The following is a 72089-nucleotide window of genomic DNA, read 5'->3' on the forward strand; positions in this document are numbered from 1 at the left end:
ATGATTCTCAGTAATAATGTTGTTTTCCTACATATTTATTCAATGAACTAGATTCTTATAAATAACTGATTTTATTTATTTACTAAAAAATTAGTAAATATGATTATTTTTAGTGTATGAAAGGGTAAATGTGATATGATGAAATCTAGAAGGATACGTATATTGGTATTATATAAAATTTTGAACTTTTAGAAGGACATATATAAAATAACCCATATTTTTCAGTTTGTACTTGTTTCTGTTACATATCTGTTTATCAAGATTACATGACGTGGCTTGATAAAGTTATGTGCTTTTATTTGAAAGAACAGCTTGTGTCTTTTATAAAATTTTGCCATTGTATTAACTTGTATATAATATTATCATTGCTTATATACTTTCAGGAGCATTTGCTAATTGTTTGTGAACTTCTCAAAGCAAACTTATATGAATTTCATAAGTTTAATAGAGAATCTGGAGGAGAGGTTTATTTCACCATGACAAGATTGCAGGTGTGAATTTCATTAGTCCCAATGTTTAAGTAAAAAGACTTTTATCATAATGTTTTAAAAGGTCAAAAATAATAGTCGTCACCTCCATTTATCACATTTCTTATGCGAAAGAAACTAATAGAAATTTGCATTGCTTTCATTTTATTATTTGTGGTGCAGTCAATAACTATCCAATGTTTAGAGGCACTTGAGTTTTTGCATGGGCTTGGACTAATCCATTGTGATTTGAAACCTGAAAACATTTTGGTGAAAAGTTATAGTAGATGTGAAGTGAAGGTTATTGATCTTGGAAGTAGCTGTTTTGAAACAGATCATCTTTACTCCTATGTTCAATCTAGATCATATCGCGCACCTGAGGTTATTTTAGGGCTTCCATATGATAAAAAGATTGATATTTGGTCCCTTGGCTGCATCTTGGCTGAACTTTGTACCGGAAATGTGAGTATTTTTATCATTGTAACAACAAGTAGGGCTGCAAACGAGCTGGGCCCGAGCTCTTTTTATATATCTCGAGCTCGGCTTATGATTTACTCTATTTATAGTTAGTTTATATACATTTGATTTTTTAGTTATAGCTTATACACAACATAAAATATATAATTTAGTTATTCTTATCACAGTTTTTTTGTAATAAATATTATTGTATCAATATATATTTAATACAATAAATGAAAATTATATAAACAATAGGCTTGTTTAGGCTTGCGAGCTTGCTCGAGATAGATAAGTGAAGCTCGAGCTTGGGCTCGTTTGTTAAACAAGCTTATATTAAGGCTTGAGCTAGTGCTCGAGCTCGTTTAAGCTCAGCCCGATTCAAGCTTTTAATGAGCCGATCTGGAATAGCTCATGAGCCGGCTCGGCTCGTTTGCACCCCTAACTACAAGTGATAAAATGGGCGGTTGGGTTGCATAACTAGTTAATTGTTTGGGATGGGTTGAAATGGGCTGAGTTAACTAGCGTGTCATGTATGATTGCAAAAGAAAAAAATATTTTTATTGAGAAATAATTATATAGGGTGTTCATTACAAAAGACTAAATTATTGCGAGGACAAAAAATGTTCAATAATGTATATAGTTAAACATTAATGCATAATTGATGTTCTAAATATGTTCAATAATGTATTTCTAAATAAAGAGATTTAGGAGCTATATACACTAAAATTACACGTTGGTTGGGAGACTTTCAACCCGTTTGATGGAATTTGATGCTTCATACCTTTTAAATTATTTTTATTTTTATTAAATAAGGTTTTGCATGTCGTAGGTTCTCTTTCAGAACGATTCCCCGGCTACTTTACTCGCCCGCGTGATTGGAATTATTAGTCCAATTAGCCAAGACATGCTCGCCAAAGGGCGAGATACATACAAATATTTCTCCAAAAGCTATACGCTTTATGAACGTAACCAGGTACACCATTATTATTATTTTTGTTTTTTGATTTTTAATTGTTTCAATTTGGCCAGTTTGAGATAAAAGCATGATCAAAATCGACTCATTAATAAGTAAACGCCTAAACGGTCCAAAACTGCCAAGATCTTCTTTTCATATAAATTGACTTCTATGTTATTGAAAATAAAATTTATTGCCCATTTTTTATTGTAGTATTTATTAAGTTTGGCTCATTTTTTGTTTAGGATACAAACAAATTAGAGTATTTAATCCCCAAAAAAACGTCCTTAAGGCATCGACTACCGATGGGGGATCCAGGATTCATAAACTTCGTCTCTCATTTGCTTGAAATCTCTCCAAAAACACGCCCTTCGGCATCAGAAGCTTTGAAACACCCGTGGTTATCATACCCTTATGAACCGATCTCATCTTGAAATAACCTAAGACTTGGATGATGACAAAATGGCAAGCATACCTTTATGCTTTCGGGATTCAGGTGCTTAAAAGATGTGTTTTGATGGAGTTAAATTAAAACCACAAACCGGTGTTTAAAGTGGTTATCAGTTTTTGGGTGGCAAGTAGAATTTACAAGTTTGCATGACCACAAGTGATGTTGAAGGACTTTTGTATATATCATCATCATCATCATCATCATCATCATATACCATGTCTTTAGGGGTTATTTTCGTAGTTAGTAAATTAACAGTTTAGGCTATTTGTTGAAATTACTCTCTTTTTAAGTTGTTTTGGCTAAGAATTGTGTTCTTGTGTTTAGGGTCATGTGAGTACGTGATTCTTGATGGTTCTTCGTTCCGTTTTTAAACAAAACGGAACAGTAATGTTATTTTTTTTTCATTAATCTCAATTCTCAAAATATTTCTTCTGTTCTCATTTATTATGAACAAAGTTACTAATCAAACAAATTGTACTATAACAGTTAAAATTTATGAACCTTAATATTTTACAAGTTGTATATACTATATGGTTCGACTCTTATTTTCCCTCACAATGCAATCATTTATATAAAATGCAGATGTTAGTCTAGCATGCTCAACAAGGAACTAAAATGCAGCAATCCACTCTTACAAATTCAATAATTTCACAACTGAAATTTATCAAAGCATTACTATGTTTTTCACGTCAAACACTCTCTTCATAAGGCGTGAGGGGCCACATGTGAGATGATGTGACAATGTGGCCAAATGTAAACATCACGCCCCACCTTTTTGAAAGCTCCGTGCGTTTCTAGGTGGTTATCGCATGAGTTGTGTATGTCAACCCACTTGTAGTCAAAAGACAGTTGAGAATTTTTTTTTAATATTTTATTTATCCTAAATTTGGTTTTTCTTTAATAACTTATGTTTGTTAATTTCTTTAAAATATCTAAACACATCATATTGGCATGGATGGCGAAAAGTTGCATGGAAAAGATATTCAAAAGTTACTGAAATAAAGTAGTAAGTTCTTACCATGTGGTAACAACTTGGTTACTCATGTTCAGTAGTGAAGCTAAAGGTCGATAGTGACTTTGAATTATCGTTAGTGAAACTAAATAAAGACTAAGGGGGTGTTTGGGATTCCTTTTACCTCCTTATAACCTTTTCCATAAGCTAGTAAGTTACAACTTTGCAACTTATTAACTTATCCACTCACAATAATACACAATACCAACTACGTTTGTCTTTTAACTTTTTCAAAAGTTAATAACTCATAAGTTGCTAACACCCCCAAAATTAGCCAAGACTTACGATGTGTTAATCGTGTATTGAGACAAGACTATGCATATATAATCCAATTATATATAATTACCTCTATTCTTTTTATTATAAAGAATTATCTTTCAATATGAATAATAAGAAAAGAAGGAAAAATAGAAGTGTTATTATAAAAAAAAAACTGACATGCTTACTCATTTTGGATACAATCGATCATATTACAACAGGGTGTTTGGTGGCGGCAGTAGTGTGGGATCATTTAAGTCATTGGTGCAAGGTCCCGGCTATCTTTGGGTTCTCAGTTAGGGACGTCTTGGAGCTTCATAAGACGGTGGGGCTCCCGGATAAGAAAAAGGAAGTTTTTTATGGTATTGTGGTTATAGCGTGTTGGAGTCTTTGGAAAACGAGAAACGAAAGATTTTTCGAAAGGAAAGAGATTAAGATAGATTCAATTATAGGTGAGATTAAATCGTTAGGATTTATTTGGTACAATCATAGATTCAAAATGTGTCCTATAAATTGGATAAATTTGCGTAAGTTTAAAATCTCATGTAATAGCTGGTTAGTGGTGTTTTGGCTGTCCTCTGGCTTATGGAGGGGGCTTTTTTCGGCTTTTTTGCCGGTTGTTTATAAAAGTTTACATTTCGAAAAAAAAAAAAAATACTGAATTTATTAAAAAAAAACCTAAAATTATTATAATTATTATTATTATTGTTGAATTTTGTTATTGATAAAATAAGTAAATAAAGTTTTGTCAGCAGCCTCATCCTTATGGCTTTTGTCTAAAAAGCAACTTTTTTTCTTTCTGTTTTATTTCTTTTTGTTGCAATCAGAAGCTGACCGGCGGTGGAGCTACTGCTTCAGTCAGCGGCGTGGTAAGCAAGCTTCTCCCATTATTATTATTATTATTATTATTATTATTATTATTATTATTATTATTATTATTATTATTATTATTATTATTAACTCTCCGTCATCTTACACTGATTTCATTATTCGAAATTAAGATTCAATTGACTTTATCTTACATTGCTAAATGATTCACCTCATTAGATCCATTTAAACCTTTATCTTCATCTGTTACTCATCTTCTTCAACTTTCTGCTATTAGATCAGCTTCTGCTATTTATTGCTTATTATTATTATTATTATTATATGAGTGATTTGAGTATGTGATTTCAGTTGATTTCTCATTATTTATACTGTGTTCGGCTTCAGTTTGATGTGTGTGTGTATATATATATATATATATAATATAGGAGGAAAAAACATGGAAGAAAGCTTTAAAACCCTAATTTGTCATGTCATGTCATGTGTGTGTACTTGTTAGGATCTTATCATCTATGTATCTTTAGACAATCAAATTGCATTTCCCTTCCATGTTTTTCTGTTACTCTTAAATAAGTTGAAATCACATCTTTTTCATTACAAACTTCACTTTGTGCTATATATAATGTGATGTTTATCAATTGTATTTGTTTGCAGGTTGCAAAGCTAAGCTGTAATGGGATATATAGGTGTTCATGGCATTAATGCACTGCATAAATACAAATACAGTGGAGTAGATCACTCTTACCTTGCTAAATATGTCCTACAACCATTTTGGACTCGATTTGTTACTTTCTTCCCTCTTTGGATGCCGTAAGCACCCTTCTTATTTTATAGTTTTTTTGGTAGAATATACCAGTTATTGTTAATTCTCTTTTCATATTACAATTATGGCCTTGTGTAGTGTCCAAAATGATGAAATCGGTTCGTTTATTTGACTATTCGTAACGGTTAATGCCCCAAAAGGGGCATTTTCCGCCACATCATCATCACTCTTCCATGTGTAATGGTTAATGCCCCTTCAATCATTACCACTTTGATAAGCCACATATGCCATTATTGAATGTAGAAACACTCATGCCCCTAGTAAGTTCCCGGGGTGGGCTTTATCTTCCCCTATAGTGCTTCATTATTGATGGCCTTACAAAAATGGTTACTGTGGTGTTCAAGTAAAACAACCCGACTAGCAGCATCTTTAACCATTAACTTCTTGAAGTTTACTTTTTTTTTTCAGCTCAAAGTCATTACTATAAACTTCTGTTTCAAAGTTATAATCATTATTGATATCAAACCTAAAATTTAATAATATGAAACCCAATACCTATGAATTTCTATGAAGAAAATTCGAAATACATTTTTCAATGAGAACTTTTTATCACACATCACTAATTTTTGTTATCTTCTTGTTGCATGTGATGGATGCTTTTTTAGACCCAATATGGTAAAATGCTTAGAACTATCTTATCTTGCATTTTTGTATAATCTAAATCTCTCTTTTATTATCATTTTCTTACACATTTCCTTTTTTTTTCAGATTACACTTACAGGATTCATGTTCCTGCTCATATCTGCATCACTTGGCTATGTGAGTGCTCTATGATTTTTTTAGTAAATTGGCATCTTAGATGCATTTAGGGTAAACTTTGCGTTCTGTTAATTAACCTCAGTTATGAACATTATAGATATATTCACCTCAATTGGATTCTCCACCACCAAGATGGGTTCACTTTGCTCATGGATTACTCCTCTTCTTGTACCAGGTTTATTACCATTATGAACTGCTATTTCAGTATCTTTATTGCTATCTTTTTTTTGAAAACGTAAATATCTTTTAAAATTTCTTTGTGTTCATGCTAGACTTTTGATGCTGTTGATGGAAAGCAAGCTAGAAGGACAAACTCTTCTAGTCCACTGGGAGAACTTTTTGATCATGGTAATTAATTTTTGGCATATTTTTATATTCTCTGCAATTATATTGAATTATGTAACTTTATGATTGTTTTAAAAATTTTTGCAGGTTGTGATGCACTTGCGTGTGCGGTATGTCTTCCCTCGCTCCCCCAAATCTATGCTTTAGTTGTGATTCTCATTGTTCAGTTGTCTTTGTTGATAATAGAGTATATTAATTAATTTATTTTTATTTTACACTTTTCGTCGTTTAATTTTACTCAAATTGCAGCCTATAACTAAGGTAATTACAAAAAACGTTCTATATTTGAAAAAGTTACATTTTCAGTCTTTTCCAGTAACAGGCATTATATTTTTTTTGTTAATTACAGTCACGTGTCTTGCACATGAGGGTCGTTTTGCCGTTTTACCTCCTTTAACTTGCTTATATTAAATAAATCAAAGATTAAAACAAATGACAAAAATACCCTCATGTACAAGGCGCATAACTGGACTTAACAGAAAAATTTAGCGCTCGCTAGTGGAAAGGACTGAAAGTGAACTTTTCAAATAAAAGACAATATTTTTGTAATTGCCTTAGTTATGGGACATAACCTGGAATTTGAGGTAAACCTAATGGACGGAAAGTGTAATTTACTCGTTAATTACTACCAAGACTACAGGTATCATACTGTAAATATAATGATTTTTTTTGGCATATAAAGCTCTTGTAAGCCTATTTGATATCAATAATAAATTGATAATTTTGATTTATTAATTAATGTATGGATTAGTTGGAGGCATTGGCTTTTGGGAGCACTGCTATGTGTGGAAGATACACATTTTGGTTTTGGGTGATTTTAGCTGTTCCATTCTATGGAGCAACATGGGAGCAGTAAGCAATTATTTTGTTTATTTGGTACAAATTTATTCTGGATATTTTACATATTTTAAGTTATAATTATCATTTTTGCAGTTATTTTACCAACACATTAATTCTTCCAGCTGTGAATGGACCTACAGAGGGTCTCATGCTAATATATATGGCACACTTCTTTACTGCTGTAGTTGGTATGCAACTTTTAGGCTTCTAAATTCTTCTATTCAATTCTTTTGTAATAAGTTTACGTGTTATTGAATGGTCATTAAATGTTTTTTTTTCTGCCATTTTAATTTCAGGTGCAGAGTGGTGGGCGCAAGATGTTGGGAAGTCTATTCCCCTGCTTGGCTGGGTTCCATTTATAGATGGTACACTTCTTGGTTCTTTCTGTCTCTCTTCTATATATATGTATCATGTATGTATATGTTTTGTGCATACATATATTCGTGCATATGTATGTGTGTGTGTGTGTATACACACAAACACACACATATACAGAAAGGTTCATTACAAAACACTAAGTTATTGTGAGAACAAAAAGAACAAACCTAATTCGTTAAACTTGTTCTATCATTGGTTCATATCTTTAAAAACTTTTACTTCGTACATACATGCATATGTTTAAGTATAAAAAGATCATTAAACTAATTTGTTCATATATTTCTTTTTTCATTTTAAATTGTTACATGCACCAGGTTGTGTAGAAAATATAGGCTACATATGATTTGCACCTGTGTAGGTTCTATAAATTAACGAATGTTGTTTTTTAGAATATTAGAATTGATGATAAACATTGCATTTTAACTATTTTCTTATGTTTTACAACTTTCTAAGAATGAAAAATGAATGATTTATTTCGCTCTTCTTGTTATAACAAATTCTGCGTTCTGCCTAGAAGCTTCCCCTACATATATACTATGTATATATGAAAAGGATTTTAATAAGAAACCATAGTTTCATAGGAAGTGTAGGAAGGCTTTTAATATAGCACACCATGTAAATAGGACACTACACGGTTTTTAGCACACTATAGATCTAAACCATCAACTACTTTGATCCAAAGGCCCAGATCTTTTCCTAGGCTTCTTAGAAGACTATGTATTCTTACAATTACCTTACCCTATGTACATATTCATTTATATGTATATATAGTGCACTCACACAAACACATACAAATACTTGCTAGATTTGATGTTCATGTTATTGAATTCAGGAATCCCTACCTATGGAGCAGTTTTGTTCTTGATGATAATTTTTGCAGTTATACCAACACTCACATTTAAGTAAGTAACCCTTACATTTCTGAAAGCAAATCTACTCTTTGTACCCTATATATATAGGATGAGGTTCATTACAGAACACGCATTTAAGTGAGAACAAAAAGAACAGATCTAAATCGCTTAGTTCATTAATCACTGGTTTTATTTTTTGAAACCCTTCTTACGTGCTGCGTGTGTTATATACATAAAAACCATTAAACTAATTTGTACATATTTTTTTTTAAAATTTTAAACGTTTACCCACAGATGTGTAGGTAGTATAATCTACACATGACTTGCAGATGTGTAAGTTCTATAAACAAACAAAAGTTCTCGTAAAAAACTGTGTTCTGTGTAGAACACTCCCCCACTCATATCTTAACTGCCAAAACTGTTAACAAAAGGAAAAAAAAAAGGCATTTAATGAACCTGATGGCTGATAGTCTACTCTTACTTTATAATCAGATTGTTTTACATATATCAAGATTAGAAAATACCATTTATACATTCTAGAGTTAGCATAGGTGGTTTTTTTTAAGATTTCTTTCTTATATTTATATATAATTTTGACTTAGATTTGCTCTTTATTTTTCTTGCTTTTAGTGTGCAAAATGTTTATAAGGTTGTACGCATGAAACACGGAAGCATGCTAAAGGCGTTGGCTATGGTAACTTCATTTTTTTTCCTTTCTCCAGTTATATAACTAATATCTTGATTTTTATAGAGTTCTTAAGATTTTGTATCTTATGCCAGCTTGTCCCATTTGGTGTGTTGTTGGCAGTAGTTCTTCTATGGATATACCACTTCCTATAATTGTTTTTCCATATTACCATATTTTGTTGTAATTTACTCGCATCTGTCATTGCAACACTTTCTATTTTTGTTTGTCACAAAAAAAGCTTTCTGAACTTTGTCATTTTGAGGGGCATTTGACTATTTGTCAAAGACTTCCATTTTTGTTTAATGGAGGTATTATTTTGCAATTTATACTGAGAAAATATTATTTCTTGTTCAGGGATTATATGTCTCCATATGATTTAATTGGGAAATATCCACATATGGTGGTTATGGGAATTGGACTAGCATTTGGATTCCTTGTGGTAAGATTGCAATCTCGTCCATCAAATAATCCTTCTTTGAGATTTCAGCACCTGCAGATTATTTCTTATCTTTAGTATTTTTTGGATTTATCTCTCAAAATTATGTTCAGCACTTTTTACCTTTTCTAAATATATGGAGGTTTATGATATGATACATTTTTAGTTTTAGTTAGATATAAACCCGTTCGACACTTGCCTAGTTTCACACCAGATTGCTTCTCTTTAGATTCAATCAATCAATCATACCCAGTATTTCCCACCACAAATAGCCTAGGCTATCATAAGGAGGGTCTGGGGAGGGTGGGATGTAGGCACACCTAAAGATAGAGAGGTTGCTTCCGGCGAGACCCCCCAACTCAAAAGTAAATAGATATGCATATATATATATATATATTGGGGAAAGTTAACGTACAAATGAAATTAACGTGCTAAACATGAGAATCAAGTAGAGTAATTATATATACAAGTAGAGTAATTATGTAACTCTATGATGTAATTACATAATTACTCTACTTGTATATATAATTACTGTACTTGATTCTCACGTTTAGCACGTTAATTTCATTTGTATTTGATCCAAACTCTATATATATATATACAATCAACTACAGTACTATGATATTAGTCAGTTTAGTTCAACATTTCACTATAGGTAAACTAAAAACACAATAATAATAAGTAGAAAATAATAATTCTAATAGCAGAATTAATAGTAAGAACGATAGTAATACTAACAACAACCACAACCACAATAATAATAATAATAATAATAATAATAATAATAATAATAATAATTATTATAGGCCCTCATTCTAAAGATCTTTAACCTTAATTCTACGTCTCCAAGAACTCCTATCCTCAACCATGTCCTCAGAGAGGTGCAAGTCTAGCAAATCACGCCTAATCCTCTCTTTAGATTCACAATATATAATTTTATCAAATATTACACAACTAATAAATTATATAGTTTAATTACCCACTCTCATAGCATTCGTATTTTATAATTTGGCAATTTGTTTTTGAATTGTCATCACCAAGAATCCTGTGTTTGGTCAAAAAAAAAAATATTTTATTGCATACAATAGAACTAACTAAAACAGTAAATTCGTAAACTCTTGCCATCTTGATATACGGGAGGCTAAATAGTATTCATCTATTTGCAGGGAAGGATGATATTGGCCCACTTGTGTGATGAGCCTAAGGGATTGAAAACTAGTATGTCCATGGTATGTTTAATTTAATATCCTTTTGTTAGGAATTTATTTAACGTATTTCTTCTATGTTAAATTCTGTTTTCTTGCTGCCTTACTTTTATAGGGAAGTAGGTACTAGGTTTGTGTAGTGAAAGTGGCAAATACGGGCGGGTTGGGTCAGACTGGGTAATGGGTCAAAACAGGTTCGTGAAACGAGTAAAGAACCAGCACATGTATTAAATATTTAACAGGCTTAAAATTAGTTTTTGTTAAACTAAATTTATATAGTAATGATGATTGACCTTTTATTTTTCTTGCTTAGACTTCAGTCATTGTTCTATCTCCCACTCGCAATTGCAAATGCTCTCACCGCATGGTTAAACGAGGGGTATGTTTCATCTGACTTAAAAGCACATTTTAATGGAATAGTTGGAATGACATGTATATTTATTATATATAATTTGTTGGTTGTAATAGCTAATGGTGTTCATATAATCATATTTGTGACAGAATTCCCCTTGTTGATGATAAATGGGTTCTTCTCGGCTTTTGTTTATACACAGGTATGATTGCTATTCATCATCATTTTCTCTTAAAATTATTATAAAAAATATAACACTTTCCATGAAAATTGGAACATATATTTTCGGTGAACTTATATCTTTCTCATTGTAATCATTACAAGAGCAGAATGGCATTATTTGCACTTACAAGATTCAAGCATTTTGTTATTATTAAAGGGTATATAAAATGTTTGACTAATAGTCAACTATTAATCAGGTGCCCTGTACCTACACTTTGCCATGTCGGTCATTCATGAAATAACAACGGCCTTCGGAATTTATTGTTTCAGGTACATAAGCAATGTGTTTAATTAATCATCATTTATTTATTAACTGAAATAAATATTTAAACCAAAACGTATTATCAGGATCACAAGAAAAGAGGCTTGAGACGTGTGCATGTCCCATATATAAGGTATGCATTGGTTATCTAGGGTCGTGATGATCTGGCGCTTTCGAGTTCACAATTACAATCAAATCCAATGGCTGGAATAGGTCACAGATTTAACTAGATTCAGTCATGCCCTCTATGCATCTTGGGATTTAATCTATTGTGGGAAAATATTAAAGTTTATTTTATATAAAAAATATAGTTTAAGGTTGATTTTTGTGACTAACAGTAATTTATGTTCTGTTTTCAAATTTGTAATGGAGTGAATTTATTTTTTAAGGTTACTTTATTTGATTGTCTGGTTTGATTTTGACTGGTTAAAAGTTTTAAAGAAAATAAACTACTTTTTATATGCTATTCAAGTATTTGTATAGTTTCAGAAAATAAACTACTTTTATATGTTACTAAACATTGTAAAAAACAGTTCAGCCGGTAGATCATGTCAAACTAAAATTATTGTGATCATACGGGTTTAAGAAGCAAACGAGCTATTTGAGTTATAAGTCATATTAGTAGGGACATTAAAAGAGTGCTTTGGGGCCGGTTTCAACCGAATTATTTTTTATTTTTTAAAAAATGAATAGAAACAATCCTAACCCTCCCTGGAACCCACTTGCGGATGTGATGCTAAAACTTGACCATATCAATCAAGCCGAGTCGGTTCCTGTCACCAAGAAATTTTGATGTGCTAATGCAATGCCTTCAACCCCCTTTATATAGGCTCATATTTCATCAACTTACATAGTATTTAATTGGGGAAAATTGGAAGTAGACTAGGTAATTGGGAGTCACGATGAGAAATGAATTGCTCAATATCATTGACATTTCAATTACCAAGTATAAGTTAGTGTTGCAATAGTTTCATGATAAAGTAGTGGAATATTGTATTATTATTATTATTATTATTATTATTATTATTATTATTATTATTATTATCGTGAAAAATGATGATGAATAGAAGCTTGTTTATATTAGGAGTATATCATGTAAAGTTGTTTTTTTTAAGAGTCAGATTGCCTTTGTCATTATGTTACCTTTAATTTTAAGAGTCAGATGATGATCATTATGTTTATGCATCTCCACCTCCCCCAAGTTATGCTTACAAGTCACCACCACCGCCACGGGCAAGATCAATGCCACCTCCTTACCATTACTATTCACCTCCTCCACCACTAAGATCATCTCCACCACCTTATTACACATCACCACCACCATCTAGATCACCACCTCCACCATATGTTTATAAGTCACCACCACCACCCTCACCACCTCCTCCATACGTGTACAAGTCACCACCACCACCATCTAAATCACCACCTCCACCATATGTTTATAAGTCACCACCACCACCATCTAAATCACCACCTCCTCCATACGTATACAAGTCACCACCACCACCATCTAAATCACCACCTCCACCGTATGTTTATAAGTCACCACCACCTCCCTCTCCATCACCACCTCCTCCATACGTGTACAAGTCACCACCTCCACCATCTAAATCACCACCTCCACCATATGTTTATAAGTCACCACCACCTCCCTCTCCATCACCACCTCCTCCATACTTGTACAAGTCCCCACCACCTCCTTCACCCTCACCACCTCCTCCTTATGTGTACAATATTCACCACCACCTTCTCCCTCACCACCTCCCCCTTATATTTACAAGTCCCCACCTCCCCCATCACCATCACCTCCTCCTCCATACGTGTACAAGTCCCCAACTCCACCGTCACCATCACCACCTCCACCTTATATTTACAAGTCCCCACCTCCCCCGTCACCATCACATCCTCCTCCATACGTGTACAAGTCTCCACCACCATCTTCTCCTTCACCGCCTCCTCCGTACATATATAAGTCACCACCACCACCTCCTTACATTTATAAGTCACCGCCACCACCTTCTCCGTCTCCTCCCCCACCTTATATTTATGAATCACCCCCACCACCTTCCCCATCGCCTCCCCCTCCATATGTCTATAAATCCCCACCTCCACCATCACCTTCACCACCACCACCATATGTTTACAAATCTCCACCACCGCCTTCACCATCACCACCACCACCATATATTTATAAGTCACCACCTCCTCCATCTAAGTCCCCACCGCCACACTACTAAAAATCATCACCTCCCCCTTACTACGTCTAAGAGAGATCAAGTAGAGAATCAAGTTAACCGATTTATAACTACTTAATTCAAGTTCTTTCGACATTGGTGTTACCTTTAATTTTATATTTCTCCGTCTCTATTTATTCCCAATCATGTTATTTATCTGCGAAAAGAAACTGCAGCCTATAACTACATGCATTTGAGTTATAAACATCTGTTGGTGTAATATTATAAATCTATTTGTTGTGACCATTAACTATTTCTTGTCTGTTCAAAAATAAATTCATGTTTTAAACTTCACCGGCTCGATTTGATTAATTTGAATTGCTTTTACTTCTTTGTTACAAATTCTAGCGTAGTAGTGCTCAGGGGCGAAGGTTGGTTATGGCCCGGGTTCCCCCTCTCCTCCCGCGTTTTCGTTCAAGTTTTACACTACTGCTAAACCAATCTCGAAGTGGTCAAATAAATTGTAATGCTTATGATTACAACTTTAAGATAAATAGATAATACTCAGTTGTTATTATAGGTGATAAATGACGACCCCTTCAATTCTTATCAATGGTTATAAGATACTTAATTTCGTGCTGCTAATATAAAGTTGATGACTAGTCCAAGTGATTACGACGACCCTAGCTTAATTAATTAAAGTCAAATAGTAAATGTCAAACGAACTCAAATAATCAAATTAACGTATCATATATATTATCATAGACCTAATATCACAACTTGGTCAATTTATCAATATTATTTTGATATATAATATAATCTTGTTATTTGAGGGTAACAAATAATTAGTTTCACAAGTACTAACAAGTAACAAGTTCACTTTAGTTGTGTATGTATTTTGTATAGGGATTAATATTCTCCCCCGTTAATTTATATTTAATTCACCTTGCTAAATGCCATGTGGTAATTGGTTATTTTAGGTTAAATTAGTCATTTGGGTGATAATAAAAATACTTGATGACAATTGACAAGTCTTCGTAGGACATGACATTTTCAAATCTTTCAAAGAAAAAAATCAAATACGTACTTTTGTACTAAAAACATGTCAAGAAATGAGCAAATACCAAACTACACTACTTTATATTTTCTTTCTTTGCTTAACCCAAACAACTTTGACATGGTATCATTTCTAGAGCTAGAAAGAAGCTAGCTTATTGTTAAACTACTACATTTTGAACACACAAGTGGTCGTGTAAACCATTTTTGGCACTCACATGCCCCACGTATTTTGAGATCATGTATCCATTCATGCATTTTTCAGCCAACTATTTTTGATAGTTGCCTCTTTGATTAGGTTATCTTTATATGCCAAGAATAAACATAAATATACAATTACACTACTGACTCCATTGAAGAACAATCATATTAATTGGAGCAATAGAAATAAGTTGGAATTTGAGAAATGGAGAAGTACATAGAAATCAAAATTAAATCATGTACCAAAAGATTGGAAATTTAATAGGAATCATATAACACAAGGAAATAAATTTAGGGCATATGCATGCCAACCAGTAATTTCAACTCAGAATGTAGTTATAGGCCGCGGCTTCTTTTCACCGATAAATAACATGATTATTTGATGAGCAATAAATAAAGATTTTAACATATTAAGTTAAGACATAACCGAGGTTGAAAGAGCTTCAAGTAGTTAATCGGTTAACTTGATTCTATACTTGGCATCTCACTTAAACGTAGTAAGGTGGAGGTGGTGATTTGTAATAGTATGGAGGTGGGGACGGAGATGGCGGAGGTGGTGACTTATAAATATACGGTGGGGGTGGTGATGGTGACGGAGGAGGTGGAGACTTGTATATATAAGGGGGAGGAGGTGAAGGAGAAGGTGGTGGTGGCGATTTATAGACATATGGAGGGGGTGGTGATGGTGAAGGCGGTGGTGGAGATTTGTAAACATAAGGCGGTGGCGGTGATGGTGATGGTGATGGTGGAGGTGGGGATTTATAGACATATGGAGGGGGAGGTGATGGAGAAGGTGGTGGGGGTGATTTGTAAACATATGGTGGTGGCGGTGATGGTGATGGTGGAGGTGGGGATTTATAGACATATGGAGGGGGTGGTGATGGAGACGGGGGAGGTGGAGACTTGTAAATATACGGGGGAGGAGGTGATGGAGAAGGTGGTGGTGGAGACTTGTACACGTATGGAGGAGGCGGTGATGGAGAAGGGGGAGGTGGAGACTTGTAAACGTAAGGGGGGGGGAGGTGATGGAGAAGGTGGTGGTGGGGACTGGTACACGTAGGGAGGGGGTGGTGATGGAGACGGTGGAGGTGGAGATTTGTAAATATAAGGCGGAGGCGATGATGGAGACGGAGGAGGGGGAGACTTGTAAACATAAGGGGGAGGAGGTGATGGAGAAGGTGGTGGTGGGGACTTGTACACGTACGGGGGAGGTGGTGATGATGATGGTGGAGGTGGGGACTTGTACACATACGGGGGAGGAGGTGATGGTGATGGTGGAGGTGGGGACTTGTACACGTATGGAGGAGGAGGTGATGGTGATGGGGGAGGTGGGGACTTGTACACGTATGGAGGAGGCGGTGATGGAGATGATGCTGGTGGTGTCTTATAAATGTATGGAGGAGGAGGTGATGGAGATGGTGGTGGTGGTGATTTGTACCTATAAGGAGGAGGTGGTGATGGAGATGGTGGTGGTGGTGATCTATAAATGTATGGAGGTGGCGGTGAATTGTAGTAATATGGTGGAGGTGATTTTTGTGGTGGCGGAGGCGAGTTGTAATAGTAACGAGGCTTTATATCCACCCACGAAGGTTGTGGTGGCTTGTAAGCATATGCTGGCGGAGGTGGTGATGCATAAACATAATGATCGTCATGATCAGCCGCCGCATGAGTAGATAGCACGCCTATCGCAAAGGCAATAAGTAACCATGGCCAAAACTTGGCCATGGTTGTTACTTGAGTTGAATAAGAAATGTTTAGTAGTAGAATGAATGAGAGATTTGGATTGTGTAAATACTATGCATAGAACCCCTTTAATTGTTTGTATTCCTTAGTATTTTAATTGGGAAATTGAAGTCGATCGGGTAGATAATTGGGAGTCACGATGAGACATGAATTGGTCAATATATATATTATTGACATTTTCAATTGTGTCCATATGCAGCCGAATATTGTTTCTAGCAGTGAATTATATCAGCCGTCGTGGATGCTTTTGTGATGAAATATTTAAGAAAAAAATGCAGGCCTTTTTGTTTGTATTTTTAATTAATCAAATACATGAAATGAAATTTGACCATATCAGATTCATACGTAAAATAGGAATTAATTTTTAAATTATTATCGTTGAACACAAATAATTATTAGCATTACTAGGAATATATTTAACCCAACATGGAGTTGATGCTCCTAGTAATAGACATGCATTAAAAAAACCGTTTTCAAGACCAAACCCGACGCGATAGTGTAAACGGTTCCACCTATATTGTAATCAGTTTCTACAAGAACCACTTTGTGACGGCTTTTGTTATTTCCTTAATTAATATTTTACACGCATCATTAACTTGGTTATGTATGACATACTTAGAGTACTTGATAATGTAAAAGAAAGTTTTGGATAAATGTGATGTCATATCTTTAGTAAAATAGAAAAGGCATGGTAGAGATATCAATTTTTGTAAAGGGTCATTGTTTGCTTATGTTCGAATTAAGACGTACCTACGAGATGGAATACGATTTGTAAGATGTTTGAAAAACCTTTATGGAAAAAAGAAAGTTTACAATTGTTTTATGGCATCTTGTGAATCAAAATTTAGTTACGTGATTACTGACAGAGAGTTGGATACTCATCGAAGGATTAAACGATGTACGTGGGGTTTTTAAAACTTAAACTACTTACAATGACTTTATAACCCTACAAGTTCTTTAGTACTTAACTAAATCTTTTTAGTGTGTTCAAAATTATTCAATTTTTCAAGTAATGCATGAGAGGCCTTGTTTCTAAGTAATGATACAACATATTAAAGAGAAATTTGTAACATATTTTAAAGATATGTCTCGCATTGTTACTTATGTTGCTGCATTGGACTTATGCCTAAATGTTGCCAGAGTTGAAACTTTACTTGAAAGAATTACTTACGATTTGGATTTGTTAGATGAAGACAAGAATTATGCAACAAACTCATAACAATAATTTAACAAAATATGTTCGGCGTTAACCTATCAAAATACAATGTCGATGCATGACAACATGAGTCAATGTCACCAGCGTCAACCAACAGTTTCAATGTTTAATCTGTATGATACTATAAGAAAAATGAAAATAGTTCATACGACTCAGGGTAGCACTCTTAGTAGCGAGCCTGGGAGTAGATTGGAATGGATTTTATTATCTGCTTTCACTAAACAAGATGTTAAAAACTATGAAATTTCGACTTGGTGAGAGAAAAGGCGCTCATATTTCTTAGGTTATTGCCAGTCCCAACTAATGAATTGAGACATATTTATTTGTTCCTAATACGCCGTTAGTTTCAGGTCGGGAAAAACGTTTTTGGCCGGAAAAGTCAAATTTGTTGCCAGAAAACACTACCTAAACACCGCAACCACCCCCAATTGACTCACCGCCAACCAACTACCACCACTTAAACACCATCAACCGATTCCGACGATGGTTCTAGGGTTTTCAGCAACCTCAATAATTGGGGCTTTTACTAGACAAAAGTTCCTAGAGGTCCGATACAGAGTTTCCAAGATGTTTGGGATGAAAATGCTAAATTTTCGGGAAAAAATTAAGTTTTCCGGCCAAAAACGTTTTTCTGGCCAAAACCATGTAACTTAAAACAAAACTACCGTAACCAGTTTACCTAAATGGATCAAATGATAATCAAGTTATAAATCATCAAGTTGTAAACATGTTCAATTTAAAGATAAAAAGTATCCAACCACATCAAGTTTTGACTTAAGACCGAGCCATTTAACTAAACATGTTCACAGTTTTGACATCAAGTTTTGGCTTAATACCGAGCCATTTAACTAAACATGTTCACAGTTTTGACCCAAAATTGGCCTAACCCATTCACGCTAGACATAAACCCATGAATTCCGATTAGACGTGTTGCATTTTCGTGTCATATACACCACTAAACAAAGAAACAAACACAACCGCAGTCATAATATAAACACGTAGAGCAAAAGAAGATGAAAATAACTAGCTCCACTTGAGAAACAAGTGTACATTCACATATCAAGTTGATGAAATGGATTCAAAACATTAATAAACTAATATCAGATGTCCATCAGTTGAGCCACATAAACATGGGTCGTCTGCAGTACTCTGCACCTCATCGAGGGCGGGATAGACCAAAACCTGAATCAGATTGCTGCTGCTGGGGCTGCAAAGCATGTTATAAAACGGTCATTAATACGAACAATATATCTATAATTCTACTGTACATAAACTTTCTTACAAACTATTTGTTACAAAAGATTGTCATAATATACAATTTCATGAATTCTATACTTTTTATGAAAATGATAAAGTAATATGATTAAGGGTGATTTTGATTAGGTGGGGTAACGAACACGAACTTTGTTAACTTTAACAAACAAATCAACAAACGTGAACACTTAAACGAACAGATTTTCTTGTTTATATCCATTTATGTTAGCTCATTAACATTCTAAAATGCTTGCGAACATAAATGAACATCAATTAGAAAAGAACATGAATATCCAACTTACATTCTAAAGTTCGTTGTTATTACATCTACGATTTTAAGAGTAAACAATGATATAAATAAAGGGTTATAAAATTGTGATGATCAAGTTGAACATAAATGAAAGACTATAAACGAACGTAAACTGTAGTTATAGTATAACTATTTCAGCGTAAAAAAATAAAAGTTATTAAAAACAAAAGGTGGGTAACAAATTGTTGCCATACAAGTAATCATGATACTTATAGTAAAATAATCAAGTAACAAAAATAATTATAAACTATAATCACTTTTTCAAAACACCAAAAACTCGCCATTACAACTTCTATTTGCAATAATCAGATGTGTAGTTCTATAATCATATATGCAATAACCAGATGTGTCTTCTTTTAAATCAATAAAGCTGAAAACTAAACAATATAAAATATATAAAATCAAATTTACCTGGGCCAAATGTTGTTGAACCTGTTCATGAGGATGAATAAACGTTACCCCAGAATGTTGAGAAGGGTACTGCATGTATAGTGTAGAACCATGATTGGGGTTAAATGGTGGGACCATTGACTCTGGGGGTCTGTAACCAATGCTTGCGGGTGAAGACGGTGCAACCCATGGTCCAGGTAAATGTGGAGTCAGTGGGTGTGGTTGGTGTTGTTCAGTAGAGATAGGTGAAGCCCGGTGAGTGTGAGCTGAACCGAGTTGTGGAAATTCAGTGTTGTAGGTTAAGACCGGTGCGTACATAGGTTGGATTGGGTATGAGCCACCGTTAAACCCAAAACCTGGATCGAATCTTTGTGCATATCTATAAAAAACACAACTTACTATAGATCCATATTTAAAAGAAGTGAGAAAATGGGTTAGGTAAAATGCTTTTGTCTAAAACAATTAGCTTTTATATAGAAAGATTATGTGATATATGGTTTTAAAAAAACATAGATTATGTTATTTTAGTGCTAATGTAGCTTTTAAATAAAATGGGCTAGAAGGTTCTATATAGGAACTAAAAATTCACATTGATCAACTTTCAACCCACTTGACTTGTTTTTCGGTTAGCAATTTTTTCAATTTACTCGTCAAATCGATCTATTGATATGTAAACAGGTTAAAATTGTCACCTTTAGAATTTAATGATGGTTAGCAAATGAAATCCACTAGTTTCTATGATACTGAAGAAATATTTATTACTAATATCAGTTCAAAAAAGTAAGCATTTTTAACAGCTCAAAGTCTGATGTGTAAAAGCATAGGAGAAAAAGCGTACCTGTCATAGCTCCTATCATAATCAGGATCCTTTCGTTCAACTTCATGGTCCCGGAAGATTGCTACTTTACCATTATTCCTAGACCTACTCATCGGCTCTTCTATTCTAACTCTACTTGCGGGAGCCATATCAGCACCTGATGAAGAAGAAACTTCTTCTGCCTTTACTGCCCCTAAAGACCCATGGCGAGACCCATCTTGGACTCTTGAATCACTCTCTTGCTTACCAGCAGTATTGAAACTACTGGAACAAAATATCCTTGCACGCGCACGGTTATAATCTTCTTTTCTCTCCTCAACACTTTTCAAACTATTGCTCCTTTGTGAACTTGAATTTGATCCAACAGTTTGTAATTTCTTATTTGGTCTTTGTTTGATTGCAACCTTCACAACATTGTTGGTTGAGTCATCGTTCGGAAGTTTTACAGGAATGTCAGCTAGACGTATGGAGGGAAGACGGCATTCAGAAGTTTTGTAGATGATGATTCTGGAACTAGAACCTTCCGCAAGGTTGTTATCAAGTAAGACTGTAGATTGAAGAAAGTAGTGTTGAGCCACACAGTGTGCTGCTAACCGTAGATAAGAAGTAGGTAGTTGTTGAAACTCCATTTGTTGTCGTGTGGGATCTTTAATAAACTTTTCTACATCTTGCTCCATCCTTAACACTGAATGTGACATAGTAAGCAAGTGTTCTTACTTAGATTATGGTAAAAGAAAAAAACCATAAAAATAGTTTAACAGTATAACTTTCACCCTGTTGACCAAAGCTTTAACCCAACTCTACATGTGACGCGTCTTTTTGCCCGAAGGTAACAATTTTACACACCCACAACAAGATCCTAAAGAAACTTGTGTAGGAATTTACAATACTTAATAAGAGTCCATAGTTGCGTTTTTCAATATAAAGAAAGACATGATGAAGAATAAAAGGTAGTTAATCCATTTTGCATTCAGCGTTGTTCCTATTTACACAAAGTTGCCCAAATGTTTAATTCTTTGTCCTTCTGAACTATATTGTCAAAAGCCCTTTAGGCGCACGCCTATGCCCTCGGGAAAGGCAAGGCGCAGGAAAGTGCGTTGCTGCCATCAAAGCGATCCGAAAACCTTTGAGCGGGATTCCAGCCTAAATGCTGAAAATTCAGAGTAAATTCTACAAATTCCAGGCAAATTGGTCTAAAAACATCCTAAAAAGTTGTATGCTTATGCTATGCGCCTTGCTTATCCCGAGCCCTTGCTCATTGAGCCTAGTTATGTTTCTAAAATGTAAAAATTGTTCATTAACACAGTGGCCATATATCCTAGCTAAATTAGCAGCAATCAGAATAATATTAAACTAGTGAAAATTAGGGTTTCAAAAGTGATATTAAAAACTGAAGAGACCTGAAAGACGTTCCCTAGGGTTTTGCAAGGCTTCGCGAAGGAAGTGATCGAGGGAATTGAGCATATCCTCCAAGGCGCCACCGGAGGATGAATTAGAATTAGAGATTAAATTAGGGGATGAGTTGTTGGATTGGCGTTTAGAGGAGGAGAGCATGGTGGCCTCTAAGTCGGCAACTTCCCATGAGTCGTCATCCTCTACTGACCCCGCCATGCTTAGTGAAATTAGGGTTGATGATTGTGGTTATGCTTATGGTTATGGTTGTGAGGGCATTGGAATCAGGAGGACCATTTTCATTGATTGAACACGATAGATAGGGTTGGTTTGACGGAAGAGGTCAAGGGTTACATTACATTTACATACCTTTTCTATTTCTATATGTTTTCCTTTCCTTTCCTTTCCTCCACATGTATTATTATTATTTTACAAAATTATATTTTCTTTTATTTTACTATTTAATAATTATACTCGTAGGGGACGATGCGAGGAAGAGGAGGATTTTTCATGATGAGTAAAATGTGAAATGTGATTGTGGGGTGGGGTGAGGTAAGGCAGGGGTGAGCGCATTTCGGGTAACCCGTAAAAAACCCGAAACGAAAAAGCCCGAAACCCGATCCATATTGATGTTTTTTGGGTTCCCATCGGTCTTAGGTTTCAAATAATTTCGGTTTCGGGTCGGGTCTCGGTCTTTACCCGAGTAAACCCGACTTTTTAAAGACCGACCCGAATAGCCTCTTGTGTCTCCATCATCCATGCAACCGTGCCAATTTCTGCACGGGTTGTCATCTTCATCATGCTCTATATGACATGAATATCACTCTTTTCACCATACTCTTCGTATCTTCAAAGAAGTCTCCCTTGGTAAAGTTGAAAAAACAGTTGAGAGAATAAAAGGAGAGAGAGAGTGAGTGAAGGAATGACGATGACTTTTAAAAAAATTGTTATGGGGAATAAGAAAAGCAAGGGACATCTCTCAGAACATAACTTGATTGCTATCACTTTTCATTGAAAAATGTAACTAGTTTTGAACTAAATTAAAAATGCTAGTTTCTTTACTTGTAAACTCCAACATTAGTTCAGTTCGTTTTTGCTTTTTAATTTCCTCTAGTTTGGTATTTACACCAAAAAGGTTGTGTGTGTCGGTGGAGAAAAACCAAAGATACTCAGCTTTTGAGTTTTTTAATACTATCATCTTTACTAACATAGTTTTATTTTTTTTCTTTCTTTCTTTCAATACGCAGACATATTTTAACACTTCTCTCTTCATCTTATTGTTCTCTTCTTCTACTTCCTAAACCATTCACAACCCTAGCGGGTGTTTCATCAGAGAGGATGGAAATTCAGCAATATTCAAAGTTAATTTCTTGATGAATTTAACTTTCCTTTTTCGATTTCGGTTTTTTCTTGCAAACCCGAAGAACCGAACCTAAAATACCCGATACCCGTAATTATGTGAAGGTCCAGTTTTCGGTTATGGATTTTCTATGTATTTCGGTCTCGAGTCGGGTCGGGTTTAACGCGGGTCGGGTCGGGTTAACTCATTTGAGCAGCCCTAAGGTGAGGTGATAATGATTTGTTATATTATTATTATTTACTAATAAAATAATAAAAAATGAAATAATGGCCCTGCGTATCCCTCTTTCACTTCCCAGCTGTTGTGGTGGTAAGGATTAGTGTTGTCGCACACTTGCATAACACATAGCGACATTTTGAACCTAAAAGAAATAAAATAAATAAATAAACAATTTAATTTATCTATTTTGTTAGCCAAATCAACAGTTTGAACAACTCCAGCCACCCGAGCAACCAGTTTCGTTCAAATTTGGGTTGTTTCCTCTGTTTTCCTACCGACCCACAAGAATACACCAATTGGGTCGCGTTTCAACACCAACAAAACACATACCTAGCCCAAGCAAGACATTTCAAACAAAATCTACACTAGAGTTTGTCCTGAAAACCCGACCCCAACCGTTACAACACCACCAAAGAAGACTACCAAAAGGAAATACATGATAATGTTTAAACAAAAACCGTAATGTTATTTTTATTACCTTAATTGGCATACTTATAAAAAAAGGATAATGTTAACACAAAAATAATTAATTAATGATTACAGGGTTTCATATCATTATCGGTAACATTAGGCTGAGGGGTGTGGGGCTTTAACGGGGGCGCTAGAGCCCCTCCGCTCGCGCCCCCAGGCGCTAGCACCACACCCCCGGGGCGCGAGCACGAAAAACAAAGCAAGCGCAAGCCCCTTAGCGGCTGAGGATGGGCGTAAAGATGCATGGGAATGTGTGGTCTAGCCGTTGGACATTTAAAATGAGCCGTTGGGCTCTTATTTAATAAAAAAAAAAAAAGTTTTTTCTTCCTATATATAACCCATTTCACATAAAACAATTACCACAACTTTAAAAAAAAAACCCAAAATCAACCCATCTTCCAAACTTTTTTTTAAAAATATGGCTGGAAATTGGTACCCAAACCTATATTCAGATTATATTGACGACGATTTATGGTCGTCACCGCACCAACCGATGTTTTATTCGGAGCCGCAACAATCATCCGGCTTTTAACCATCCAACATACAACCGTCTCCTAACTTTGTTGTTCCGATGTTTTTTCATTAATGTGTGTTTTTTTTAATAATTTATGAGTTTTTTTAATAATACGTTTTTTGAATATATTTATAAAAAAATAAAAAAAAAAATCCGCTGGAGCCCCTGCTGGAGCCCCTCCACACCAGGGCCAGGGGCTCCACCACCCCCCTTATCCAGTTTCTCTCTCTGCCACACGTCATAATATTATTGGCTGGAGCCCCCACTCGCGCCCCCATTAGAGCCCCCCACACCCCTCAGCCTTAGAAAATCCCTACAACTGACACTTAGTTTATGGAGGTATACGTACACATTCATTATCTCTAGGTAAGCACCACATCACCTACTTTATTTCATTTCACTCCACCTCACCTTAAGAAAATTGTTTAATCCCCCCCCCCAAAAAAAACACACACACACACATACACACCTTTTTTATTTAGTGTAAGTTGATTCTTAAATTATAGTGTGCGTGCAAAGAGAATTTTCAAATCCGTTAACATTTTAATCCACATTAAATTTAACGCCCCTTAGCTCATGAAGGAAGTGGTATGCCACTTGTTAACCCTTGTTAGCTCAACTTCAACACCTTGAACGTTATAGTATACCCATAGGCCTTACATATACAGAAAAGAGAAAAAAAAAGTAAAAAGAAAAAGACGTCTTTAACCCATCATTACGAAAACCCTAACAAAACCAATAAGCCAGAACCAACATATGAAGGCCCCTAACTTGTATTCTTCGCACGAAGTTGGATTATGTCATTTTCAACAAAAAGTACTATATATTTTTCTTAGGTTGTATTTAATGAAATTGTCGAAATAGAATAAAGAGAGAGAAAGGATATGATCGTCTATTTTTTTTATAAACTGAAATTACAATTTGCTAATATTTTAAAATATCTGTCTATAGATTAAAGGATCATCAAAAGCAAAGAAGATAAAAAGATCTTTAAAACCAAACTCATAATTTTAAATATAAATCAATATATAGATCAAATACAACCTTAGTCACGAAGATTATGGATGGCTATAAATTGGAATGTGAATTTTGCTTTTAATAACATCTACGATAGCTAGTCTTAATGTTACCACGTAACTATCTCTTATTGTGTTCGGGTGTATCTCCATAACTAAAATTAACTATACTGATTTCGATGTTCCAGGTCTGACTCACCCAGAAAACAGTATTAAAAAGGAAATCCATTAATATGAAAAAACTCCTAGACTAGAGTCAGGACGTTAACCTGATAACATAAGATCTCAAGCTTTAACAATAATCCAATATTGTTATACCAAAAGACAAACTATATAATTTTTTAATTTCACCTAAAATAATGAATTGGACCAAAATACGTTTCGTAGCTCAAGAAGGTATCCCAACAACCACGTATTCCCAAGACCACCCACCACCGTTTATTTTTAATTTATCTGCCGTTGCCCATGATGATTTAATTTAGACATTTTCACAAACACCTGGTCCGCGTCTCTATATTTCCACACCCCCCACCCACCTTGTCCTCATTCATTGTCTCTTCCCGTAACTTTCCCTCATAAGTTTCCAATTTCAATTTTGATCTTTCATCCTCCTCTCTTTTGCTTCTATCGTTCCTGCAATTTCACAACACCCCGTACTCGAGCGATTGATTCTCATTTCAATCGCTCACGAAATGGCCGAGGAACAAAAATGGCACGAACCCACCACCCACGTCCTCTGCAAGAACAACTGCGGGTTCTTCGGCAGCCCCACGACCCTCAACCTGTGCTCCAAGTGCTACAAAGAGCACTGCCAGGCATCCACCGCCAAACTGGCGGTGGAACAAACCCTTATGCAGCCGGTTCCTCCTCTTTCTGTTATTACGGAGGAAGAACCGGCTGCTACGGCGTCGTTGGAGGTGGTTTCGGTGTCGGAACCACCTCCACCGAAGCGGAACCGGTGCGGGGCGTGTAACCGTCGCACCGGGCTGACGGGGTTTGCGTGTAGGTGTGGGGTGACGTTTTGTGGGGCCCACAGGTACCCGGAGTTTCATGATTGCACGTTTGATTTTAAGGCGGTGGGGAAGGAGGCTATTGCGAGGGAGAATCCGGTGGTGAAGGCTGCAAAGCTTGATAAGATTTGAAAGATCTTGGCCGTTGGATTGTTTGTTGGTGGTTCGGGTTATTATGTGGGTCGGGTCGGGTCTTCTTTTAGTGGTATGGTTTGTAAAAATATTGAAAATGAAATTATTTTAAGCTGTTTTTAGGTTGATTAGTCATTACTCATTAGTATTTCTATTTTATCTTATGCTTTTGTAATTTGCTAAATGTAATTTTATGGTCTATGGATTAACAATATGTTTCATGCGTGAATTATTGATCCTTACCAGAGTTTGCAATTTATTTTAGTGACAATTTTAATTTACATAAATATAAAGCAACATAGAGAATTAGAGATGATGACGATTTTGGTTGTGGTTTTTTTAAGCTTGATTAGGTCGGGCGCATAATATGAGTTTTATTTAGTATGCATTCTTACCCAAGTGAGTCAACGAGCAAACTAGCACCAACTAGAAGTTGTGGATTGAAAATTAAACAAGCCAACTTCGAGCTGAACTGGTTTGAGTTTTTTGCTTTTTTTTTCAAGCTAATTTGAGCTAGTAACGTACCATGAGCTACTTGAGCGTGTAGGTTTCGTGTTAGAAATTTGTCTTAATTAGCTGTATGAGTCGTATAATCTCACTTTCAGATTAAAGTATTTCGTGTGTACACGAAATCAATAATTAGAAAGCAAAAAGAATCCCTAGAGAACGGAAGTGTAATATTTGTATGCTAAACAAATCATATGATTTCTTTATGTAACTGTATAATTAGTTGGGGTTATAAATGTCAAATAATGAAGGTTATATTAGTGAACCATCAGTTTAATAAATAACTCCACAAGTGGTACCAACAATTATTTGTCGATGTACCAACAATGAACTTAGCTACCAGTAATCGTCCAGTCGCCCCCTCGGATTAGGGGCTGTCCCTTACAACCTTAGAGGTTCCTTAGTGTCCAAAGTCGTAATAACATTGAACGAGCATGCACCCTACATGTCCTAACTCGCAGGCCCGGCTCCGAGAAAGCAAAAAAAATTTTGGGCCGAAGGCGAAAATTTTTTTGAGCACTAAATAAAAGGAGTATTTTGTTGGGTTTAAACAATTTAATTTTAATATGGGCTTAATTGGTTATAATCTAGGTTGTGTAAAAAACTTTTATATAAAAATAAGATTTAATATGTCTCATATGAGACCAAAACCTATAACCTTTTGGTTGGGAGCTACCAGTAATCGTCCAGTCGCCCCCTCGGATTAGGGGTTGTCCCTTACAACCTTAGAGGTTCCTTAGTGTCCAAAGTCGTAATAACATTGAACGAGCATGCACCCTACATGTCCTAACTCGCAGGCCCGGCTCCGAGAAAGCAAAAAAAATTTTGGGCCGAAGGCGAAAATTTTTTTGGGCACTAAATAAAAGGAGTATTTTGTTGGGTTTAAACAATTTAATTTTAATATGGGCTTAATTGGTTATAATCTAGGTTGTGTAAAAAACTTTTATATAAAAATAAGATTTAATATGTCTCATATGAGACCAGAACCTATAACCTCTTGGTTGGGAGTAATACCTCTTTACCAATTACCACTAGACCAAACTAATGTCTATGCAAATGAATTTAAACACTAAACATACATATTGTTTTAATAAAAATACATATAATTTATAAAAAAAATAAAAATTCGGGCCTATCAGGGTGTCGGGCCTGTGCCGTCGACCACCTAGCCCCCCTATGGGCCGGCCCTGCTAACTCGTATCATGTTTATTATGACTTTTCATTGGTTTTCAAGTAAATCCGGATAATCCAAAGTAACTTCATAAGACTCAATCTCAAATCGCTAAAACAGTCCTAACTTGATGTCTGTATTCGTGGAAAATCAATATACACTGAAATATAACCAATATCCCCTGAAGTTTATAACCATTCAAAAACAGTCATCATGAAATATAAACATTTTTGAGTATTTTCTTTTATTCAATCATCAGCCTTCTTCTCCAAACTCTCTTGTAAACCTGTCATGCACTTCAAGATCTGATTTGCTCACAGTAGGCTTCTGTCTTGCCAACACTTTATCAAAATCTGTTCTTGAAATCGGTGGCGGGATGATCTAAAAAACAATATCCAAACCTCAATTTCAGCTTAAAAAATCATAAGAGTTTCTGGTGCTTGGGTTTGTATTCATACCTTTGACGCTTCGCCACGAGTTGCTAGATCCTGCATAGTGATCTCAATAGCACCCGGCTGGCGGGGCCCACATGGCACCCAAGTGTCATCGGACTTTTTTATGAAGAACATTGCATCTTGTGTTTTACGCACCGGTTCAAACAGAACCTCATTTACCTACAAATGGGTCAAACGGGTTGAAACTCATTCGATGCATATTCAAATGTATAAAAAAATTAACAAAACTATTAAAGTCTTATTATTGAAGGTTTGAATGTTTGTGTAATAATGTGGTTATTGTGATCATATTTATTGCATAAATTGCATTTTAGGATAAAAAACTTACACAAACAGCAATATCTGATCCCGAAAATCCTTCAGTTTTATACGCCAATTGCTCAAAATCACGATCAGTTAAACTGTGAGGTGTATCTCCAAGGTGTACCTACTCGAATAAATTTAATTAAAAAAAAAAAACAATAAGCTGATATGAAAACAAGTATCTTGTTCCTTAACATTAAGGTGGAAAATTCAACCCATTTACATCAAAATTGGTCAATTTGTTCATTGAAAAAAATTAAATACTGTAATGAAGTTGAATAAAAAATTAACGTTACCTTAAACATGTGTTGTCTTGCCTTAAGATCCGGTAGAGGAATATAAATCCGCTTGTCAAATCTCCTCCTAATAGCCTGTAATTAATTCAAAATGTGTTAGCAGTCAGAATATAATAAAAAATAAATAGAAATCGATTTACAAAAATGTGACCTGATCTAATGAGTATGGTGTGTTTGTAGCTGCAAGAACAAGAACTTTCTTATCATCATTCCCGACACCCTGAAGCATATATAAACAATATTAGTAATTCTGGACTAGACAATTATAAAAAAATCAAATTATTATTGAACTAATACAACTTTTTGTGATCATATTTGATGAGTACACCAATTATTATTTATCAAAAAATGATCAAGAAAACCATAGTCATTTGAGTGTTCGTGTTCGATCATTTGCTTTGCTAAGAAAACAAACAGGCACGAACATGCTCATTCCGTGTTAGTTAAGCATACATAAAATTACCAGTTTTGACCCATTACCAACCCACACATTTGCCACGCCAGCATTAATCTAACAAAAGTACCTGCATTTGGACAAGAAGCTCGGTTTTGATACGTCGTGAAGCTTCACTCTCGTTGCCTTCACCACGTTGACCAACCAACGAGTCAATTTCATCAATGAAAATAATGGAAGGTGCACTTTCTCGAGCCATTTGGAATAAATTTGAAACTAATTTTTCACTTTCTCCCATCCATTTTGAAACCAAATCTGAAGAAGAAATGCTGCATAAACACAAAATTTCATGACACTCAATTCATTTTGATAGATACTAAATGCAAAGTATTTGATAATTATAACATTCCAAGAGGCTGTTTGGATTTTCATTTTCAAAAGCATGTGCGAGTTGGATGGTCAAGATTTTGAGCAAGTGTGATTGCTTAACTAGATGATTAAAACGAGGGTTAGTAGGTAATTCCATATTTATGCAATAACAAGTTTTCTTATTGATTTTTCAAACGTGACTGCTTAAAGGGTTGATGGCACCAAAATGTAACATACTTAACCCCATTTATCATTGTACATGCGCAGAGCATACTTTGTATTTTTCTATCACATGTAAAATTTTAACATTTTGATGCAATCCTATGTCATTATTTTACATCAACCGGTACAATTGTACAAAAGAATGGAAGTTGGTAGTACATAATGACAAATAGGTAAAAGCGTGTTACATTTTCGCGTAACTAATCATATACACCCTAAACAATCAAACCCATAATCACTTCCCCTAAACACTCGAAACTGAAAGAAAACGCATATCCAAACACCCCCTATATAATCATCAACTATCTAGCCAACACCAAACGGAAAGTTTTATTTGACGAGTGTTTTGTATGGAGCACATGAATAATAAAGTTTCCCATTGTACCCATCCAAGGTTCACAACAACACTTGATGAATGGAGGTTTACTACCACCCAAATTAGTCACTGAATCATTAAGTGAAACTGTGCAAACAACAATACCTGAAGAAAGTTGAGTCTGCTTCAGTTGCCACAGCTTTAGCCAAGTATGATTTCCCAGTTCCGGGTGGTCCATATAATAAAAAAGCCCTCCATGGCCTTCTCTTCCCTTGTTATTAATAAAAAAACAAATATATAAGCTTCAAATATAAAATCATCCAACATACGAACGACCCCAGATATCATTATGAATACCGAATCAGGAAAAAGGCATAAGCTTGATACTTTACAAAACAGAAGTAGAAAAGTAACAATATCCTACAATGATGACAATGACAAATAGAAATTTTTACACAATATATATAAGTTATTACACGCCCCGCTTAAAGTTATGAACTTTAATGTTTGATTAGTCTAACTAATGATACATATGCATAACCACTTCATATATCAAAAACCATGAGATCACACAAACAGAAAGCAAACTAACCAACGAAAAACTGCGGAAACTTGACGGGCAAAATCACCGCTTCCTGCAACGCCTGCTTCGCACTTTGCAGACCAGCAACATCATTCCACTTCACATTCGGCTTCTCCCGAATAATGGCAGAGTTAAGCCCTGATCTAAGCTTACTCTGCTCAGCATCCTCACCATCCCCATCACCACCGTTCTTCTTATTCGATTTCGGTCTTGTCGCAACGCCCGTGTCTCCGCCAATCGAACCCTTTTTATTACTCCCATCCTCAAGAACAGCCCTGATTTCCTCTGCTCTTCTCAAATAATCAGTGAATTTTTGGGTGATTGCCTCTTTAAGCTTGGGATTCTTCTCGTATTTCAAATGGGTTTTGAAGTATTCTAAAGCGTTCATGTAAAGAGTGAAGGCTTTTGCGTAATTACCGGCTGTGTCTTCTTCCACCGCTTGCTTGACGTATATGATCGCCTGTTCCTTGAAATTGCTGTACATTGTGTGCTTGTATTCGAATCGGATCGGGTTGAAGGTGGAATTGAATTGAATCGATTGATTGATTGATGCAGAGGAATTGAGAATTGGGTCAACGGAGCGTGCGAAGGAAGTTATATTCGCGGGTTTTGATTTGGGGATAATAATAATAATAATAATAATAATAATAATAATCTGCCAATATTATAATAAAATACATTTTGTCATGTTTTGGTTAATTCTTACAAATTTTTTCCCTCCAAAACTAATATACCCTAATATATGTAATAAATCAATAATTATTCACTTTCTTTTTACACAATATTTATATAATATCTATATATTTTTATAAATATAAATATTAACATATTATTTTACTATATATTTCAAAATACTTTATGAATTCTAAAAATCAACAACAAATCATGTTTCTCAAATGAAAATTGTTTGGGGTCTTTTTGTGAAAGTTAAATTTGATTTTATGGGTCAAAAGTTGATAAATACATTGTTTGGTACAAGTTAATTACATTTGGGTCAAAATTTGTTACGGGTCAAAAATGAAAATTTTGAGTATTTTTAAAAGTTTGAAAATGCTAAATAGATTTATCGTCAAATTTGTTATGGGTTCAAAGTGTTGACTTTGAAATGTCAAAAATATGAAAGTTAGAATTTTAAATATGATTCGGGTTTCAAGTTTATTTTTAAGGGCATTTTTTGAAATAATCAAAAGGTTCAGGATTTGACAAATTGACTATTTTTCCCTCAACTATTAAAATTTAAGAAAAGATTGCGAACACTTTCGACATGCCACCCCCATGCCTATCAATGCTTCTAACTTTTATCAAATTTGAAATATTTATGTCAACATTAATTTTTCCTTCAATGGTGATCAAAATGTTATATGGGAAACATGTCATACAAAACTATGCTCAAATGAAACAATATATTCACAAAATTGAATTGGTTAACATGCTATTTTTTATGTTGTCAAGAAGCCCTCTAAAACTTATCAAAATCATTTTTATAGTGTAGCTCAGAAAAACATAGTTCTTAAAGAACATCCATTGCTACAATTTAATATCCTACTTTCCTTTGATGAGTGGTAAATTGATAAATATATCAATAAAGGTAACGCCTCTTTTGTATTTAGGCTGAGTAGTTAGAACTACAATCGTATGAGAAGTCTTATTTTCGAAATTGGTTCATAACCAAAATTCTTTCAATTATACATATATGACACCGAAAATGAATTTTTCAATATAAAAAAGCATTCTCGGGTACGATTTTGTATGAACATTTTTTTTATTAAGTTCATTTAAAAAAATCATTTTGTGATATAGATAAAACTAATTTATGTACACATTGTATATATATAAGCATAGATGTAATACATTTTTTTTCATATACGCTATGTAATTATTTGTTTTACTTATAATTTTATAATTTGAATTATCACGTATGTGACACGGGCTTTAAAACTAGTAATAATAATAATCTATATAATCTATATCTATATAATCTATCTATCTATAATCTATAATATATATAAACGAAAACCTAAAAATCCTATGTGTCGCAATATGGTCGCTCCCCTTTTTATGGAAGCCATCAGATTTCTTGATTTTTAAATGGAGGCCTTTAATTGATTTAACCCAAATTCATGGGTATGGGTCTTACCAAAATCATATAGCTTTTAAACGGGTTATAACATCTCATTAAATTAGAAATTAATCTTACCAATTATTATATATGAAAATCCTACAAAATAAGAATATACTAAAATTTAATATCCAATGTAAAAAGAAAAAGATATTATTTATAATTAATAAACAATTTTATAGTAAAAAACATAAGCGGGTCATGGGTCACCAAATCTATATAGCTTTTAAACGGGTTATAACATATCATTTATTTATGAAACCCTTTCATCATCAAACCCTAAGTATATTATTAATTTTGTTACAACAAAGAAAATTAAAATCCAAAAAATAAATATTAAAAAACGAAAAATGTAAAACAACCATTCTCTCAAACCATCAGATTACTTTAGTTGTAAATAAAGGCTTCTCATGCATTTGACCTGAATTCACGGGTAAATGTCTCACCAAACCCAGATAGCTCTTAAACGGGTTATAACATCTCATTATATTAAAAAATAATCCCATCAAATATTTGATATGAAAATCCTATAAAATAGGAATATACTAAAAATTAATATCCTATTTTATTTTTAAAAAAAGATATTATTTATAATTAATAAACAATTTTATAATAAAGAAAATAAACGGGTAATGGGTATCACCAAACTCAGATAGCTTTTAAACCGAATTATAACATATCATTTATTTGTGAAACCATTTCATCATCAAACCTCAAGTATATTAATTATTAACTTTATTACCATAAATAAAATTAAAATCCAAATATACATATATAAATATTAAAAACGAATAATGTAAAACAACCCCCGTAATACGGGGGATAAAATATAGTAGTAATAATAATAATAATAATAATAATAATAATAATAATAATAATGTGTGATTACGGGTGTTTCCAAGTAAATGTGTTATTTGCCTTTAATCAAGGGATATGTTATTCATACGCCCCTTGGTTATCCACACACCCTACATACGATCGTATAGAGGCTATACTATCGTATGGAACCCCATGTTAAAGGGTGTGTGGGCAGGTCAAGGGTGTGTGAATAACCAATGCCTTAATTAATGGTTATTAAAGATTCAAAGGGAAGAAATAGTGTACTATGATGGCGGTGTTGTTTAACATAGGTTGGGCTACTTAATTTAATTTTTGTTTTTTTGTTTTTTTGTTATTAGTTGGGTTGCATAGATAGACTATGAACCATAATCACATTTATCGAAAAGTTTATTAATTTGAGGTTAAAACGGCTGATGATAAATTTAAGTAATCGGTTATGTTAGAAGTGACTTTGGCGACTTCTTATTGATCATGCACGTGTGTAAGTGGGTTTAACCTGTTAAATTCGTTTTTGTCATGCTAAGTTAATTACTCATTCTGTTAGTTTTAATCGTTACCTTCACATGTTATGAAACGGGTCAGCTGCAACCCTTGGTATTTTATTTTGCTGTTAAAGCTTTTAACCTAGGGTAATTTTGTATAGTTAAGGTAAATAGCTGGTGTGTCAAGTTGTTATACTATAGATAAGATGAAATAGTAAGTTAGCATTCCTAGGAAGACAAGGTAGCAACTTGTGCAAGTTGCAAAAGCAGGTTTCTGCAATTTTCAAGCAGTGTATTTTAGTATAAATAGATGGTTTAAGTGTCTTTGTAAGATGCGGTGGTTTAATCCCTTTAATACAAAAACAGTTTTGTGTATTTTGATTACCAACACATTCGATAGACTTAATAACCAAATTAACATGTAACACAACGCTAAAAGTTTGAAATTTAGGCATGGGATATATCAAACACGAAAAATATTGATTTGAGTTAGTATAAACATGTTAGGGTCGTTTTTGGGTGGAACCTGCAAACACGTTTAGGCAAGTACACTGTGTTTGAGTCAGCCTAGTATGTTTGCGATTTATGCGGTTTATTTTTTATTTTTCTTTTTTAGAATAAAAAATATGTTATAGATTTAAACCAACTATACATTTTACGATAAATTAAAGTAGAACTAATTATTTTTAGTTTTTGAGATTCAAATCTGTATTACTTTGGAAAAGGCAAACACCTTGGGGCTAGGCTTGAATGGCCGTTCAGAAAAAAAAAGTTTTTTTTTTTTTTTAAATACAATCTAAAAATGATTCGTGCATATTTAGTACTTATGAGTTATAACACTTGACATAATGACTTATATGATAAAAATGGAACTAAATAATTAATTGAGTAGAGTTAAAATGGAAATCATAAAGGAGGTTTGGTGGCATGTTCTTGGTGCAGAAACTTGTGATTGCTTTAATGAGTGAAATATCTTTCAGGACCTTGGTTTCGACGTGCCATGTACGCTTTGACTCATGAACTAGCAGAAAAACTTGCATCTAAACCCCTTAAAGTTTGTGGTTGTTGCCCTTTTAACCTCTCATTTGTTTTATCACAAAGCTTACAAGTTACATCACTCCTTAATTTAACTTTTCTATTTAAGAGTTTCTCATTCCTTATTAGGTTTGTTAACAAACCAGAATTAGCTCATGCCCTTAGGATCTGCTTGGTAGGGGTAACAAAATGGAGAGGGATAGAATGGAAAATGGAATAAAATGTATATTGGAATGAAATAAATCATCACAATTCTCTCGTCTTGTTTGATTAATCTATAAGAATGAAATAAATTATTATATTTTGTTAACTGGTAACTAAAAAAAAGACAAAAATTAGCAATCGCAACGGTGGCGACATTGACAATGGTGGTGGCGGCGACGATGGCTGCGATATAGTTACAAAACTCATGCATATGGACAACCTTAGTAATAAGTTTACAACTATTAAGACTAAGTTTGTAATTATTTAAGTTTGAGAATGAGGCGTGCAATATCTGCCAACTATAAATAATGCTTACTAAGGGACTCGAATTAAAGCACATTAAAACTTTGGTGTCAAATATGAAAACTAGAGCGTACTATACGGACATAACTAGAACATTCAATTCATCCCCACCTTTTACTCTCTTCACACTTTTTTATTTTTTAATTTCATTTTAAATTCATAAAAAAAATAAATAAATAAGAATAATAAGAATCAATCAATCAATCTGTGCATAACAGTTACACTAGGGTTGGAGATCCAACGGCCAGCATCGGTTCAGCCTCTTCACTTACCCTTCTCTGCCATAACGGCCGCCATCCATCCTTCCACCACCACTTCTTTCTAAGCCGTCATCAGGTACGCGCCAAAACACACAAACACTCATGTATCTTTGTATGCAAAACATATTCAAGATAATAACTTTTTGACCGTTTCTCGTCAAACCCAGATCTAATATGTCTCTATAATCGTCTTTTCTTCCTGGGTATTTGATTTCCGTATATAATTTTGGTTTTCGTTGGTGGGTTATAGAATTAGGTGTTAGGGTTTGAATTGATCTCGCGGGTGTTGAAAATCTTGAAATTGTGAAGAGAATTAGGGGAGAAAGATCGTCGGAGTCGATGCCGTCGGTGGAGATGAGGAGGACAACTAGGGTTTTCGGGGCTAGGGTTTTGAGATCAGGGAGGCGGTTGTTTCCGACTCAAGATGTTAATAAACATATGAAACGGCCGCCGTTAGCTGCCGCCGATGTGGAAGATGATTGGATTGATTTGCTTGATCATGGCGGTCACGGCGGTGGCGGTGGAGATGTTGGTTTAAAAGATAATGGATGGCGTAATTCGAATGGAGAGGATAAAGAGATTGATGATGGTGTGATTAAATTAGGGAAATCGAAGGGTAATGAAATCAATTCCGATGTTGAGATTGGGACTGGAAATAATCGGTGGGGAGTGGTTTATTCTAGAAAACGAAAGAGGACTGAATCGATTGGTGGCGGTAATTTAGATAAAAAGTTTGGGAAAAAGTTTTCTAGAAAACAATCTGGAAAGAAAACTGTTACTGAAGACTTGCAACCGTCTGTTGCATCACCAAAGGTTAACACTACCACCAAGCTTCGTTTGTCATCGAAGTCTAGGAAAAAGAAGACTACAGGGGTCGCTGTCGCAGCCTCGGCTGCTAAACCAACTCGTTTAAATTTACCGAATTTGCCATCAAGACAGACGCGGAGCTCGTTAAGGTCAACAAAACAAAGTGACCCTTCAAGTCTTGTGCAGGACGGTGTCCCGTTCTTTCCAATAAAGTCAAACGCTGAGAGTTCTCGGTCAACGCAAAAAGTTAGTTTTAAGGAGCTCAAAGAATCAACACAAGATTTAGATTCTGCAAGCTGCAACGCGAGTATACTGGTAATCAAATCGGACCGGTGTTATAGAGAGAAAGAAGCGGTTATTACTGTGCAAATGTCGAGTTCTAATCAATGGTTTTTTGTAGTTAAACGAAACGGGGTTGAAAAATTTCGCGTTGAAACTCAAAACGTGATGAAACCGTGTTATATTAATCGGGTCACTCATGCCATAATTTGGCCTAGCGGAGATGAAAGTTGGAGACTTGAGTTTCCCAATAGGCAAGATTGGGCTATTTTTAAAGAATTATATAAAGAATGTTATGAAAGAACCTTACACGTGCAAGATTCAGTAGCGAGTAGTATTATACCCGTGCCTCAAGTGAATGAAGTATCAGGTTATGCAGATGAAACATGTGTACCGTTTAAGATGCCCGATTTGTATATTAGTTCACGAGGTGATGAAGTTTTTAGAATATTGGAAAAGACTGACCCGGTTTATGATATGGATTCTGATGATGATGAGTGGTTGAATGAGTGTAATGCTGGACGTGATTCACGGGTTGATGAAGATACTTTCGAGAAGATAATTGATGCTTTTGAGAGAGGGATGTTTTGTAGTCCTGGTGATTATTCTGATGTAACGAAGGCAGCTGATTTGTGTTTGAATCTGGCATCAAAGGATGTTTTGGAAGCTGTTTATGGTTATTGGACGGATAAAAGAAAGAAGAAGCGCTCTGCTCTTGTTCGGGCTTTTGAGGTAAAATCTGTTAATATTATTACCTGTTTTTAATCTACCCCTTTCCAAATCTACTTATTTTGAGTTTTCTGTATATGTTTATCATATAAAAACTCAGTCCGCCTGTTGTACCTTTGGTCCAATATTTCTATCTTTTTTTTTTCCTTTAATATTTTGCGTGGCAAATTTGATTACATAACGTATAGTACTTTTGTATTAATCTGACATTTTTTTATAAAATTGTTTTTAAGAGGTTATATATATTAATATACACTTTAGACAGTTGGAAATGAGTCATGCTGGGCTGACTTATAGCACTTTTAATTTTTATTAATAATAGCGTGTTGAATAAGATTACATGAATTATATTATTTTAATGATTTTTAAAGTTTATTAATAAAATATTTTAGGAGGTTATATGTTTTAGTTGTTCACTGTAGCTGACTTTTGACTTGTTTGACCCAGTTTACACATTTCATTTTAAGCTACCTTCTTGTTTTCTGCTTGACTCGTTTTAAGATCGAGCATAACCCAAATCGACTCGATATGAGCAAATGGTCGAATTTGTTTGTTTGATTTGTTTTTTTCTGCACTGGTGCTATATTGTGTACCTGGTGCCATGCCAGCATGGAGGAACACGCGTATTGCGTGTGTTTATCCAGTCAACAAATTTATAAAAAATTTTTAATGTTGGAACTTGGAAGTGTTAAGTGCAAGTGTTAAGTGTGCATTTCTGACAAATGTTGATCATCAATCTTTGTTGCAGCTTTACAAACAGAAAAAACCCGAGCGACCAAATTTTAAAGCAGTTTTGCGCAAGAAGAGATCGTTTAGACAACGTGGGGCCCAATCTGGAAGAGGGAAAAAAATAACCTTCTTGAAAGGTATGTATTTTCTGCCTTGCTTTACAACTATTTCTCTGTATTGATTAATTTTTAAATATGAGTGAAGATTACCTTTTTGCCATCTCATGGTTTTCAAGAGGTCACATTTTAGCTGTTTTATAGATAATCAAACACATATGTAGTATGTGAAATTACTAAAACTAGATATTGTTTTCAATTCATCTTTACAGCCGCCCTATATGACAAAACACAAACCGAGGCCGAGGAAGCTGAAAACGTCTCTGCGAAAGTACAAGAAAATGAAGAGGCGGCAAACAGGGCGACACAGGTGGCAATTATGAAGCGGGAACGAGCTCAGGTGTTAATGGAGGTTGCAGATTTATTAGCTTACAAGGCCTCTATTGCACTTAAAATTGCAGAAGCCCGAGCAATGCCGGTAGATGATGATAATAATAATAATATTGATGAACTTTTTTTACCTGTGGATAATGCGGGTTTTACTTGATGTTTTGTTTTTGCGGTTAAAAAGGTGGTCGTTTTATATGAGTTTTAGGGTTTTGGAAGCTTTTGCCGGTTGTGCATGAAAAACCTTGTAGTAGTGTAATTGCTGTACAGAACTGATTGCATGTAGATTCTGCATCAATAGTAGTACCTTACAAAAATCAAATGTTGTACAATTAGAGATTTTGGTTTTATTTCTTAAAAATTAAGTAGTTTTTTTTAACTTATGAGGTATCGAAACTCGAAAACGTCTGCTTGTTTCTTTTTTTGGCTTTTTGGACTCTATTTTGGTTCTCATTCTTTTTGTAAGATATTTATAGAACTATGAGTCCAGGTGCCAATAGAACCATATCTTGGCTGGTTTGAACTAGGGGTGATGATTTTTGACATATTATGAATATGACAATATGTGATCGGTATAAAAGGTTTACCATTTAGTTAGGCAGGTGTGTTTGGGTTAACCTGGCTAATCCGTCAAGTTAAACATGCTGGCTCACCAACCTGGTTATTGAAATAGGTCGACCCATTGACTCGTTTATGATCTGTTTAACCCAATATTTTACAACCCAGCCACTCAATCAACTGTTTACAACTTAATTTTACATTTAATATGTTTAAATGACTGGGTTAAAAGGGTTGTATTCAAGTAACATGATTTCAAGTGTGTGGGGGTTGTGGTTGATGGTTTCGATACAAATAAAAATGTAGGTGGTGCTTGGGGTGAACACCAGCTCATCCATGCGACATGATTGATACCCATAGTTTTCGGAATATGTATGGCTAGGTTTTGATGGCTTATGGCTTGGAACTTGAAACTTTACTGTTATTTATTATTTGTTTTTCATTTTTAGAACTAAAAAACCAAAAACAAACGTAGTTAGTAAAATCCCCTTCATTATTTTGGAAAAATTGACTGGTTTGGCCACCCTATTCAACTCGGCCGGTTTGGTTTATCGTTTTCTGAAATCATAATTAACAGCTCGGCTCAAACTTATCGCTAAAACTGCACCCTAAGGTCTAATTATACGGAACTTTAAAAGGGAGAATTTTCTGTTAATAGTGTTTTACAATGTCGTCGTTTTTTAGATTAATGAATTCGAATGTGACCTATATACAACCCCAAACATGACCTGTGAAACATGTTTATCTAAATTCTAAACGAGTCAAATAGGTTGATATCTGTATTTGAGATGTTAAAGTTGTAAACGAGTTAAACGAGTCATAAAAGGTTAACAAGTTGTGATAAACAAAGTAAACGGCTCGGAATCGAGTTTATCATTTCAACCTGAATCTATGTCAGAAATGACAACTTAAAACTTGATCATTTCATTTCTTGTTTCGGATCGTGTCAAGAACTCTCGTCGATAATCAAATACCATTAAACCGAACCATTGAGTAATCAATTTTGGTCAATCCTACCTCTTGATTCTGAGAAGAGCTATTAGCTTCGTCCATAAGAATCTTGTTTGACTTAGCCAGGACAAAAGGCTGAATAAACTGCCACTTTTTATATCAAATATTGTTTATAATAAAATAAGCAATAATGTCTTTACACACCCTTAAGGAAACAACCTCAAACCATGACAAAAACTGGAACCTGGGTGACTCAAATAACCTTAATGCTGATTCTTGTCATCTTTATTTATTTGTACTCATCATATCATTCATCCACTATAAAAAACCCAAACATTGAAACTTAAAACATAACATTTCCATACAATAATACAATCAAGATTCTTCAATTCATGTTCATATAATTTTTCTTTTTGTTGATTTACATCTGAGGTTCTAATGGCTTCAGCATTGACCGGTGACGACTTGATGCGGTCCATGAGTCGGACCATGAGCCGAAACATGAGCCGGAACATGAGTCGTGGAGGCAGTCTGGCCTCTGGGAGCACCCGAGGTTGGGGAACCTCCAGTATCCGGGAAGTGTTCACAACCCCAGGTGCAAATGTTTTCCAAAAAAGTGGGAGAGAAGACGATGAAGATGAACTCATGTGGGCAGCCATCGAACGGCTACCAACATACGACCGGTTAAGGAAAGGAATCTTAACCAACATTTTGGATGACGGGAAAGTTGTTCGAGAAGAGATTGATATTTCGAACCTTGGACCCGAAGAGAGACAAAATTTAATGAAAAATATGCAAAAAGCGATCGATGATGACAACGAACGCCTTCTTGAACAGCTTCGAGAACGTATTGATAGGGTCGGAATCGATATTCCAAGGATTGAAATTCGATATGAGAATTTGTCAATTGAAGGTGATGTGTTTGTTGGAAGTAGAGCACTTCCAACCTTGTTCAACTCTACTATCAATTCAATTGAGGTAAAGTTTTCACTTATAAAAAAAAGTGCAAGCAGTGTTTCAGGTCAAACCAACACATTTTAACAGAACACGTTTTTATTGTGTTTTTAGAACGTTCTTGGTTTCTTGAGGCTTTTTCCATCGAAGAAACGGGTTATCAACATCCTTCATCAAGTATCCGGGATTGTGTCACCTTCTAGGTAATAAAATCTTGTGAATATTAATACTTCTAGCTTCGGTTCGGGTTAACTTGATTTTTAAATATTGAAAACACTCGTGTTCTTCTAGAATGACTCTACTTTTGGGACCTCCGGGCTCGGGGAAGACCACATTGTTGAAAGCACTAGCGGGAAAGCTCGAAAATAATCTAAGGGTAAAGGATAAGGTAACGTATTGTGGCCAAGAAATGAACGAGTTCGTCCCTCAAAGAACTTGTGCTTATATTAGTCAACACGATCTACACCACGGTGAGTTGACCGTTAGAGAGACTTTGGACTTCTCGGCACGTTGCTCGGGGGTTGGAACACGTTATGAGATGTTGGCGGAATTGTCAAGACGGGAAAAAGCCGAAGGCATCAAACCAGATCCCGAACTTGATGCATTCATGAAAGCCATCGCGGTTTCAGGACAAAAATCTAGTTTAATCACTGAGTATGTTCTCAGGGTATGTATGCTTATTCCTATTTTATATATCATACATATTATATTATTTCAACTAAATAATAATGCTAAGTACTAACCATTAATGTTATGGTTATGGTACCATAGCTACTCGGGCTAGACATATGTTCGGACACAGTGGTGGGGGATGATATGAGAAGGGGTATATCCGGGGGCCAGAAAAAACGTGTGACAACGGGCGAAATGCTCGTGGGACCCGCAAAGGTTTTCCTCATGGATCTCAACCGGTCTAGACAGCTCAACAACGTTTCAAATAATCAAGTACATGAGACAAATGGTGCACATAACGGATATTACAATGATAATATCACTTCTTCAACTGGCACCCGAGACTTTTGAACTCTTTGATGACATAGTCCTCCTTTCTGAAGGTCAGGTGGTCTTCCAGGGCCCGAGAACAGAAGTTCTCGGGTTCTTTGAACACGTGGGGTTCAAATGCCCTGAAAGAAAAGGGGTCGCGGACTTCCTTCAAGAAGTCACATCAAAGAAAGATCAAGAACAATATTGGTTCAACAAAAGCGTAGCTTACAGATATGTGTCGGTAGACGATTTCGTTCATCATTTTCAAAACTACCATATAGGCCGAAAGATTGCGGGCATTCTTCATGTTCCTTATGACAAATCAAAAGCTCATCCTGCTGCTTTAGTGACCAATAAATATGGGATATCTAACAAAGAACTCTTTAAGGCATGTTTATCTAGAGAGTGGCTTCTAATGAAGAGAAATGCTTTTGTGTACATATTCAAAACTACACAAATTACAATCATGGCTTTGTTTACTTTCACCGTGTTCTTTCGGACCACGATGAAGTATGGTGATCTAGATGACGGTGGGAAGTATTATGGTGCGTTGTTTTTCAGCCTGATTAATGTTATGTTTAATGGGATGGCTGAGCTTGCCTTGACCATTTTTCGGTTACCGGTTTTCTATAAACAAAGGGATTCATTGTTTTATCCTGCTTGGGCTTTTGCTCTTCCAATTTGGCTTTTGAGACTACCACTCTCACTTTGGAGTCTGGAATTTGGATTTTGCTGACTTATTACACTGTTGGCTTTGCTCCTTCTGCTAGTTGGTATGATGTTCTTCCTTCTAGTGTGACTTTTTTTGGTCAGATATGTTATTAACTTATATACTTTTTTGCATTCAGTTTCTTCCGGCAATTGTTGGCATATTTGGGTATACATCAAATGGCATTAGGCCTATTCCGTTTCATTGCGGCACTAGGGAGAACACAAGTCGTTGCCAACACGCTTGGCACGTTCACATTGTTGTTGGTTTTTGTTCTTGGCGGTTTCATTATTGCCAAAGGTAAGTAGTTTGTATATAATTTATATATAGAGGAACATTTATTTCAGAACCAATAATATGTTGAAAACTGTAAGAACCACGTAATGCATTTGTATTGTAGCATTTCTAGTAGTAAATTGGTTTTGTACTTAAAACATGTACGCATTTTTTTTTGTGTTAGATGACCTTCAACCATGGATGAAATGGGCATATTACCTTTCTCCCATGTCATATGGACAAAACGCCATCGTGCTTGTTGAGTTTCTTGATAAAAGATGGAGTGCGGTAAGTTTAAATAGATCAATTTGTTACAATACCTTATAACTAACAAGTTAAAATCTAATAACTGAAGGCCCGGCCAGGCTTTAGCTTATTATTATTTTTTTTACAGTCCAACCACCCCTAGTTACACTTGTTCAAATATTTATTTGTTCAATGATGTTGTGCAGCCAAGTTTTGACAAAATGTATCGCGAATCTACAGTCGGGAAAGAACTTCTAAAGGCTAGAGGAATGTTTACGGAAGGCCATTGGTACTGGATTTGTGTTCTTGCACTCTTCGGATTCTCTCTAGTCTTCAACCTTTGCTTTATGCTAGCACTTACATATTTGACCCGTAAGTCAAGTTTTGTAACACCAATCAAAATCTTCATTCTTGAATCTATATGCATATGATAATCTTGTTTCAAAACATGAAATGCAGCCATGGTGGATTCTAAATCGGTTGCAGACGATAACGATGAAAAGAACAGGAAGTTGGAGAAAATGGCAAGCGAGCCCGAGCCTAACACATTAAACAAAAAGGGAATGGTGTTGCCGTTTAAGCCATTATCTTTGGTGTTTGATCATGTTAACTATTATGTCGATATGCCTGCTGTAAGTAGCGTATGATATGTCTGGTTTTCATTATGAAGTCCATGTTACAATAATCAGCTTGAAAGAATTCATTGTTCTGATCAACCATGATTAATGACAAAACGTCAATAACTATCCTACTATTCAAACTAATGATATGATAATTATAACATATAATAAGCTCGGCTAACATGGTTTTTAAAATCTGTTAGGAAATGAAAAGCCAAGGCGTGGAGGAGGATCGGCTGCAGCTTCTACGAGATGTGAGTGGTGCGTTCCGGCCAGAGGTTTTGACAGCGTTAGTTGGGGTAAGTGGTGCTGGAAAAACAACGTTGATGGATGTGTTGGCAGGAAGGAAAACCGGAGGATATATAGAGGGAAGTATTAGCATATCTGGTTACCCGAAGAACCAAGAGACTTTTGCTCGTGTTAGCGGCTATTGTGAACAAAACGACATTCATTCTCCTAATGTTACCGTTTATGAAGCTCTCTTGTATTTGGCATGGCTTCGGTTAGCTTCAGACGTCGATGAAGCAACAAGAAAGGTGTGTACAAAGTTGTTATTTAGACTACCTGATGTGTGATACAGAGCACAAGCACAAAAAGTCAAAAATATGAAAAACATTATTTTGAATGCAATTGGTGTATAAAAATAGAGTCTTTTATGCCCCATTTCTCCCTTTCTAGCTGGTTTAAGTAAAAGTCTGCTAGCCATTTGATAACTAAATTACTGATGTTTTTCGGGTTGAAAATTTAGATGTTTGTAGAAGAAGTGATGGAACTCGTGGAGTTGGGTCCGATCAGAAACGCTCTTGTGGGACTTCCTGGAGTTGACGGTTTATCAACCGAACAAAGAAAGAGGGTCACCATAGCCGTTGAGCTCGTGGCTAACCCATCAATCATATTCATGGATGAACCAACATCCGGTCTAGACGCCAGAGCCGCAGCTATAGTGATGAGAGCTGTTAGGAACACGGTGGACACAGGGCGAACCGTTGTGTGCACCATTCATCAACCGAGTATCGACATTTTTGAAGCTTTTGATGAAGTACGATTCGTAACATTTTTTTTTGGTGAATTAACATTCTAACATTCTTAATCACTCGGGTTTGCTTAGACCTTTAGAAAATCTAATTTTTTGCAGTTGTTCTTGATGAAAGAGGAGGGCAAGCCATATACGCTGGACCTCTCGGACGATATTCTCACCTTCTTGTTGAATACTTTGAAGTCAGGATACATCTTTTCTTGATCTTTTTGACTTGGACTCGATATCAAACTATGATCTTACTTGTTTTTACTTGTTTACAGTCCATTAAGGGAGTTTCTAAGATCAAAGAAGGATACAATCCAGCAACATGGATGCTAGAAGTCAGTTCTACCGCAGTTGAAGCTCAATTAGGAGTCGATTTTGCTGAAATTTATGCGAATTCTGATCTCTATCGGTACCACAATACTTTCAAGATTTGTATTTTTATAATGATATTTTGATCATGTTAGAATAACTAAAAAAAAAAGTATTTTCTGTGTATTGAATAAGTGAATAACTGACAACCAGATCTCTTTAATAAAACATGTTAACTATCATAGTATTCAAACAAGAGATATAATGATGCTCAAAAACAAACGAAGGATAAATGATAAATCAAATAGCAATACCACTATAATAGATAATAAGTTCAGCTAACACTGTCTTTGTTTTTTGATGGATGATTATCAGGAAAAATGAGGAGCTTATCAAAGAACTGAGCACACCGCCACCAGATTCTCAAGATCTTCACTTTGCAACACAGTATTCACAGCCGTCTTTCGAGCAGTTCAAAGCGTGTTTCTGGAAACAACATAAGTCGTATTGGAGAAACCCTCAGTACAATGTTGTTCGGTTCTTTATGACGACGGTCATTGGCCTTATTTTCGGGATCATCTTCTGGAACAAAGGAACCAAAATGTATGTCTTGACTCTTACTATTTAGAAAGCCAAATTAACTTCGGTTTAGGTTCATAATCTGTTACAATTATTGAAGATTTAGACAAATATTTGACAAAAGACATGAATTTTAGAACAACTTCCATCGATACAAAAACTATTCCATGAAAATTGTAACCGAATGACACGAAATTTGGCCTTCAGAAGTCAGTGTTACTATATTTAAAGTCAGACTAAGTTCAGTTGACTTTGAAATCCTTAAGAAATAATAAAACCATTGTTTTTTACACAGGTCAAAACAACAAGATCTGTCCAATCTAATGGGAGCCATGTAAGCTGCTGTTTTGTTCCTTGGTGGAACAAACACATCCGCAGTTCAATCCGTTGTAGCAATTGAGCGAACGGTTTTCTATCGTGAAAAAGCAGCCGGCATGTATTCAGCATTACCATATGCGTTTGCTCAAGCTTTGGTGGAAACCATATATGTCGGGATTCAAACATTTCTTTACAGTCTTCTGCTTTATTATATGATCGGATTCGAGTGGCAGTTGGGCAAGTTTTTATGGTTCTATTATTATGTCTTTATGTGCTTTGCTTACTTCACCTTGTATGGAATGATGCTTGCTGCTCTTACACCAAGTTACCAAATTGCTGCTATTGTCATGTCGTTTTTCCTCAGTTTTTGGAACTTGTTCTCTGGTTTTCTCATCCCAAGAGGGGTAAGTAAATCTAGTTATTATTATTTTTTTAGTTTAGAACGACTAATTCGTTGATCCTCCCAGTCATTTGGGAGGAATAGTTTACTACGCACTTTAATACTATTAGGCTACAAGCTCTTTACTACGCACCTTAAAGTATACATTGTTTAACCTTCAATATTTTTAAATACAAAATGATTGAAATGGAATGCTACCTCTATCTCCTAATAGATTCAAGGAAATAATATAACTAGTTTCGTTTATGCATAAAACCAAAGCCTAGGATGCGAAACTTGTAAGTCATAGGTCGGTTACATTGCCTACGCTAATCATAAACACGTGTAGGTAAATGATTAAAAATTTTAAAACCAATGAAAATATCTCGTCATTAATCAATTGCAACAAATGTGGTTTTTCGATGATTACATACCCATATTGCTTCGTAGACGTGTTTTTTTTAACATTTAATTAACTTATGCAGCAAATTCCCATCTGGTGGAGATGGTACTACTGGGGTTCACCAGTGGCTTGGACTATTTACGGGCTGATAACGTCTCAAGTGGGCGACAAGTCGACCCCGGTTTATGTGCCTAAACACGACTTCATGGAGGTTAAGGTTTATTTAAAGGAATTCCTTGGAAACGAACACGACTTCCTAGGATATGTTGCTCTAGCTCATGTTGGTTGGGTACTTCTATTCTTCGGTGTTTTCGTATATGGTATCAAGGCATTGAACTTCCAAAAAAGATGATTGGAGAAAAAAATTGTCTAGTTTCATTCTTTGTATTTCAATAGTTGTGTGTTTAATTGTTTATTATCTATGTGAAATAAAAGCATATTTAATTAGCGCATTTTATTTTAGGAAGAATTTTGTATTACCTTTACAAATTTTTTAGATATCATATATACCCGACCAAATTTTAAAATATCATACTCATTTTTAATGATTTTTTATTTACCCTTTTTAAATATATTATTTTAAATATATTTACCCTTTTTAAATATATTATTTACCCTTTTTAAATATATTATTTTAACTCTTATATGCTATATGCTATAACTATTTTGTCTCACTTGCACACGACACTTTTACACACACTTTTGTATGTATTGCTCGATTTTGGCGCTCAACACCTCACGTTCCAACCTCTAGATATCGGGGATGCTATGTTTCTTTTGTTGGGATTTGCATATCATTTAAAGTATTTTTTTATCAACGGGAGACTAATGATATATGACTCTTAAAACTATTTATATAATTCCCTCCAAGGATCCATTTGAAGGAAGACTTGTAACCAAAGCAAAACAACCACAGGAGGTTTAAGGTAAGGGTTAAAACAACAAAAATACATGCTACAAAGTTTTCTAAGTATAGAGGGGGAGGGGGAGGGGGAGAGAGACCTTAAATCCTTAATTAAGTATACCAAAGACATGCTATCTTTTCAAAACACATGGTTGAACAAATATATTATTATATATATTAATTTTCAACTTTCTTAATCATAATATTAAAATGCATCTTTAGAACTTACAAATTCACCAAGTAGTATTTTCAGTCACGGCAAATGAGGTGTTTGTTTTCACTTAAAAAATCTATAATGGGTTTATATTTGCGGGTGTGAACATAAGCCTCTGTAGACATTAAAAAAAAAATTTGAAAACAGCTTTTATTTTCTTAAAAAAATAAGCGTCACCATCCTACCAATACCCAATTTCCAACATCACCAACACCCACCGTGCGCCACCACCATCACCGTCCGCCACCACCCACCGTTTGCCACCACCACCGTCCGCCACCCACCACCACCCGCCACCACCCACCGCCGGCCACGACCACCGTCCACTACATACCACCACCACACCCACCGTGCGCCATCACCACCACAGTCCACCACCACCACCACCGTCACTACCCACCACCACCCACCGCCGTCTACAACCACCGTCTACTACCACCACCAACTGTGCACCACCACCCACCGCAACCGTCCATCACCACCACTGACTGTCCACCACCAACGTTCACCACCTACCATAATTGTATGCCACCAATCGTCCACCACCACACACTTCCACAGTTCGTGCGCCACCACCAATTATTTTAGCATTCTACAGACGTTAAATGACTTCTATCTACTGTGATTTGTATGATAGGTAACTAATTTTCAGCTTATGCAGACGATATCCAGTTTATAAAACAAACAGTATTATATTTTCATATTCCAGACATTCAGACCACATCTTCAGTCGCAGACATGAAATTAGATTACAGACAGTTTTTGTTTTAAAAAATAAACAGTACCAAACTCAACTGATACTGATACTGATACTGATACTGATATTGATACTGATACTGATACTGATACTGATACTGACATTGAATGAGAGGTGGAGATTTGGGTTAGAGACTACAAGGCCTCAAGTTCGAATCCGATCCCAACTAAGTGTCATCATAGTGGGACTTCGGGCGATATGTTTTCTCCAGAACACGAGATGGTGGGTTTGGACTACCCAATATTGTCTGCGATCTTGGGTGTGCAAGTCGTTTTTTATCATTAGATTATACTAGGTAGCCGGGCTTTATTCGTTGGTTCAAAAGAAAGGTAATTTCAATCATGAAACTCAATGTGATATTCACGTCTATGCCATTTCACATTGATTTGTCATTCGCACTATTTTAAGCATTTAGTTTACAACTCTTTATGATATTTATTAACAAAATAAACGAGGAAGAATATGAAGCTTTTGCTGAAGATTTTTGTTCAACACAATGCTATTAAAATAAATTTCGAATCTCCTAAAGGAAGTCATTTGTTTCTCGGGGTACAATAGTCAAAACAGTAATACTGTCGGAAAAAGCCTAGCACACTTAAAATGTGTGCCTTTAAGAAGAGGAAGAGGAAGAGGAAGAATGATCAAGAGCTTTCTTGAAAAAAAATGTGTATTCTGGTGTGTTTGCTACTAGGGTACACTCTAATATTTATAATGAAAATGATGTCTAGAGATTTCTTGGGGAGAATTTGTGTATTATGGAGTGCTTACTACTGGGGTACACTTTAACATTTATAATGAAAAGAATGTTGAACACATGCTAACAATGTTATAAAATGAAAATAAATGTGCATTAAACATCTTCAATGCAATTTATTTGGTTTTAAGATTTTTTTTGACTAAAGTTGTTTTCTATGGCTGCATATCAATGAGAACACACCGCTAGATAGTCGCGCATGCCGTATTGCTGAGATGTGAGATCGCTACCGCTAATTTCCACCCTTACCTTGTGTTGCTCATGTTGATATGTACATCTAACAACTGCAGTATCAATGAGAACCCACTGCTAAGGAAGCCTTTGTTCCATTTCATAATCGATGTGGGATCGCTTTAGCTAATTTCCACCCTCACCCCGTAAAGGTCCAACGTTATCGTGGGATCTGGCATACCGATCTGACCCTGGATGTGATACCATTTGTAATAGGTCAACATAACCACATCATAATATTGTCTGCTTTGGCCTGGGCGAACACAATCGCCTCATGGATTTGCTTTTGCTTGTCCAGGTGGAGACTTCTAGGAGGTCACTCACACATCATAATATTGTTTGCTTTGGCCTGGACGAACGTAATCGCCTCATGGATTTACTTTTGCTTGCCCATGTGGATACTTCCAGGAGGTCACTCATCTTGATATTACTCCCATGCACCTGAGCTCACTTAAATGTGGAGTTCTTTTCCCATCCACTTGCATTAAGTCCCAAAACGCATCATATCCCAAAACGCATTATGATGGTGAATGTATCAAGCCCTTTGTAAGAAAGTCTTTGTCCTTTCACAACCATGTGGGATCACTTCAGCTGACAATATTATGATACAATTATGTTGGTCTATTATATGAGACGCACAAAGTTTTCCACCATGCACGTCATTTATCATGCCACATGACCACGTGTCTGTTATTCATGCACCACACAATCTTGGGGGTTTGCCATGTGCACGCTACATCGTGTGCCATGCCACTAAAACTACGCCACTCGTACGCCCCATTATGCCTAGTGTGCCAAGCCACTAGGTGATTGCCAAGCGCAAAGTTGTGCCCATCCTCCACGCCTAGCACACACGTGTGAGTGTGAGCTAAGGATGTCACACCTTTTAGGGTTAACTTTGCATCTCCATCTAAAATAAAATTTCGTAAATAGAATTCCAGCATGTGTTGGAAAAATTCAATTAGGGAGACAAGAGGTGGTCTAAAAAACAAAGTCGACCAGAGAACGCGAATCAAATGGCATGAGCATTTGATTGAGGAGATCAGAACAAACAAGGTATGGTGAAATTCAAACATATGTCTTCCTTATAGCCTAAAGGGTAAGAGAAGTGTCTTGAAAAATTAAGAATACCGGAAAAAACTATGTTTAATTTTTCAATTTAAATGATAAAAAGGTAATTGCACATGAATTTTAAACAAAAGTAATTAACGTGTCTACGCCATATAATGTATATAAACAACTTGAATGGAAAGTTAGGACCATAAGTGTAATTTCTCAAGTTTAAAGATTAAAGGTGCTTATAAGAAGAATACGACTTTTCAAAATTGATATAGTGATGTCCCTTGTCTAAGATTTAGGGTTCTAGTCATATAGGATTTGTGAGTACTGAAGAGGTAAGTTTGGGTTGAGAGAAAAAGAAAAGGATAAAAGGTTAAAGATGAGTCACGTTCAAGAAAAAGAAAATGATTTCTATATTGTTTCATCTCTATCAACGTTGTCTTTTGTGCATGTCATGTTAACGCGACAACGATAATACATCTAGAAGCCTTATCCTCTTAAAAGTAAATATGATTTTGTTTATTATTTCATTTTGTGAATAAAACTTTTAGATTATAAAAATTATATATCTTATGTGATAAAAGCTACATATTAAAGCATTCGCTCATTCCCTATATTTTTGGAGGAGAGATTTGTAAATTATATGATATGGTTATGAGTGGTTGTGAGTAGAGGAGCGAGAAAATGTTATAGGGGAAAGTTAAATTTGGGGATTCACTGTTCATACCGTATAATTTTGTAATATTTTCTAAAAATGGTTGTGAGTGGAGGAAAGAGAAAAGATAATGATAAATGTATAAAAAGTATTATTTAACTAAACAGGAGAGAGAAAAAACAGTGATTTTTAGTAGGGCTGTAAACGAACCGAACGAACACGAACAAGGCCTTGTTCATATTCGTTCATTAAGAAAATGATGTGTTCACGAACGGTTCACGAACACTTACCGAACGAGGTTTTATGTTCGTGTTCGTTCATTAAGGAAATTAATGTGTTCACGAACGGTTCACGAACACAAATGAACACAAATAAAATCGGCAGAGCCTAGAGATCGAGACCGATGTATTCATCAATGTGAATAATGAAAGCTTGTAAACGAATCGAATGAACACAAACAAGGGCATGTTCATGCTCGTTCACTTAACTTTAAAAGAACACGGACACTTAATCGAACAAATATTTATGTTCATGTTCGTTTATTTAAAAATGGGCATTTGTGTTCGTTTGTTTAAAATCTAAACGAACATAACTAAACAAAGATAAATGAACATGTATGAACAAATGTAAATGAACACAAATATAAACGAACTTAAATGAAAACACTTAAATGAACACAAATTAACAAATATAAAACCTTTAAGCAGATGACATATCCAGATAATATTTAATTATTTTATATTAATACATAAACGAACATAAAGGAACGTTCATGAACATAAATGAACGAACGGAACATGTGTTAATGTTCGTTCGTTTAATTAAACGAACACAAATTTTTTGTTCATGTTCGTTCGTTTATTAAATAAACGAACATAAACGAACTTCCCGTCGAACGGTTCACGAATAATTCACGAACGTTCGGTTCGTTTACAGGCCTAATTTTTAGTGTAACTATATATTATATATGGATATAGGGTAGGGAATGGGTTGGGAATGCTCTTATTAGAGCATTCTCTCAAAACCAAAAATTACACTAAAACTAACTTTATTTTCTCTCTCTATTTCAATTAAATAATATTTTTTATACCTTTGATCATTACTTTTTCTCTTTCCTTCACTCACAACCACTTTCAAAATATATTAAAAAATTATATAGGATGAACAGTAACTTTTCAAATATACAGTAAAATCACTACTTTTTCTAAAATATAAAAACTCTTCACTCATAACACCCTGAATCACTCTCTAAATTATAAAAACACCCTTCACATAATGAGGGGTTGGATGAGAATACCCTATACCATATAATATGAAAAGAGAACCACATGCTACAATAAGTTCTTGTATCAGTCGATGGATCGATGCTACGTATAGGCATCCATTAGATGTTAAATCAAGAAACACTAGAATAGTGTGTTGAAAGGTGCGTTAGCCTGCAACTCGTGGGACGCTGGTTGAACTCCAGAAGAGGAGTCGCTGAGTTTTTCTTTATATAAGAAATCTTTAAATAACACAATCCGTATTACAATGTCGCTACTGAGCTTTAATAAAGCTAGTCTACAATTCATAAACTTTTTTAAAGCTTATTCCGGGTTTTATTTATCTCTTGCTTTATAGGAATTTACCGTCGCAATTGGCCTGCTTTTATCAACTTTTAAACCCACGGAAACACATGTAATGACAAAGCTAGCTAATATAAAGAACCACGTATATGCATTAGTTATAAAGAACCACGTATACGCATTAGTTCTAAGAACATCCGTAGTGGGGTATTAGTTATATAAGAACATCTGTAGCGGGTGTGAGCCTACTACCAAACGCAACACCACTATGACTTTTGTGTAAATGGGACATTGTCCATGTTGCGATGCATAGATCCACATCACATGTATACTTTTTCCAATCTTACAGCTGTATATCACATATTTCCATCTTTTTTCTTATTTTTATTTGTTTAACTACTTTATACATTATTTAATTATTACTATGGCTTAAAACCACTAAGCATAAAACTAGAAAAAAACCCTCATGTTCACGTGAAGGTGACGTATGGTTGCGTTTTTCACTTTCATTGCTAGAACTACTGCTACCGTGGAATCCGCGGTCACACATAAGTATCTCGCCTTCCAAAAAGGCTGCTAATTAGCACTAATCCTAATGGGGACCATCGATCAAGAAGGACTTCGGAGACTGCAAGGACTCGATTCTATGTCCAAACATCACATGCCAGCAGATGTGGTCACCATCATAGGCACGGTTGCCCACACGCGGTTCTGCAGCGTCCTCCAACTCGCTGTCCGCTCCCCTTCACTTTCTTTGCTGGACGGGAAGATGCGAATCGGGGGAAGGCCTTCCCAAGTAAAAACTGGTTTGTTTTGTTTTTTTTTTATCTTGCCAAGCCATTTGATTCGTTGAAATGATGTGGTAGTACCATAGTGGCCCTTTGATCATATCAATATTGCAATAGTAAATTAAATATTAATTAGTTAGTAATGGATAAAACTATGCAAAATTATCAAAAACTAGAAAAAACCCTCATGTTTACGTGAGGGTGACATATGATTGCGTTTTCACTTTCATTACAGATGCCCTAATTTGACCACCTATTTGTACAAGAGTAAAAAGTAAAAAATGGTTCGTTTTGTTTTTTTCTTTTTTAATCTTGCCAAGCCATTTGATTCGTTTAATTCATGTGGTACTACCATCGTGGCCCTTTGATCATATCATATTGCATTAGTAAATTAAATATTAGTTAGTTAGTAACGAATAAAACTATGCAAAAATATTTAAAAAAAAACTAGAAAAAACCTCATGTTTACGTGTTTCACTTTCATTACAGATGTCCCAATTTGACCACCTATTTGTACAAGAGTAAAAAGTAAAAGGTGGTCGTTTTATTTTTTTCTTTTTTATCTTGCCAAGCCATTTGATTAATTTGTTCAATTCATGTCGTAGTACCCTAGTGGCCGTTGATCATATCAATATTGCAATAGTAAATTATTAATTAGTTAGTAAGGGATAAAACTATGCAAAAACATCAAATATCTCTGGGAGTTATATAATTTCTTTTTCTTGACTGGTATATTTACATATAATAATTAATTAATAATTAGTTATAAACTCTACCATTAATTCAAATCAAACCATCTTAACTTCAGAAGCCCTTACACGTCACCGAAGTAAGACCCGAGAACACCGGCGACCGGCAGAAGGGACATGTCGTCTGCTTCCTATGAAGCATGTTTCCAACACACTCCGAATGAAACGCATGACCACACCGGCTGAGCTGGCAGATTACATCATCAATGTGATAATCAGTTCTACATATTAAGCACATCCGATCCACAGACCTGTGCTGGTGGTTTTGAAGATCTTGGAATCTGATAATTGGTAGGTCCACCAGACAGACATCTTCTTGGTGGTACCTAGGATTCACACCGCCGTATCCAAGCATGTACGAGAAAGAATCTTTTATGCGGATGAATATATCGGTTTTGATTCGAAGAATCGGGAAGACTAGACTGATGTAGAAGAAGATGTTCATCAACATCTTGATGTTTAGAGTTTGAGGATTATATATTATATTTTGTGTTTTGGTTGGTTTGTAGGGTGAAATGAAGTAGATGGGATTATATAATAGTGGGAGTTATAGTTGTTTGGTGTGATTTTAGAAGATTACATGTTTTTTTGTAATATTAAAATGATAATAATAGTAATTCATGTGGCATGGACAGCTATTTTATTTACTTTAAAATAATTTTGAGGAGTAAAAGTGGAATGACGAAATGTGACCAATATAACATAAACACGTATTGAAAGTGAAATGCATACATTTATACTTATAATAATTCAAAATGACAATAAGAACTATAAAATTCACCAAAAAAGTTAAAAACAATGGATAGACATCCCAACAATGAAAGGGTCCCTAGATAAATTAACATTTGACTTTATGATATGGTAATCATGCATTATTGTTTTTCCATCTTTTTACTGATTTTGATTTTAAGTTATAATTTTATTTTACAACTTCTATAAGTTGACATTGGTTTATCTAAAAGTGGTAAAAGAGTTGCCAGATAGTATTAATTAAGTGTTGAAGTGGTTAATTTGTGATTTGTTATAGTTAAATGGCTTGTAAATAGTTTGGCAGCTTGACCTGTTTAATCACACGTAAATATATCAACCTAAACACGTCTCCTTTAGTTGAATAGATCAACCTGAATACGACACACCTCATATTTTCATGTATTGCCTTAATCCATTTGGAGTATTCAGTTGCATTATTGGAATCTTTTGGGTCACGGGATGTGAAAACTAAAAACAGCAGTATGCAAGCAGCTGTTTTCAAGACAAGCAAGATTTGCATGATGTTTTGGTTTAAAAATGCCCGCTTATAAACGAGTGGTCTTCTGATGGAGTGAAGATTGGCTGAAGGTGGGGTAGTCGAGTAATATATTTGTTTGTGTGTGCGGAGGTTTGCGGCGGCAATTGATGTGGTGAAGAGCAGCGGGCGTGAAGCTTGGACGAAAACGCCAGGATAGCGGGATTCAATACGTATACAAATTTCATAGACCGGGGTGGCCAAGCTCAAAATCTTTGGATGAAAACGGGTAAATTCTCACCACAGATAAAACTTTTCTGATGAAACACACATAAATTTACATTACTATTACTGAGCAAGAAAAAACGAGGCCACCCCATGCCACAATACAAGCTTCCTCTTTGGTTGTGAGGTGGGCAGAACAATAAGAAGGTTAACCGAGTGTAATGGGTGGTATTGGTTTATTTGACTTCTTTATATGTATATGAAAAGTTCGTATGCATGTTGCATTGACACCACGGACACGAAGAACAACTTTAAAATGATATATAGAAACCTCAACACTAAAGCATATCTCTGAAAGAAAAGGATAAAATTAAACACAAGAATTCTAAAAAATTAAAAGTATAAGATGGATAATCAAAGGGAATCAAATATCCTAGTTTACAAATTTTTAATAAAGGTGTTTATCTTATTTATTATGTTTATCGTTTGGATCAAGTTAAGTTCGTATTAGATAGGATTAAGATATCTAGTATAAATAAAAATCGATGTGAGTCATTTTTTTTAGAGTTCGATTAATAGAAATTTCTTGTATTCGGAACCATTAGAATTTTATAACACTGACTAGCAAGAAATTAGTCATGAACTAACAGAGTTATAGAGCCGCGACTGGATTTTGTAATCAAAACACCCAATTTATGTTACAAACCAAAAATAGTATAAACAAACAATATAATTAAAATGGTTCCCTTAGTATATCAGTGTCGTTAAAAACAACACCATTTTAATAACATCACGACACCCACCATGCATGTCTAGATAACATTATCTTCGTCTCCGATTTCTTTGTATTCCTCAAGGAGATCAACTTCCGACCATACCTTAACATCACTTGAATTTTGAGAAGCAAGAAGTTCAGAATCCACTGATCTAGCAACTATATTTTAAGTTCTCACAACCTCACAAGAACCAAGAAAGTGTTCAAATAGAGTATAACAATGACTATCAACGCCTATGCTCGCTAAATTTAACGGATTTTAAAGGCGATTTAAAATAGGGATGGCAACGGGGCGGTTTCGGGGCGGGGAATGCCAATCCCATACCCGCCCCGGTTTATAAAACTCATTACCAAAACCGTCTAAAAACCCGCGGGGACTAAACGGGGAATCCCCATCGGGGATTCGGGGAAAACCGCGGGTATTCGGGGAACCCGTCTAGCATAAATGGTTTTTAAACGGGCTAAATTCCCCGTGGGGATCCCCATTTAACCGTCGGGTTCACCGTTTAAAACCCGATTGTAAGAAAATGATACAAAATTACAATACAATATTAATACACAAAAAGTTCAATATCCAAACACATTACACATACAAAAGACATTATTAATACATAAAAATGTTTATTTCTCCCATCACAACGGAAATTAACTTCATGATTGATCCTTCTTACACGTCCATACCGCACCCATTCAACCATTCAAACACTTGTCACGCCGGATTGCTATGATAATCAAACATTAACATATTAATTGGAAACTATATAAGAATCAATGTTAAACCATATTAAAATGTAAACGATAAACCATATATATATGTATTACCTCAATACCATCGTCACAATCATATTCAATAGTTTGGCAATATGCCTCGGATTCTTCTGAACAAGTTGCTATATTCATATCACAAAAGTCAAAAGTTTATATAGTAGCTAAGTTAAAAATAAAAAATAAAATGTTTGTTTACCTTTGATTTCATTCAACAACCAACTTTGGGCGCACATTAACGCTTCCAATGTTTTTGGATGAAGACGGCTACGGCTACAATGGATTGGGAAAGTAGGAAAAAGGTTTTAATTTTTAAACGGGTATATTGGGAAAATAAATAATAAATAATATATTATATATAAATATAAAAATTATATTTAATTAAACGGGTTTTAAACGGGTATACGGGGCGGGTATACGGGGCGGGTACAGGCTATACCATACCCGCCCCGAACCCGATTAACTTAAACGGGGAAAACCCGAACCCGGACCCGTCCCCGATTAAGTGTCCCCGAACCCGCCCCGTTCGGGGCGGGTTTCGGTTTTCCCCATCGGGTTTGGGTTTTTTTGCCATCCCTAATTTAAAAGGATTCATCAAGTTTAGTTGTTAACCATATATCCTAGGAATAAGTCAATGTGTTTTCATCAAAAACCTTCGGTTTGATAAATTGTTTTTTAACTCCAACATTTTGATGACAATTTGGATGTAAGGGTGTCAAATGGGTTGGGTTTGGTCGAACGGGTCATGGGTTGAGATGGGTTAACTAGGGTCGGAGAGGGTTAAGATCAGAACAAGTCAATTAAAAAAGGGGTTGTTTTGGTTTGGGTCGAAACAGGTTAATTAGGGTCGGAACGGGTTTCTTTTTTTCTTTTGAATGAGGGTAACGATGAAACATTTTAGTTTTTTTTAGTTTTTAGTTTTTTATTTATATTTTATGATTTTTTTATTATTTTCTTGAGGGGTTTTCCATTAAAATAAAAAAAGTTCAAAAAAATGTAATAAAAAAATCACTACTCAAAATATAAATTAAAAAAAGTAAAAAACTAAAATATTTTATTTTTTGTCCTCGTTCTAAAAAAATATGAGAAATGAGTCGAAACAGCAAAAATCAACGAAAAGGAAACCCAAGCCAAACTGAACCCATCCTGTGCGAAACTTGTGTCGGTTTGAAACCTGTTCTGAGCCAAAACCTACACTGAACTCGTTCCAATCCAAAACTCGTTTTGTGCCGAAACCTATCCGACCTAAAACTGCCATATTTCCTTAGGACACTAACTCACATCAACCCATTTTTTTAAATTTGTCGATTTATTTTGACCCGAAAATAACAAGGTGGAATTTCAAATGACTCTTTTAGTTAAAATAGCGGATCCAAACCAACTTATATAATTTTCAAATTAACCCAAATTGACCTATTTAAAATGCTTTGCGTCAAGATTGCTGCCCTACTTGGATCACATGATGGAGAACTTTGGAAGACTAACCCAGTCACGTCTAACATTATAAGTTCTCTAGAAGTCGTGTGTGTGATTTACTGATCGATAGGGACTCTTTATGCATGAAAAAATGACTCATATATTATCACTTCTATTCACCGGGGTTTCGTCCTATTTACCGAAAAAATCGTTCGCATCTAGAACCTTCTAGTGAAAAGGGTACACCTACAACTTTAATTGATTTGGGGAATCTAAGTGTGAGGCCGGACAAAGAAGATAAGACACGTCGATTGTAAGTTGCAACAACTAGCTTTTTAATTTTTAAGACAAAATTTTAAAAATAATAAACTATTTAACTATGATCGATAGCCAGTTAACCATTAACTTCAAAATCAATACAGGCCAAGTATATTATTATTATTATTATTATTATTATTATTAACAACAATAACAATGATAAATACTAATAGTAGAAGTAGTAATTTTGTATTTTTTTTAGAACGACGACTTTCTTATATTTAGGCTATCGTATTCTTCAAATTTGGAGTGCCCCAATGCTCTACTCTGGCCAGACTATGTTGTCTTAATCGGGCTCACGCTGGCTTCAGAGTTTGGCTTGGGCGTTCCCCCGAAAAACCTTACTACTTGACAGCTGTTGTGCCATCACAAGAGCAGAACTCTCAGAACTCTCTGGCGTAACACATGGTGAGACAAAAACCCGGGTGGGCTCAGGATTCGAACTGACAACCTTTGCACAAAGCCTAGCTCAAATCTATCATTTTCAATATCCACCCAAATATGACACAAATGAGATTCGAATTTGAGTCTCCATTGGAGAACCTAAGCCTCTTACCACTAGGCCACAAGTGGGGGATAGTAATTTTGTATTTAAAGTTGCTCAACGTAATTAAAAGATATTAAAGACAAAAAAAAACGGATAAATCTTTCAATGCAGCTATAAGTTTTATTATATTAAAATCCTACATTGTTTAGGAAACATATATTTGTGACAAAAATATTTTAAAATTTTAACAATTTACACCTATAATTCCAAAAAAAAAAAAACATTCTATATTTTTATACGAAAAAATTATTCAATCTTATTCTCACTGATTTAAGGTGTAATGATTTATATATGACTGTAAATATTTTTGACAAATACATGAGTTTTAAATAAAATGTACATAAGAAAAACATGATTTTTTTTTATATAAACGTAGAGAGACCTTAATAGTAAAATTGTGTTCAAAGATTTTTCGTTGTCATTTAGCATTTTTAGAAACTTTAATATGCATGATATGTATTTTGGGTGATATATTTTTTTTATAGAAAATGAGAAAATACATTGATATTTTTTCTTTTTCAAACCCGAATGGATATGCTTTGCTTACGTCACCTGTGGCGTGATCGTCTAGAAGCTGTGTTGTTAATCCACCGGGTGATCCGGTCGCTTTTGGAGGAAGTTAATAAAGATATGAAAAAGGTGAAATAAACTTTGCACGCATGATTATTAGTTCCAACCCCAAATTTCGTTCAGAATTATAACAGTTTAATTTTTTTAACAGGAAATTACCATAAGTCTATACCGATTATGCTGATTATAGGATTTGAAACTCACAATTTAGGTCTTTGGTTGCGTATGCGTGCTCAGGTGTATCCTAAACAGCTTAAAAATTCATCTTTAATAATATCACTCATCCTTTTAGATTGAAGGTTGTAGCCTGCCAACGCCTGACGCGAGTGAGTGGATTGCACACAACACACTGTGGTGCCACGAGCCTATCTGAGAGCGAGTCCATGCGAGCCAGCTAGTGAGAGAAAAGAACGTTAGGCCTAGGGGAGTGGGTTTTTGTCACACCCCAACCTAGGACGGAAATGCCGGGGCGTGAGCTCATTGTTCATAGCTTAAAGATACTAACATAAAATAAAATATGACAATATCTATTAAATTAATTATTTCAACTCAAGTGCACAAACATTCAAAACATAAACAAGCAATCCAAAACAAATAAATTATTCCAAACATGATATAATTAATAATATTCTTCGTTGATTTTCCTAAGGTCCTTCTAAGCATACTTCACCTTAAACTTCAAGTCAAATGGCAACCTGCATATTTGTAGAAAATAGAATAGAATTTGTCAACACTAAGTTGAGTAAGATTATCACCAGTTTTCAAGTTACAATAGTATATGTAAATAAGCAAAACAAATAAATACGGTAATAAACAATCAAACCGTAAACAAACAGTGTGTCAATTAACCATGCCTCACGAACATAGGCTATGGCTACTATGATTGCGTATAACTGTGATTGTCGGTTTTCCATCACCAAAAAAAATCAGGCTTTGGTTACTAAGACGACGTATGATTATACTGACATGCTAGACTTCTGATGGATCTCTCCGAAAATGATAGAATATAAGGACATAAGCAAGTAGCAAATAACATTTGATCGAAATACACACAATCATTCGTTTGCTAGTTTTGTGTAGATATGTTGTATGAAAATATGAATTAGATATTAGTACTAGTACGTATATATCCCCAAAACTTATGAAAATCAGTAAAATAAAGGGGAATGACAAAACTCACCTTATTGCGTAAGCGAGTAACTAATAATAAGAATAAACGGTTAATAAATAAATGAATCGTCCTCTAACGCGTCGAGCGAAGTAAATCAGATGAACATGAAACTTTGAGATAAATTAAATATGAGTAAAACCAAATCATTGCCGCTGGAATCGTTCCAAACGGATGTCTATAACTCCGGTTAAGAGAAATTAAACGTTTAAACGAGCTGATACTGACCAGAATCCGAACAGCGAGTCGGAAGTTGGGTTTTGATCAGTAGCCTTAAAATCTAGACTCTTAAGTTAACTAAAACTACTAACCGGCAAGCGAACCGGTCGACTCTAATACAACTAAGTAAGTCCGGATATCGAACTCACAGGACTCTTTAAATTACGTCAACTAGCTAATTAGACTCAACTACAAACACGACTATTTATTTATTTATTATTATTAGAGGGTTTTACTAAAAACTAATATTAAATTAATTCACTAAGACTTAAAGACGACTTAAACCTAGACTTAATTCAAATGATGACAAACAACCACCTAGGCTACAATCCCTAATGTATAGAACCGGGATCATAAAATCGTCACTTAAAGAAAACCCGAACAGGACCCCTGGCCCTTCTCAAGTGGACACCCATGGATTTCTATTAAGTTCTTAAAAACACCAGCTTATTAGACTCGCTTACAGTCGCTAATTTATTTATGACAAGTACCTCTATAAGAAATCCTACCTTACAGCGCGGAAATCAAAGGTAGTTTAAAGTATTTACTCGACTAGATAAACAAGGCTGAAAAATCAAACATAGACGGACTCCTTACGAAGAACTAAATCTACTAATCTTAAACAATCAAGACTTATCATATAATCTATCACCTCTCAGCTGTGACATCTGCCCCGATCCGACCCGACCCAGGTACCCGTTTCTCTTACCCGATCTCTTTCTTTTATGATTTAATATTTATTTATACTTATATTTTACTTTTAATAATAATAATATACTTTTCCTTCCCGCCTCTTTCTCTCTCTTTCTTTCCGCCGTCCCGTCCCTCTCCTCCTCTCTTTCCGCCTTCTTTTCCCTCTTGTCGCCGTCCCGCCCTTACGCCTTGTTTCCCTCTTTTTCTTCTAACTCTTTGCTGTCCTTTGTTCCTTCCCGCCTAAGGTTGTCTGCGCAGCTCCACGCGCCAGACCCCTTACAAGGAATCCTGCGTGAAGACCACCTGTTACAGCGATACGCGAGACGAACTCTTCTCGCAGCGCGCTAAGAATTGTAATTCTTCTCGCAGCGCGCTAAGAACGGTAGTTCTTCCCGCGACGCGCTAAGGATTTGTAGTTCTTCTCGCAGCGCGCTAAGAATCGTAGTTCATCCCTCGACGCGCGAAGAATTATAGTTCTTCCCGCGGCGCGCTAGGAATTTTAGTTCCTCCCGCGGCGCGCTAAGAAATGTGATTCTTCCCGCGGCGCGCTTAGAAATGTAGTTCTTTCCGCGACGCGTTAAGGTTGGTTCTGTCTGCCTTCGCGCTCGCGCTCTCTTGACCTTCTGTGTCTGCCTTCGCGCTCCAGCCTTCTCGCGCTAAACCCTTTGAGTTTTCTTCTGTTTAATCTAGCCGTTGCTTTTGAGTTGTCTTATCTTTTGAGCTGTTGACCTAATCTGCTTTATGTCTGAAAAGTTACTTTCGGCGCAGCATGCGCACCAACCCCATTGGTTGACAGAAAAAGTGACTGACATAATCTTTTGAGATCTGCTTTTGCCATGCTTGACCTGTACCTTTATCTGAACCGCCCATGCTTTTTTTTTACTGTTCCCTGACAGCTTTATCTTGCTCTCTGCAGCTGCCATATCTTTCCATATCTTTTGCTTTTGGATTCTTATGCTTTTGATATCTTTTGCTTGATCCTGTTAAAGATCCTTTCCCCTTTTCTAGGGATTATGTCTCCTAGGGTTTTCCTATAAATAATAATAATATTTTCATAACACTACACACACAAAACACTTAATCTCTCCTGTTCTCTTGCTCCTTGCTCTCTCTGCCGTCTTCCTCTCTGCCTCCGTCTTCCTCCCTGTTCTGCCCTGCTTTTCCGGTAATATATATATATTATATATAATAATTTACTTATTAATTATGCTAACTTATAATCAAGACTTAAAACAAATCATTAAAACAATAATCTTAATTATAGGTTAACTTGTGCTTGATTAAAGTTGGTTCTTGCTTTATCTTACACCGCATCGTTTATCAAGTGAGTAATCTCGTACCTAATCCCTTTTTGCTTTTAATGTTTTGGGATGTTCATGTGTTCATACAAACTTAGAGTCTTAAACTTGTTTATGAACTTTAGTCGCGCAGTATCCCATGTGTTGAGGACGTAGACTTGGCTGTTTATTTGTATGTGTGGATCATTAACCGTCTTGTCGGTCTATTCCGCAGTTTTCATGGTACCATTAGATGAACACGGGAGAACTATCGTTTATGATTTTCTCTTTTGTTTACACATGCACAGTTAGTCTTGTTTGTGAGCTCAATTGTGAGCACTGGCAGTCTTATGAATCTTAGAGTTGGTCCCGATCAGATTACACCCTTGTTGAAAACCAGACATACACATGTTGCGCGCAGATTTATTGTTATCTATGTATTGTATTAAACTTGATTTCTCACCAACACGCAAGTGTTTGACGTTTATTTTAACACATGTTCAGGTTTGCAGTAGCTGTTTTGGAGCTTGTGGACACATAGGACGTTTTTACTTTTGGACCTAGATTAAAATGTATCAAGACAAGTTATTGCTGTTCGAATATTATGATTTATAATATATTGATTTATGATGATTTATGTTATCTTACTTTTACCTTGCGCGTGCGCGAATGAATGTATTTATTAAATATTGACACCCAATAGTGTCACGAGTAATGAAACAATATGTGGCGCCCCGATGTATAATCCGCCTTTGGTCGGGGTGTTACATCAGCTATTTAGATTAGCAGCACATTTAGGTCTATTTGATTTATTAGTATTGTTCCTATGGCTTTATTGCAAATCAACAATAAACCAGTCAAAAACACACAGCAGATGGCCTAACAGAATCCTATTATACGACAAACAATCACCAAGGAAACTGTGAAACAATAAAACTCACCAAACAATCCTAAGCACACATAGGCATCGACTAATAACAAGAAACCTCTTACTCAATCATAAACCATAACAAAAACAAAATCCAAACTAAAATCCAACGTCAACAAAAGTTCATCATAAATCTAGGTGGTTTAGGGGTTTAGCGATACTCAAGAACAAATCAAATAAGTAAGGTTCAAAAACCGAATTCATAACGAAAACAATAAATTCAAACCAATAATAAGGATGTTTGAATAAGTAGGTGTTGAACCTAGACGAGCGCTGCTCGAACCAAAGTGCTCTTATCTTCTTCTTCTTCTGTTCGGCTCCTGCTTTCTGTCCTCGGCTACCACCAACAACAATAATAAAAATCTTCCTTCAAGACAATCACAATAAAAAGACTTTGGCTGCTTTACTTCCGTTCCCACGTGCTCCACCGAAAAATAATGATATTGATGTGAGGTTAGTGGCGGCCCTCCAAGTCTTCTCCTCCCCTTCTGGTTCACGAAAACAAATTAATATATTGTAGGGATTTTTTTAACAAAATTAAGAATGGTAATAATATTGCAATCTTTTATTAACTTCTTGTTCAAGACAACACTTTTTTTTCTTTTTTTTTTCTATTACGTAAATCATATATATATAATATATATGTGTATATATATATTATTAACCTTTTTAATTTAAATACGATATATATAATAGTTAATACATTAATACATTATAATAATAATAATAATAAGTAATATATAATATATGCTCGACCCTTCATTCGCCGTTCTCAAGTTTAGTAAAATTGCTCCAGTTTAGCTAATTGTCTCTCAAAACCTTTAAAACTCACATACGAACCAAATATTAATAATATTCAATAAAAACTTGGCTCAAAATCACTTAGAAATGTAAGAAATACTTATATAATAATATGTATAATTTAGACCACATCATAACACGTATATTTGATTATGTCACTCATAATTACACGTATGCATTTGTTTGATATATATATAGTATGAAATACGGATAAGTACGCATATGTCCCTAAAACGTTCAGAAAAATTGGTAAAATAGGGGAATGATAAACTCACCTTAGATTAATGACAAACGAATATAAGAACGATTAAGCGAGTCGTCCACTACATGTCAAACGATATAAATAATTCAGAATCTGATATTTTAGGATATGATAATATAAATAAAAACGAACTCGTTGCCGCCGGAATCAATCCAAACGGACGTTTAGAATTCAAGTTATGTTTGTTTTAAAATTTAAGCGAGCTGGTACTGACTAGAATCCGAACAACGAGTTGGAAGTCGTGTTTTGTTCAGCAGTCTTAAAATTTTTTCATGAATAAAAGTCTTTTGGACCGAACGTTGAATCCGACCGGAAGTATGAGAAAACGTTAAGTCAAACTAGTTGACTATTTTGTCCTTTAACGAGTTTTAAACGATTTGACCAGTCAACACCCTTCAACCACCGAAATTATTGAAGGTTATTGACTAGGGAATATATATGAATGATTTCTATATTTACAACTTACCCAGAAAGTGAAAGAATCAACAGAAACGATGAGTCAAAGGTCCACACGTAAGCAAAGTCAAACGAACAAGCTTGTATCTTCAACAATAATGCAAAAACCAAAGGATTTTATGAGGCATAAAGAGGGGTGACGGCTGAGAATGCTTCTTAGGGTTTATGTAAAGTTTGTGCCAGAGATTATAAGTCTTGTTTATATAAGAATATAAAAAACGAACAATATTTGGAAGACTTACTCGTTTAAGTAACTAAATACGATATTAATAACCAAATCAATGAAATAAGTTGTAGATTTCGTGCATGATCAGTAATTTATGAATATGGACTTGTATTTTAGTTATTATCTTTTTCTTGGACCTTAATTTACTTGATTTATGCAAAAAATAAGCGATTTGGATGCTAAAAACAAATTAGGAAACAAAATAAGATATTTAACGAGAAAATCTAGTACAATAACTAACAAATTTTGGCTTGGACACCAAGAAAACGAAACTGGACCAGCTATAACATTTCTTGGAGTTTAAGTTTCGTTAATTTAATCAAAAATAAGAAATAATTGGCAAAACTAGTCCCTGTAGTTCCCGAAAATGCGATTTTTAGCCGTTTTAAGCGATTTTAAAGGTTTCTAAGGGCTATTTGGCATAATTGAAAGTTATGAAATTATAAATAAAGTTAAACCAATTTAAATACCAATAAATACAAGTTTTAAACAGTTCGAAAGATCCAAATTACGTCCCCGAATCGATTTAAACTTAAACGAATACAAATACGAAAAATCCGAGATTTTACACGCGATGGCCATCACCTCCCTTGGCCGCGCAGCGCCTCGGGCATAGGGGAGAATGTTTTAGTTGTTTGGCAGCTTTGGTCCTTGAACTATCTAAAAGGTTAATATTTGATTATTTTAGAGTTTAAATAAGAAATGAACAACTTTGAAAACATAAGGGATATGAAATGAAAATACACTAAGGAATACTTATAAATGTTTGATTTTATTAATAATAAGGATCCGAATAATGTTCCAAAATCGGGTTATATGTAAACGAATACGAGTACGGAAAATCCGAGATGTTACAGCTTCAACCATTAAAGGAACCACTTCCCATTCGCTATGTTATCTCACTACTTTCAACGTATCGATGTGACCAAAACCAGCCGGGTGTTTTTTTTTCGGTAATCAGTTAACGCCCATCATGTCAATATCGTTGCATCCACTACCTTGTAAATGCTCCTATAAAGTTATAAATATATTAATTAAAAAAAATAATAAACTATGAAATAAAAAACTAAAACCATAACAAACCATAAAATATAAATTAAACAATATAAAAGTATAAAATATAAATATAAATTAATATAAAATAAATAGTAATTGTAGAGCTTGTTGAGTTATCCTGTTGAAGAACCTCATCTTTCTTGCATAGTGGTTCATTTTGAGTTTACTTGATGAACCGTTTGATTGCTTCCACTAAGGAAATTATTGTAATGTTTAAGCACTTTACCCCAAAAGTATGTGATTGTTGATTTCCAACCCTTTTGTTGTCGGAAATATGAATCAATGCTTTACACAAAGCAACCTCATGAGCGGTAGTCTAAGTTACACGATCCGCTCATCCTTTGAATTTTTGTGTACTTGCACCACTGATGTGTTGTAAAACACACGCATTTTCCGCACATTTTATCTAAGTTTTTGTATTAAATTTTATGTATTTTAACTTGTTTTAGATAGGTTTTACATAATTTTATTCATATTGTAGGTTTTGGGTGAAAGAAAGAAACCGAGCTTTTGGAGCAGTTTACGAGCATTTTACGCATACGTTTTCAAGTAAAAACTCAAGGCCCGGTCCGTTACATCATGGAAAAGCCCAAGCCTCATATTATAACATAATATATAAAAGAAAAAAAAAAACCCTAAGCCTAGGGTGACCTGCGATCAGCCAGACAACAAGGAAAAAGAAAAAGAAAAAGTGTTGTTCGGTTAGGGTTTGATCGTGTGACGGCTAGGGAAGGAAGAAGAAGCAAGAACCAAGTGTCGGGATCGTTCACCGACAAGTTTTACAGCCAAGGAGCAGCCCGGAACACCCAATATCCTTTCAATAATTTCATTGTTCATCAACTTTTATTTTCTTGTTTAATTGTTAACTAGTTTTGAAATTACTTGAAAGATTGATTTGTTATTGATTATTGTTGATCATTGGATGATTGTTAAGATGATTGGTATGAGTTTAATGATGTTTTTAATGAGTATTCATGGCTTTCCAATTATGATTCTCGGCTAAACTTGCTAGTTCTACCTAGGAATGATGTTAATTGTTAGGTTTTGATAGGTTTTATGGATTGTTTGATTAATAGACCTTAATTGTTATTGTAAAGTTTGATTTAGACATGAAATAGGTTGTGTTTAGTGGCAGGAAATTTTGGTGATTCATTGCATAAACCCCGTGTGTCGGTTGATTAGTTTTGTATTGATTGATCGGTGCATTGTTTGATTCTAGACTTTGTGTTTAGGGTTTGTTTGCGGTAGGTACCACCGTAGGGTTTTGTTGCATGATTATTGGATTAAGTGCACGGTTAAACACCTTCTTTGAGACCGAGAGGTGATAAGAAGTTAGGGTTGTCTCATTGCCTTTGCATGCTAGAATAAGGATTGCGCGAGAGCGAGTTCGTTTCTTGTCAGGTTTAGGTGTTTTGAGCGACTAGTTGATCTATTTTGGTTTAAGTTGAATTGTTCCTCTATCCTTGGTTGTGTAGTATTCATGTCCATTAGGGTCGAGTGTTGGTGAGACCAAGAGGTGATCTAGCATTAGAACACGTTAGCAATTGTTTCCCGGTTTGGTCGTTTTAGCCGATTTTGAGTAGTTTAGGCTTGTTGAGTGAGACCGAGAGGTGATCCAGTGAGCCCGAGCGATCCTTAGTTGTGTCATCTTTAGGAACCGGTGTCTTGAAGTCATTCAATCCATTAGCTTGTTAGGCCTACAATTTTATTCAGACCTAGGTAGATGTTTTTCTCCATCCGAAGTCAACTCAGTTAGTTTGTCGTTAAGTTTTCTATTTTTGGTAAGTTTTGTCAGTCAGTCTAGCTAGTTTAGTTAAGTTAAAAGAATTCAAAAATCAATATAATATTACTATAAGGTAGGTCTTGTCTAGGGTTAGTAATCGTTAGCGTCTTACGTGTCCACGTGTTCAATACTCGGACTTCCTAGGTCTATACTACTTGCCATCAGTACACTTGCCGGTTGTGTGTGGTTTTAGGATTTTCGTTTTAATATTAAAGCTTAGTTGTGAGGGTCGTTATTATAGGGTTATTAGACACACATCAACCACCTTGGCCACATTCATCTGGTACTTGATCTAATTCAACGTGGTCATCATGAACTAGATTCCGTTCTTGAGTTTCTGCAACAAAACCTTGATAATCATCTTCATCCTCATTAGGATCATCATAAAGCGTGAGGGAAGGTTCCTCATTGACTCGTAGTTCATGATGAGTTGGGCCTCTCATCGCATACGGGTCAAACGGGTAGAATGCCATTTGGTATTCCAAAGAGTAATGGTATTGTCCATGTGCAACGAGAGTAGGAAGTCTTGGCGTTATTGGACAGCCAAATTGTTTGAATGGTACATATGTGGGTGTTGTGTAAACACTTGTTGCGCTTGACTTTAATTTGATTTGTCGGTGTTGGAGTCACCTCGAACCACTTCATCTGGAGTCGGCTCGTCGTGATCTCTTGGTATCACTGGAGTTTATTTGTTTTTTTTTGAGAATCCATAGAGATTTATAGGTTTTGTGAGTGTAAAATTTTTTGATAGAATAATATATTTTTTTGTTCAATTAGGTTGGAATATAAAGCTGGATATTACCAACGACTTTCTAGCCGTTATCCAACGTTCACTTTCCACAAACCATCTCCGCAATTAGTAGCCACGCCACTATGCTGATTCCTATACGCAAAATGTCAGCGGCGGTGTAGTCGACTGGCAAACCACTATCCGTGAGGGGTAGCAGTATATATGCGTTCCAGGTGGACTAACAAAACACTTTGATATAATTAAACTACAGGTCTACAACCGCTTTGATATTAAAGGTTTTAATTTAATTTTAATATGAACAACACCAATGCAAACGAATTAATTATGGTATCAAAATTTCAACAATTTAGTTCCCTACTATTCAAGGATTCCAGGATATTGTTGACGATTTAACTCCCTCTTTGTTTGTACTCTATGGTCGTACGCTGCTCAAATTTCTTGATATAATGTGGCAATTTTCTTGATTTTACTTTGAATTTAATTCACATATTGGAAAACAAAAAATCATATAAATTTACTCCTAAGTGGTAATATATCATGTGTAAAATACCATATGTTCATAATATACCGCCACTTAAAAAAAAACACCATAACTAATTAAAGTGGTCCTCAGTTGTGAAACACCATATGCAAATTGGCGGCATGTTTAAGCACCATTTGTAACTTGACTGCCTGATATAAAACACCATTTGTAATTTGACATCCATGTATAAAACACCATTTGAAAAATCATCTCTTTTGAAAACAACACTTGTAGTTTTGCTATAATCATAGCTCTGGTCATCATGGCATTCGGCATTTTCTATACTCGAAAAACCGAACCATTTTAAACTTTGATATATTTCGGATCCATTTAAAGAATGTTTTCATGTTATAATCATTTGCCTTACTTGACATGTTGTTCTAATATCTTTAACGGTGTTTAATTCGCTT

General features: G+C 35.2%; 5 protein-coding genes and 2 pseudogenes across 8 annotated transcripts in view; 5 read left to right on the forward strand and 2 right to left on the reverse strand.

Annotated features, from left to right (window-relative positions):
* The window catches only part of LOC143619885 (uncharacterized), a 10331-nt gene extending 7684 nt beyond the window's left edge, over positions 1-2647 (forward strand). Inside the window, exons 4-7 of the mRNA XM_077091708.1 lie at positions 384-491; positions 651-929; positions 1756-1899; positions 2127-2647. Of these exons, the coding sequence (XP_076947823.1) occupies positions 384-491; positions 651-929; positions 1756-1899; positions 2127-2315 (720 nt within the window). The 3' untranslated portion in view covers positions 2316-2647. The remainder of the gene's footprint in view (positions 1-383; positions 492-650; positions 930-1755; positions 1900-2126) is intronic.
* A 2439-nt stretch (positions 2648-5086) lies between these two features.
* On the forward strand, positions 5087-11796 carry LOC143619887 (choline/ethanolaminephosphotransferase 1-like; annotated as a pseudogene). The gene is made up of 18 exons (XR_013151249.1): positions 5087-5237; positions 5856-5865; positions 5959-6009; positions 6107-6184; positions 6282-6357; positions 6442-6464; positions 7106-7206; positions 7288-7382; positions 7491-7559; positions 8405-8474; positions 9054-9117; positions 9204-9265; positions 9466-9550; positions 10714-10776; positions 11073-11131; positions 11254-11306; positions 11524-11596; positions 11675-11796. The product of XR_013151249.1 is annotated as a choline/ethanolaminephosphotransferase 1-like (transcript).
* A 7323-nt stretch (positions 11797-19119) lies between these two features.
* LOC143620057 (uncharacterized) lies at positions 19120-22360 on the reverse strand. The gene is made up of 4 exons (XM_077091848.1): positions 22150-22360; positions 20771-21434; positions 19954-20311; positions 19120-19185 (listed from the first exon to the last, which is right to left on the reverse strand). The coding sequence occupies exons 1-4, from the start codon at positions 22358-22360 to the stop codon at positions 19135-19137; spliced, it is 1284 nt and encodes a 427-aa protein (XP_076947963.1). The 3' UTR covers positions 19120-19134.
* Positions 22361-26340: 3980 nt separating this feature from the next.
* LOC143619888 (zinc finger A20 and AN1 domain-containing stress-associated protein 4-like) lies at positions 26341-26897 on the forward strand. The gene has a single exon (XM_077091709.1). It carries the CDS (start codon positions 26414-26416, stop codon positions 26861-26863), a length of 450 nt encoding a protein of 149 aa, XP_076947824.1. The 5' UTR covers positions 26341-26413; the 3' UTR covers positions 26864-26897.
* A 1798-nt stretch (positions 26898-28695) lies between these two features.
* On the reverse strand, positions 28696-31963 carry LOC143619889 (protein SUPPRESSOR OF K(+) TRANSPORT GROWTH DEFECT 1-like). Of its 2 annotated transcripts, XM_077091710.1 has the most exons (8): positions 31489-31963; positions 31062-31167; positions 30120-30318; positions 29747-29815; positions 29596-29670; positions 29325-29423; positions 29000-29155; positions 28696-28922 (listed from the first exon to the last, which is right to left on the reverse strand). In XM_077091710.1, exons 1-8 carry the CDS (start codon positions 31961-31963, stop codon positions 28797-28799), a joined length of 1305 nt encoding a protein of 434 aa, XP_076947825.1. In that variant the 3' UTR covers positions 28696-28796. The 2 variants fall into 2 exon arrangements, 1 of the variants encoding a protein (XP_076947825.1); XR_013151251.1 differs by lacking the exons at positions 28696-28922; positions 29000-29155 and having other exon boundaries at positions 29321-29423; positions 29747-29775.
* Positions 31964-37061: 5098 nt separating this feature from the next.
* Positions 37062-40077, forward strand: LOC143620058 (uncharacterized). Its single transcript, XM_077091849.1, has 3 exons — positions 37062-38540; positions 39286-39403; positions 39595-40077. The coding sequence occupies exons 1-3, from the start codon at positions 37062-37064 to the stop codon at positions 39867-39869; spliced, it is 1872 nt and encodes a 623-aa protein (XP_076947964.1). The 3' UTR covers positions 39870-40077.
* A 1360-nt stretch (positions 40078-41437) lies between these two features.
* Positions 41438-48371, forward strand: LOC143619986 (pleiotropic drug resistance protein 2-like; annotated as a pseudogene). Its single transcript, XR_013151265.1, has 15 exons — positions 41438-42196; positions 42287-42375; positions 42464-42839; positions 42944-43929; positions 44005-44165; positions 44326-44429; positions 44594-44759; positions 44847-45019; positions 45211-45543; positions 45756-46046; positions 46143-46225; positions 46307-46440; positions 46716-46943; positions 47215-47641; positions 48102-48371. The product of XR_013151265.1 is annotated as a pleiotropic drug resistance protein 2-like (transcript).
* The last annotated feature ends 23718 nt before the right edge of the window (positions 48372-72089 follow it).

The sequence above is a fragment of the Bidens hawaiensis genome, unplaced genomic scaffold (assembly GCF_021521415.1).
Source record: "Bidens hawaiensis isolate Kalapana, Puna unplaced genomic scaffold, B.hawaiensis_p1.1 tig00002525_1, whole genome shotgun sequence".
NCBI classification, from domain to species: Eukaryota; Viridiplantae; Streptophyta; class Magnoliopsida; order Asterales; family Asteraceae; genus Bidens; species Bidens hawaiensis.

What these genes read in the sequence shown, in the direction of transcription:
- LOC143620057 (XM_077091848.1), bottom strand. Translation starts at nt 22,360, where the DNA reads ATGGCGGGGTCAGTAGAGGATGACGACTCATGGGAAGTTGCCGACTTA. An exon ending in TATGATAGGAGCTATGACAG is followed by an intron (nt 20,312 to 20,770) that starts GTACGCTTTTTC and finishes TGTTTTTTATAG; the next exon opens with ATATGCACAAAGATTCGATC. An exon ending in TTCAACAACATTTGGCCCAG is followed by an intron (nt 19,186 to 19,953) that starts GTAAATTTGATT and finishes CATGCTTTGCAG; the next exon opens with CCCCAGCAGCAGCAATCTGA.
- LOC143620058 (XM_077091849.1), top strand. Translation starts at nt 37,062, where the DNA reads ATGCCGTCGGTGGAGATGAGGAGGACAACTAGGGTTTTCGGGGCTAGG. An exon ending in CTCTTGTTCGGGCTTTTGAG is followed by an intron (nt 38,541 to 39,285) that starts GTAAAATCTGTT and finishes TCTTTGTTGCAG; the next exon opens with CTTTACAAACAGAAAAAACC. An exon ending in AAAAATAACCTTCTTGAAAG is followed by an intron (nt 39,404 to 39,594) that starts GTATGTATTTTC and finishes TCATCTTTACAG; the next exon opens with CCGCCCTATATGACAAAACA.
- LOC143619888 (XM_077091709.1), top strand. Translation starts at nt 26,414, where the DNA reads ATGGCCGAGGAACAAAAATGGCACGAACCCACCACCCACGTCCTCTGC.
- LOC143619889 (XM_077091710.1), bottom strand. Translation starts at nt 31,963, where the DNA reads ATGTACAGCAATTTCAAGGAACAGGCGATCATATACGTCAAGCAAGCG. An exon ending in GCAGACTCAACTTTCTTCAG is followed by an intron (nt 30,319 to 31,061) that starts GTATTGTTGTTT and finishes GTGTTTATGCAG; the next exon opens with CATTTCTTCTTCAGATTTGG. An exon ending in AGCTTCTTGTCCAAATGCAG is followed by an intron (nt 29,816 to 30,119) that starts GTACTTTTGTTA and finishes TATATGCTTCAG; the next exon opens with GGTGTCGGGAATGATGATAA.